The following is a 72,089-nucleotide window of genomic DNA, read 5'->3' as shown; positions in this document are numbered from 1 at the left end:
GCTGTGCTCTTGAGGATCCTTGTGATATTTTAAGCTCTAGTTGAATGATAAGTGTCGCATTTTAAATCATTTTCGTAGTTAGAAATTATGAAACGCCCTGTTAAAAGCAAGGAAGTTTTTATGCCCGTTGAAGTAAAACAAAATGCCTGACAAAGTATGGCTTGGACAGATTCCAAGTGCTTGTACAAATGTGCTAAAGAAATTATACTTTGAGTATACAGCTTGTCTAAAGTCATCCATTATTAATACTATTAGTAATATCTTCAGTAAAGGCTTTGATGCATAAATATTTATGATAAAGGTAGGCTGTGTACTTTTGTCCAACTGAGCAATCTTGCTTTCATAAAATATACCAACATTTTAATGACTGATGATTAACATGCTGTAATACACAGTTCAAAATTAAAGGCTCAAATGCTGTACATGAGAGGTTAAGCTCCCCCTGGCGGTTTTACAAGGCGACGCCGGATAGTTAACCACGTGACACCACGTTAACTGCGTCATACCGCGTGATACTGTGACACGCCCACCGGGGTATGCCGCGAAATACCTCACGCATTTTGAATGGCTGCATCTGTAGCAGTAAATCACAAAGTTGATTCTTTTGATGGCTTTAGAATCCAACCATGCGACACAACTCAAACAACGCGCACACACAGGTACTAATACACGAGGATACATTTATTAATACATAGAATATGCATATAAACCTAACAGATCTTATCGAGAGGGTTATCAGAATACAAAAGGTATACATTCAATCAGTTACAAAGAGTTACATATATCAAGAGGACATACGTTCAGTATATCATTCATTTAGACCGTTTCGTAAATGAACTTGGTTATAACTTCTACATTAGATACTCAAAACAAGTACATAACTCTTAGGAATTAAATTGATATCAACTGGTTTGGATAACAATTGAATTCTCGAGCTGTAATGCATTGAAGTTGAATACTCATCCAATTTCTGGGGATTCAGATCTCCTGCGGGCACAAAGAATCAGCTCCAGGCTTGTTGCTGTCCAATCCGCGCTCTCTGGCTGTGTGCCAGGCTGTGCTGTGCGGCTTGCGACAGTGCGCTGCAGATGCTCACTGAGCGGCTAGTTAGTGTTGGCTTTAACTAGCAAAGTTTGTGCACAGGAGAAAAGATGACTGTGAGTCCCAGCAGGTTAGGAAGAGGACCGGGTCGTTCCTGATGAAGAGCTAGTTCTGAATAGTGATTCAGCTGTCCACAGTTCCGACCTGTTCATGAGGCCTGCTGCTGGTTACTCTCTGGCAACCTCCACTCTAGACTCTTAGAACAAAGGAAAGTTTTGGCACTCGGACACACTGGCCGTTCCGTGGTTGTCCGGGCTGAGTCTCGGGATGGTCAGGAGGTGCGCTGCGAGAATGTCCTGCCCTTGGGAGCCTTCTGCTCCTGGGCCGTCCTGCCCTGGAATTCTCCTTTGAATTCCCTTTAGAACAGTCCACAGAATCCTCTCCAGAATCTTACTGAATCTCCCAAATCTGAATCTCTGTGTTGCCTGTTTTTACCTGGAGGAACTTCAGCTCGTTGATTGGCTGAAAGTTCCATGGGCATCAGAGTCCCACGTGGGTTACTCAGCCCTACCAGTCCCTGATTGGTTGATCAAGGTGAGATATGAGTCACTTAGTCCTGACACTTAGTAATGCAGTCCAGATGTCCATCTGGCACTCCCTAGACAGATAGGCGCCAATGGATGACCATTGATCATGATAGCCAGACTTAGCTAAGTGCATCCCCCTTTGGGAGCTGTCCTAGGAAACCTTAAATCACCCTGCACTAATGGTCTCTCTGTGGCTGCACCACAGAGATGAACAGAGAAATGGGGCCTCATTTGGGAAGCTCAGAAACACTTAATTCTGCCTTATTATTAAGCCTCGCCGCTACAGTGTTAATCAAACAGAAACTGCAGTTATACATAATGACCACAACAGGGAGACAGAACAGGTCACTTGTTGTTTCCGCTGTAACAGCACTATGATTTCGTCAGTAAATAGATACTTTATTGATCCCTTGAGGGAAATTGCAGAAATCATCAGGGTTTTTTTCCCACAATATTCAACTCAGTTCTCCCATTGCTGACACTTGTATCTCTCCTCTTAGCTCGTGATGTACAAACTGCACAGTGCTTAGTTTTCTTACTCAGCACCTGAAGAATTTTAGTCTGAAACATCCTAATATTTTAATCATTTAAATATGTTACAAATAAAATCTTCTGAAGGATTCATTATAATAAAGAAACGAGTAAAGGTTTATGCCATGCTGAAAAGAGAAGAAAGGAAACAAAATGTTTCGGCTGTAGAGCCTTCTGCAAGTGTGAGCGAGCTTCTTCGGATTCCTCACACCCCAAGAAACCTCCACAGTGTAACGTGGCTAGGTAGTGGTGAAAAGGATCCGATGCAGATGCAGGAGTCCTTGGGAGGTGAGTAAGCGAACAGAGCAAAACCAGGAGCTGAGTCGTAGTCCGAAGGCGTAAGGTAGGTCAAGATCCGGTAAAGGCACTTTTGGTGAACAATCCAGAACGTGAGACAGGTTTGTGGTCGAAACAAGAGCGGCAGGGTCAATTCCAAAAATAGTCACAGGTAGCAAACAATCCAAGGGGCGAGACGAGAACCAAAGTCCGAAGGCAAAAGGTGAAGTCAGAATTCCAGTAAGGCAAAAGGAAAAGAAACGCTAGGTAGAGCAACAAGAAGTGAACTCAATACCGAGCAGCGATACGCGGGTAAGGGAGGCTTAAATAATGCAGCCTGCCGCACGGTAAGGCGTCTGATGAGAAATTAACACGTGCGGCGGCGTTTGTAATTATCACCCTGCTGCTGGAACTGATTAGTCCTATTGGGAGCTGGTCTGGGCCGGTTAGTGGTCGTGACAAGCACTTGAGTCAGAGTGTCTGTTAATAAAACAGAGCGTCTTGCAATACATTTACTGCAATACATTTACTTTGGTGGGTAGCCGCGTCAGCCTGCATAGTCTGCAAAGGAACAAGTAATAGGTTTATTCTATGCTGAAAAGAGAAGAGAGAAAACGTAACGTTTCAGCTGTGAATCCTTCTTCAGGTGTGAGGGTCTTCAGCTCAAAATGAAACGCTTGGAGTTTGTAATGTAGGGCGCTCTGAACGAGTTAAACTTTGATGCAGGAAAAATGTATTTCCTATAAGCTATACAGATTCTCTCCGATGCAGTGCAGTTAAAAATATATCTCTGATGCTGTTCCTAAATTAATATCGTTTATGACCATCAGACGCTTTATGCCCCTTTCTGTTTTCAATGGATTGAACAGGGAGAGGCATTTCATGATGTACTTTTCAATGAAGAAACAAGTGGCTCTGGAACAGTTTTCAACCATGTCGTTTTATAAAAAAGGGAAATATGTGAACAAGCAAAACCCAAAACATCCACTGAAGGTTCATGTCTGGGGGGTATATCTAGAAGAGGTCCGGGACCACTTCTTATTTTCAAAGGAATTATGGATCGTGAATTCTTCGAGGAAGTCGTGGTCAAACAGCATACTGTCCCATACATCGGGAGCACTTTGGATCAAGGCACCGTTTCTTTCAGGACAATGATCCAAAACACACAGCAGCAAAGGCGAGGCTTAAAGCAGAGGGAGTGAACTGGCTGAAAACTCCAGCTGAATCCCCAGATTTAAATCCAATACAGATGGTATGGCATTCCCTGAAAGACTATATTCGGAAAACGGCTAAACCTAGCACAAAGCAAGAACTGATCAATGCAATTGACAAGTTCTGGGAGGAAGAACTGACAGAACAAAATTGCAACAATTTTATCAATAGCCTGTTTCGTGTTCTTCCTAAGATTGTTGAGCAGAGGTGTGGGGGGGGGCATTTGGGAATGTGAGTTCGGTGAGTCAGATTGTGAATAGATAAAAGCATTTTATTAAAAACGCGTTTGCGATTTTAATCTTGATGGGGGTAATGGGGATTATATTATATTGTAGCACATTCACCTTGCGCTGCGGCTGAAGAGCGCCTGGCTAGGGAACGCATCGAGGGGCAGGAGGGGAGTAGTAGTGGTCAGGGTGAGGACTAGGAGAGCCGCTGCCCCATTGCAAAATGGCATAAAGTTTGGTGAGATCGCCTGGATTATATTTGTACCCCTGTTGTACTTGTACCTAATTGCCACCCTATCCCTGTGTAGCTACCTAAATAGACCTCTGTGTGCTCCTCTCTCTCTCGCTCTCACTCTCACTCTCTCAGTTCAATTCAATTCAAGGTGCTTTATTAGCGTGACTGATGGGTACAATCAGCTTAACTTTTTTTATAAGTTATAAAAGCAGCTTTCGATAGTTAATAACCACTTTTTATGCGCTAAAAACAGTTGATTTTTCTTCCTCGTCATCAGATCTTTCTTGGAAAATTGTCTTTTATGTGTTCCACTTTCTCCCTAAACATTTTAAGCAACAAAGTCTTATATGTGGTTATTTTGGAAACATTTTTACGTGCTCCTTCTCACCATATTAAGTTTAAGTGCCTGTGGGCACTTTTCCTGTCCGTGGGGGGAAGGGGGACTGTCTTTTATTGGAAGGTTAGCTTATTCTACTCTGAGAATGTAGAGGGGGAGGAAAAGTGCCCGCAGTCATTTAATTAGTATTAAAATTCGCACTGATTCCCTTCCGAAGATATGGACATAAGAATATTCATGCGTGGTCCAAAAAATGGCATAAAAATGACAAAGTGAAGGCTGTAAAAACATTCATAATGTACTTTATACACAAAGTAAGTGTTCTCACAACTCTAGGAGGTTTCATGAAAATGCTACAGGTGTGCCAAAATCCTTTTATGAACTTCAATCTAACTTTACCCTGGTTTGCATTGTCAGATTGTGAATCAAAAAAGACATTTAATTAAACACGCGTTTGCGATTTTAATCAAAATGGGGTTAGACCATTAGACATGCAATACACTTCGTTATCGTTATCATCTTAGAATCTTTGTGTAAGCTTTATGTTTTTTTTTAACTTTTTAATAATACACTTTAAACACTTTAATTTTGTAAACGCAACACACATTCCGTACAGATACAGTACAATCACATTCTCTTGTCTTCCCATGGTGTAAAACGAATTAGCAGGTGATTGAGATAACAATGCATCGCCCACCCATTGAGTGGAATGTTCTCATTTACAAGTGTAAAAAGAGAAGGTTTTTACACTTGATGAGATATGGAGATATGTGTCTCCTCTATAGCTCTTCGGTTTACAGAGAAATTCCGGCAGACCCTCACAACATTGTCCAATAATACTGTAGCGCATTCGCCTGGCGCTGATGCCGAAGAGTGCCTGGCTGGGGTATGCGGCGGGTGGCAGGAGGGGATTAGTAGTGGTCAGGGGGGGGACAAGGAAAGCCGCTGACCAGTGCAGCTGACCCACTGTGAAACGGGCGTACAGTGTGATGAGATCGCCCTCATTCTTGTAAATAGTTCCCTGGTTTCACACCCCTGTTATACTTGTATCCAATTGCCATCCTATCCCTGTGTAGCTACCAGAATAGATCCCAGTTTGTTACTCTCTCTTGTCTCACTCTGGCGCTTGCTCGTTCTCTCTCATTTTCAGTCTCTCTTATTCTCTGCTGGCGTGCGGGCGCAGGAATGCTATGCTAGCTGTACTGAAGTTCAATAAAAGCGCTGTTTTCTTTACTCCACAAGTGTCTGAGTCACTGAGTCCATCCTCGCCGAACCCGAAACGAATACAATACTCTTCTTGTGTCTAATTTTTAGTTTAGCAGGATTTGTGTGATAAGCAAATTGTTTAATGGGGATGACATTATCCACGTCTATTATCACTGTACAACACTTGAGTCGGAGTGTCAATAAACAGAGCGCCTTGCAATACATTTACTTTGGTGGGTAGCCATGTCAGCCTGCATAGTCTGCAAAGGAACAAGTAATAGGTTTATTCCATGCTGAAAAAGAAGAGAGAAAACGCAACTTTTCAGCTGTGAATCCTTCTTCAGGTGTGAGGGTCTTCAGCTCAAAATGAAACGCTTGGAGTTTGTAATTTAGGGTGCTCTGAATGAGTTAGGCTTTGATGCAGGAAAACTGTGAGTCCTAAATTGTTTGAAGCAGTGAGGGCACAGGTATGCCAAGCTCCTTCCTGTATACAAATCCTGTCACAGAGTTAGAAAAGGCTTGAGCTGGAAGAACAGGTGCAATCTGTCAGGGTTTGGCTATTTACTTTAATGTGTGTTGCATTCAAAGCTCAATAAATTAGTGCTCTAAAGCAGTACTATTAACAGTTTGTCCCTAAATCAGTTAAAAACTTGAACATTCTTACACTTTACTAAGTTTTCTGTATGTGGCCTTCAAGCAAGTATTTGACGTGGAATCCTCTTTTTTTTAAAAGTAGATACTAATTTTAAACTCACTTAAGTTATGAGCATCACCTTGTGGCCATTGTTGTGTCCTGGAAGCCAGCAGGGTCTCTGGACACTCAGGGTTCTGTGAGATCTGTAGGCTCGTTTTTTTCTCTGGATTTCTTTAGAACTCATTTATACAAATTGCACCTGTGCTAATGACACACCTGTTTAAATATCAAATAAGTAGTTTTACAATGGAATGTGTTTTAAACCTCTAGCTCTTACAGATCACACACTGAAGCAGTTCCCTACTCGAACATTTATTATTCCTGACTGGGATACTGAACCCACAATGCTTGGGATATTGCCTGGGATACTGAACCCACAAAACTGTAGCCGACTATGCCACCTAGCAATTAAAGGTGCCTCATCCTCACACAGGCTGTCAGATCTTCCAGAGTCAACAGTGTAGCACAGACAGCACAGGATTCAATACAGAATATTTATTCTTCAATCTCCCTCTCGATTACTAGAGAGTGATCACAGCTCACTACTCTGTACAGCAAGTACTGTAAGGCTCTGAATAAAGTCAACAAGACACTGGTGAGTAAATCAGCTCTCGGAACAGGCTGAAGCATGAGTGCATCACAAGGATGAAGGTGATGTCAACTGTTCTGGATGATTGTGTCCACTGGTGATTCTTAGTAATGTTAACACCTTTAGTCTTTGAGTCTGAACAGCAGATGTTGATGTGTTGGACATGGACAGATAGATTTTACAGCTGGTCATCCTCTTGGAGAGCTACAGTATCAGAGACCAGGTTCTTGTTTTTTTTCAGCACTGGGGTATTCAAATAATTGCTACTGTATGTCACCAGAGAAGTGCATTTAAAACTCTTTAGGAAATATATTTTACACTGTAATATAGATGCAAAATGTCAAGTTTATGTTGCATTTGTACTATGTATTATTGATTTCCTAATTAACCCAACAGTGTTCAGTTCACCTGTAGCAGCTCAGTGGCTGTTATCAACCTCAGTCATCTGTGGATCCTGTTGATGAAAAAGAGCAGCTCCTGTAGGTGTTTTTTGTGCAGATGTGTGTCACTGTGTTATGAGATGCTACTCTGCCGACAGTAATAATCTCCTGCATCTTCAATCTGGACTCCAGTGATTGTCAGTATAAAGGCTGTTCCAGACCCACTGCCAGTAAATCGATCAGGAACTCCAGGATACCGGTTTGTTGTATAATAAACCAGGAGCTGTGGAGCCTGACCTGGTTTCTGCAGGTACCAGTGCAAAAGGTTGATACTGCCAATAGTATGAGAGGTGCTGGTTGTACAGCTGATAGAGACAGTTTCTCTTGGGTGAACAGTCTGAGCTGGAGACTGAGTCAACAGCTCCCCACTGGACTCTGGAGGTGAAATAGCAACAGTAATGAATTAATTCTTCCTGTACACATTCGTGTAGTGAATTGCCTGAGAAAACACATTTGATACATTTCTGCTTATTTCATTTTTTTTAATTTACCAATTGTGATTAAGATTTATGTTAGTATTAAGATAGTAGAACTAAAGTCAAACACTGTTAGATTGATTTTTTGTTTCAATGCTTCATTGATCAAATTGCCCCAGTGTCTCCAGCAGTAGAATCAGTGACATCCGTCACGATCGTAAGCCTCTCCGCTTAAGGGCATTCCAGCTCTGTCTTGTTTCTGTTCCTTTTTTTGCACCTGCCTCCTGTTCCAGCCCTCCGTATAAAAGCCAGACACTCCTACCATTCTGGGCTGCCGGAAGCGTGAATGAGCTGATGCTCTCCACTGGAGGAGGCGGAGACCCACCCCCTCTCCCTCCCTCAGTCTATCTGATTGAGCGGAAGGGTTCCTACCTGGATGAGGTCAGCCACTCCCAAGCGAGTGCTGACTCCACCCCTGAAGTCACAGAGCAGGCAGTAAAACACAGAGGAAAAGCAGGAAGCTTTTACCTCAAGGCTGCCATGGGAGATGTCTTACACAGTGAGACACTGATTGACATTGAGGTTGAAAGGTGTTTGATGTCACATGGCGAGCTCAAACGGGTAGAAAAAGAAAAGGGCATGCAACTCAGAGAGGAACCTTTGGTGGATCACCAGAAAGACAAAGTGTGGAAACAGGTCAAGGCTCCTAAGCCTTCTGTACAGAAGGAAAGGGGGGCCAAGAGGCAGACAGTGCTCACACAGTGTCCACCGAACACAGAAGCCCATGCGGAGACTCCTTCTGTTCCCTCTGGACAGGAAATAAAAATATTTTCTTGTTCCCCGGATATACAGGGTAGTCCTGTCCCGGCCGAGGTCTCAACAGCCTCCCTGCCACAGGAGCGGTGCTCCGAGCAGTCGCTTGATCCACCAGGTAAAGCACACCCCTTTTACATCCCTAAAGAGGAGCAGATCTCCCCACCTGGCGATGAAAAGGAGCTTTCCCTGTGCACCCTGGCACCCAAGAGGGGTCAGGACCACCACCCCGCAGTGGTGGAAGGGATCCAGATGGCAGGAGAGCAGGTTGGTGATGTAGCCCTCACCCTTAGCCCTGAGAGGTCCTCTATTAGTGAAGATCTGCTTGAGCAGAAGTCACAGGGCCACTGCCAGGAGCCCCTGGTGCAACATTCACAGGTTAGACAGGAGGTCCAGCTGGACACTGGGACTACTGCGCTGTGGACACACCTGATCCCAGATGCTGATTCCCTCTGCTGTGACCCAGGGAACCTGCAGTCAGGTAACCTTATTTCTCACAACTACCAAGTAGTGAGTGAGATTGACCTGATTGTTCCTGCCTCAACGGCAGGGTTTCCAACACACCCAGTCCCCAAGAAGGGACAGGGAATGAAAGCCAAGCCGGTTTTCTTACAGCCACCAGGTCAGTCTGTCAGTCTGAGTCTGACCAAAAGTGGTTCAGCCAGACTGGAGCTGGATGGTCAAGCCACCTGCCTGTTAGTGCAGAACATGGAAAAGGGGGGTGTCAGAATCCCCGCCTGCACTGACATGGGCCTGGTGAGTGATAGCGAGTTCAAAGTCTGTGAACTAGCTATCCCAGTGATGGGGCAGCTCCCTGAACCCCTAGCGAGAGAAGGGGGGAGCGAGCAGGTGTCCTACACCCATACCCACCGAACGATTGTAAACATGCCGATAGAGGGATTCCTCAATCAGGAAGTGCGCAGGGTGGACCTGAACAGTGAGAATGGGGTAACAATCCCAGATCACTCAGGTGCTCCAGATGACCACTCAGCCGAGGGTCAGGCATGCTCCACTGCTGCACCGCCCCCTGGAGGGTTCCTAGAGCACAGGCATGAACAAATTGAAAAAGCAGATGCCCTGGAAATGGAGGAGCAGCATCAGCAGCTGCGCCAGATCTCCCCAGATTTCCAGGATGTTGTTGCCCAGGATGCGACATGGCATACTGAGAAAGACACCATGTACACGCTGCGCCAGCTTAGAAAGGTGACAGTCACTCAGAAGGAGATGACTGGGATCAGCCACCCTAAAAGACTTTTGGGAGGACTGATTGCCACCGCCACTGTTGTGCATTTGCTATTTTTGGTAGGTTTGTTTGCTACTGGCACTCTCACCGTGACTGCCCCAAGAAGGCAGGTGTCAGAGAGGCCAGAGGGTAGTGACAGACTGTATCAACAGCAGCATAAGTTGGAAAGCCTAGGGAAAATCCTACAGGCAACTTCCTATGCAACAGGGTTAAACTTTATCCCCCAACCAGTGAACATGATTGTCGGTGTTATACAGTGGGTTTATGCTTGTGTGCAACAGGCCAGAATGTTGACACAAGACCTGTTAAGGGAGCTTAGTGCCACTGTAGCCAGTCTAGCCATGGCACAATTCCCAACCCACTTGATTCCACTCTTCTCAGTAGAGGAGTATGTGACGTTAACCACCCCATTGCTCGTAGCTCACCCAGAAGGCGATCCAAGATTGAATTCGTTTCTAAATCTTGATATGGGTATGGCTACCAAAGCTATCCGTTGGCTGTGTCTAAATGATCCACCAATGAAGGGTGTATGGCTACTAACGAGCAGAGGGAGGTTAATGAACCCCATGGAGAGCAGGTGGGAAGTAAATGGCTGGTCAGCACACCACATTTAACTGTCACTATGACTTATGACAGGCATGATACAGCTACTATAATGCAGCTGCCTAATCAAACAGTTTTCCTGCAAGTTCCCAAGGAGGCCATAGTACAGCTTGGTGACTTAACACTGTACTGTCTAGAACCAGACACATAAGACCAAACTTGAGGTCGTGGATGCCTTCAGGTGCCACACTATTGAATTGGATAGAAATCCAAGGAACAGTAAGCCCTGAAGAGGTACAGGTAGTGAGTTTGCTTTTAATGGAACAAACCTCCAAACCACCCTGACAGGTGCCCAACACAGTGTTGTGGTTCATCAGGGGGGGCTGGGAAAAGGAACCGCTGTTAGTGTAACACTGCTGCTGGGTAGCTCGATCATGACTGGCAGAGTACTCTGGATGCTGTACTCTCATTCAGGATGTACTCCAGGTAGCATGAATGAGTCAAAGGTGGCATGTCAAAAGAAAGGAAATGACTTCTTCCCAAATATCTGCCTACTACAGAGGTATCAGATATTGACAGTGAACTTCCTGATGTGTAATGCCTAGACTGAGATGATGTCTTGTACATTGTTTATACATACTCCAGATGTTGTTCATCATGTTTGTATCCAATGCTGGTTCCATTATGAATTCTTGAGAAGTAATGTGGACATTTAAGGTTAATGTTCTAATGACAAGGGACATCACTTAACACAGTTTTGGTTTGAAGACGACAACGTCTCAGGACCTCGTGCCCTTCAAAAAAGGGGGGATATGTAGCGGCGAGGCTTATTAAAATACAGGAAATACGTTTTCTGTTCCCTTGCCAGTCCTTCTCTCCTTCATCTCTGTGGTGCTGGGTACAGAGAGGCCATTCCAAAAAGTGTTTTTCTAGCTGATGGAGTGTCCTGATAAGGAGCAACTCCCAAAAGCTGAGACGGCAAATGTTCAGTTTCTGATTCCTAAAAGTCTGGGATTCCAAGGGGGAGCCTCATCTCAAGTGGTTTACAACCCCAAGGTCAGAGTGCATGGTTACTCATCATCAGCCAATTAGGAACTGGTAGGGCAGAGTAACTCACGTGGGTCTCCGATGCCCATGAAACTTTCAACCAATGAGTGACCTGCAGTCTCTCCAGCTAAAACAGACAACACTGAGCCCCTCGGCGCCTGCTAGACTTTTCAAACAGTTCCCAACTGCTGGACATTCAGACTCAGAGCACTTCCTGACCATCCTCTGACTCAGCCCGGACCACCACGTAACGGCCAGTGTGTCCGAGTGCAAGACTTTCCTTTGTTCTAAGAGTCGAGAGCGGAGGTTGCCAGCGCGTAACCAGAGGATCCACCCGAGGTTAGCACCAGCAGCAGGCCTCGTGAACAGGTCGGAACTGTGGACAGCTGAACCAGTATTCAGAACTAGCTTCATCAGAACGAACCGGTCTTCTGCCTGACCTGCTTGGACCCGCAGTTACTTTTCTCCTGTACACAAACTCTGCTAGTTAGAGCCAAAACTAACTAGCTGGACTTCAGAGCGCATCAGCAGCAGAAGTTCCTCTCCCACACCGCCAGCCGCACCAGCCACTGCTTGGCACTGGGCCAGAGGACGCTGATTGGATGCAGCAGCCTGCCACCGCTGTTTGTGTCTGCAGGAGATCTGAATCCCCACAGATGGATGAATATTCAACATTCTGCATTACCGTTTGAGAATTCAAGTGTTACCTCAACCCCAGTTGATATCAATTTAATTCCTAAGAGTGATGTACTTGTTTGAGTATTTAGTGTAGAAGTTGTAACCAAGTTCATTATGAACGGTATAAATGAATGATATACTGAATGTATGTCCCTCTTGGTATTTGTAACTCTTCGTGATTGAATATATACCTTTTGTATTCTGCTAACCCTCACTATAAGATCTGTTATGTTTATATGCACATTTAATGTATTAATAAATGTATTCTCATGTATTGAATCCATGTGTGTGCGTGTGTGTTGGTTGTTCTGACGATTGATTGTCTAAAAGCCATGACAAACCACCTTGTGATTACGGCCACAATTAAAAATTGGCTCAGTAAAATCACAAAAGCCACTACGCTGTCAACAAGAGAATCCCCATTCTTCACAGTGTAGAGGGAGGGGCAGGTGGCACAGGTTTACAGATAGAGCTGCTCCGGCCCCAGGCAGAGAAATCAGAGATGGTGGAAGAGAGTGAAGGAATGGAGAATGCATGTGATCTGTGTTAAGGCAGCCAGAATAGAAATAAGGGATATTAACAACAGCATTTGAATAAGAATCTGATGTAATATGGTGGTGAGTTTCCCAAAATGCATCTGTTTGGGGGGGGCTATATGTTAAGTTTTGAAGTAGCCTCAGGAGACAAGTTACACTGGAATTATAAAGGAATTGTAAAGACCTGAGCACCACTGATGTAAGTATTATAAGTGGAATGTTATGAAAAGATCTTGAACACTGACGAAATGGGTATTTTTTTTTAATCACATGGGACCCTAATTAATGTTTTCAAGGGGTACATGGTTCCAAGGGGTCAAATTCTGACCTCCTCCATTTCAGTGTGCGAATAACATAATTGCTTTTACATTACATGCAGTAATTAATACAGTGAGGGGGTGCCAGTAGGCTCACCACACACCAGCTCTCAGTGGGGAGGAGAGCAGAGTGATAAAGCCAGTTAAGAGATTGGGGTTATTAGGAGGCCATGATTAGTAAAGGCCAGGGGGAAATTTGGACAGGACCTCAGTTTTACATCTCATTTGAATGATAGTGCCTTTCTACAGTGTAGTAAAAAAACATTGTGCACATCACTGTACTGGGGCATTAGGACCCACATAGACTGCAGGAACAATGCTCTCTACTGGTCCCATTAACACCTCTTCCAGCAGCAGCCATAGCTTTCTGAGATCCAGGTACTGGCCAGGCCAGCTTCAGTGGGCTGCTTAATATAGTGATATACAGTATCTGCTACTTTATATCTTGCAATAAAGCAGAACCTAATAAAAGATTTAATTCGAATTATTATTATTATTATTTTTTATTCATATTTTTATAAAGAGACATTTTTAGCTTACATTGTCAAATTTCTAATCAATATATGAGAATATCAGAAAAACAAGAAACAAAATTGAATTAATTAAGCTGTTCAGATATGTCTCAGTGAAATGTTAAAATGTAATCCATAGTTATTAGTATTTTACAACTCTCCCTTATTTTTCATTTGAATCAAGTAGCCATTAGCAAATCTGAGTATCTGCAGCAGTGCTGTCAGGGCCAGGACATCAATGTCATCATTCAGGCTGATTTCCTCACTGTAGTTCTTCACAGGAAGAATGCAGTTTATAGGAATGCCAAATATGTGACTGAACCACTCTATCTAAAATATAAAGACAGGGTAGATTAATGCAAAATAAATATAATGTCCAAGTTAAAGGAATTTCACTTTATTTTAAACATTGTCAAGACTAATGGCCTGTCTAATGATAATGTGAATAAAACCACTCACATTAAAATCATGAAAATGTGAAAGAAATAACAAATATCTATATTTTCTTTTTTATCTATTTCCTGTCTCAGTGAATGACAGATATGCAGATTTCTTGATATGCAGGGTGATTAGTAAGTTCCGTGAAGTTGCCCCACCCTACAAACAGCACAAATGCTAAAACCCATCTCATTCATTAGTACTGCGTTTGTGCCGGTTTGTGTCGTTGAAAGTAGCGTTTGTGCTGTTTTCTTTCCCAAGACATAGCGCCTTGTTTTTCAGGGGATCACGTGACCATGCACGGTGACCTTGACCTCCAGTGACTGTCTGTCAAGTTCCAGCACTCTGTTACTGGTGCAAGAGTAACAATTCTGCAATGTTGTTTCTCTGTTTGCCCGGGTGGGGGGTGGTGGTGGAGTTTACATTTAATACCAGTATCTTCTGTGTGTTTGTGTGAACAGGAAAATTAAATTTGTCATCAATATCATACCCTAATCAGAGGAGTTGCAGGTGTATCCTTAAAAAATGAACATTAGCAAACAATTGCATGTTCTTATCAAGAGGCTTTAAATAGCACATTTTAATACTTCATGGTGTCCTTTTTAAAATCTGAAGAAGTAACCAGTTTTTTGCCGTCTCCTTCTTAATGAAACATGCGCACCAAGGGACGTGTAAAGATTCAACCCGTCTGTCGAGCCACGTATTTAAAAAGGCTTGAATTTGCAACTTTGTGAACGACAAGACCACTGTTGTACTTTTTATGCAAAGCACATGTGTCAACGTGAAAAAGAACCAGGATGTTTTTTTAAGGAGCACTGTGTATAAAGTTGACACAGGTAGTTCATAACACATCCAAGAAGCAACATTGGAAAGTCTACTGTCTCACACATGCAGACCGCGGCAATATTGGAAAAATATTTTTATTTTCATATAACAGAAATAAACATATATGTAAGTTCTTTAATACACTGTCAAGCTGGGAAGTAACTTTCATTGGCACAAACCGGCATAAATGCAGCACAATGAATGACATTGGTCCAGTTCCCCTAAGACGTTGTAGGGAGGCTGAGTGATGTCACACCCCCAAGAAGGCACTATATCACAGAAATGAAAGCAGCACAAACGCTACTTTCAATGGCACAAACAAAAACGCAACACTAAGGAATGAGTTGGGTTTCATCGTTTGTGCTGTTTGTAGGGGGGGTAACTTCACAGAGCTTGATTAGCTATAAACTCTGTGCAGTCTAGACTCTGATCTCCTTTCTGTTGTGAGAAAATACTCAATTTCTTCAAACCTACTGTGCCTCAATCAAAGTCTCAAAGGCCCGTTAGTCAACTCAGTCTGAATCTAGCAAGAAGCCTTCACTTCAGAACTCTTACTATCTCCTTCCAGCTGGAGACTAGATGCAGACTGATTATGAAGCAAATCAGCAAAGTAATTTAAACTGATTACAATATTTTAATAAGGTACAAAACTTTTTAATTTTTTTTTAATATCTAGGTCAGGTTTTGCCTTCTCTCGACTCAAGTGTGACTTGAGAAGTTAATCATTTAATTTTAAAACCTACTGCAGCTAAATGTAAACTCACCTGTTGTTTGATGTATCTGCTCCTGTACACCTTCTTGAGATCTTTTTCTACCAATGGACAGCCTGCATCCACCTTAGTTACCAGCACAATCTGGGGAATATCTACATAAAAAAAACACATTAGCTTTTTTCACAAACCTTTCTTATGCAGAAGTTAAGATTTCAGAGGCAGGAAAATGGCAAAAGTGGAGGTATTATTGATTATTATTTCTGATTTTCATCAAGGCAATTTGATTGTATACACTGTGTTCTGGTACTTCACTTACTTAATTTTAGAATATTTCCTGGATCAGTCTATCAGGTGTAATGGATCATAACTTGGCTGTGTAAGGTAGGGCTACACTTGTCATGCAATACTTGGAATACGTGGTACAAATATTTATTTTATTGGGACATTTGATACTTTTACACAATTTTATTTTGTTTTTCAGAAGTAGTGAAAGTTTTGTCAGTACCATTTAGATTGTATTGTGTTGTGTTTACTTTCATTATTTCACACTGATGGAGAAAGTTATCCGTCATTTATATTACAGGAATCAAGAGCACTGACAACAGTTTCTTTCACAATTTTATTTGACAATGTTTTAGATGTTGTGAATCTGTGTTTTACCAAGCAGTTTAATAGTGCTGAATGGAAGTTCCCATTTTATTGCAGAATTGAGCAGTTATAGAATTATTTGGTGCATGTGTGTAAATGGTAGATGCTATTTTTTAATATTGTAAGACCTAATGTCTTCACCACTGCTTTATTTCTTTTCTTGGCTACAAAACTGTCCATGGATCACTACAACTTTTTCAGGTTTTTAAATTCAGTTTAGGTTGATGACCACAGCAAAGTAATTTTAAAGCTATCCTTTTAGACAGGACTCTTTGACTTTAACAGCTGTGATGACTATGAACAAGGTTCCTACCTGCAGGAGTGAGTAAGCCCCGAGGGCTGCTGGTGGTGGTCTAGGTGGATTCTGAACTATTGCTTTGCAGTCTGACCCAAAACTTTATTCATTCCTTTCATAATTACAGAACAGGTAAAGATCAGTCTTCTTTTGTACAGATTGCATATATGAGTCAGATTTAATGATATTCAAAAATACTCTCAAATTGAAATGCCTTGATGAGCTCCAGTGCACCTGCACTAAATTCTATTACACATTCCTCATGTGGAAGGAGCTCATCAGGACCATCACAAATAAAGATCAGGCTGGGCTTGTTATGTGATTAGGGAAACCTCAATCCCCATTTAAGCCCTAAGGAATCAGTCCTTGGGGCACGGACATTGAGTCACAGTAGCTTGTGTAGCTGCTCCCTTTTCATAGGTTTTTCCAGGATTTCACCTCCTGGGACACTCCCTGAACCGATACTTTTCACTGCAATTAGATGAGTCTGTAGATGCCGTCGATTTGGCCAATTTGCTCGGTTACATTAGATATGAGTTTGAGGGCATGTCTATTGAGGACTTTGTTTCGTAAGCCGCTACCAACAAAAACTACAGGAGAGCATATATTTCGGCTTCTGAATGAATTCATCGACGAGAATGGCATTGACTGGAAAAAATGTGTCAGAGTTTGTAAAGACGGTGCTAGAGTGATAACAGGCAGACACAGAGGTGTAATTGCACAAATTAGAGAGGTTGCTCCAGATATGGAGTGGACACATTGCAGCATCCACCGCGAGGCCTTGGCAATTAAGAAAATGCCTGAGGATTTAAAATCTGTTAGACTATGTTGTCAAAGTTATTGTATCAGGGCTTGACCAATGAATTCACATTTGCTTTGCTCGATTAAACAGGCTCACCCCTCTCGCTGAAATGGTAAGTGCTTAGTGCTAACTTTATTATATGTATATGTGTGTGCGCTGATGTTGGTCATTGAGACTTTCTGTGGTTCCTACGAGAAGATGACTTGTAGGTGGTACTTGGATGCTTTGGTTTGATCAGGGGTGGTACTTGGTCCAAAAAGTTTGAGAACCACTGGTGTACAGAGATCTGCATGGACTACTGACATACAGAAGATGTGATGGATGGACTAAATACCTTTATTATTTTTTTTTCCTTTTTTAAGTGTATAATGTTAGCATGCCCAAGGGAGTTGGGCAGCCAGTTGACCTTGGTACCCTAGAGGTTTTTTTTTCCCCTTACTAATGAGTTTTTGGTTTCTCTTCTCCGTTGTCTTCTGGCCTTTTCCACTTTGTATTTACAACATGTATGGACACTTGTTTTGTTAAGCGCCTTGGGGCAACTTTGTTGTTAAAGGTGCAATATAAAAATACATTTAATTGAATTGAATACTGTATCTTCTGTGATACTAGAGGTTTCCATTAAATACACTGTAGTTTCTACAAATGAATGCCTTAAACAACATTTATTGTTATTCAAACCCTAAAAATGTATACTTGTACTTGGGTATCAATCTTTTAAAGAACGATCATTTATTATTTAAATTGAATAGTCAGTTGCTGTTTTATGCCCAGTCAGATTAAATTTAATTGTCTGTTACTCAACTCAGTTTGCATGTACTCTCTATAATCTGGCACCTGCCTGTCAGATCTATACATCATGTCTTGTAATAAGCACTACAAGAAAACTGATGCCAATCTGAGGGTGAGTTTGTCCCTCCTTAATGTTGCTGTGAGCATCTAGAGGTTACTGTTGAGCAATAAGACAAGGCAATTCTAGTAAGACATTCCATGGCAGAGATAAGTATTTGACAAAATGCAATTCATTGCTTGCAGTATATTATTCACAGGTAGCCAAATACAAGTTCTTTACTTATAATTTATTACTTTTACTTTTTATTTTACAATTTTAATTATTTGAGAAATATAATCATGTTTGCTTAAGTCCAATCAATTAGAAATACATGGAATACATGTTCAGAATTTGAATGCTACTCAATTATTTAGAAGGCTGTGTGTTCATTGAGTCCTTGAGTGTTTTTACAATGAGCTCTAGGCTGTCAGCCAGTCTGAGAAGACATACAGATGCAGCCATTCAAAGTGAGCGGTACAGACACGTACCGCAGGTAAGATGACACGGGGTACCGCGGTGCGTGATTGGTTGACCGACAGGGGCACTCGTGGTCCGTTGGTCTGTCGTAGAAAGACTTACTGTAAACGTCTTTACTGTGCCCGTTGTAGATATTGAATTTTACCACTGAAGGGAAATCTTAGTAGCTGGGCATAAAAAGAATAGGAGCATACTGTAATGCGTGTGAAGGCCATAAACGATATTAATTTTGGAACGTAAACATACAGTATATGGCTGGTCTCAGTACTTTAAAGAAAAAAATACACACCAGTATTCCATTTCTCCCTAAACATTGTAAGCTTCGAAGTCTTTAACTAACGTGATACCGGAGTCAACAAGCATACTTTTAGAATTTGATTAATAGGGAATATAATATGGAATTGCGTATCTCAAGAAATTAATAACGATATAATTATATTCATGTTGCAACGGACATAAAAACTCCCTTGCTTTTAACAGAGCGTTCCATAATTTCTAAAAAATTACGAAAATGCCAGGTGAAAGGATTTGTAAACATATTTTGTTAAAGCAAGTCAGTTTTTTCCGCAACAAATAAAAGACATTTTTCCAAGAAAGTTTAGCCTTTGTCACTAATGAAACCACTAAATAAAGACAAATATAGAAATCTTAAGATTTGTTTTATTTAATGTTGGTAGCAGGATGAACTGTCAGAGTGTATATTTTGTTCGCAAAGTTGCTGCAAGATGTTAACAGTGAAAAAGGTATTTAGAAATGAGTTATTTCAAGATGAAAAAGAAAACATACACAAAACATGGTTTCATTATGACCAGAATCGGTCTTGAGATATTTTTAACTTGATTTACAGTATTTGAGAGGTATGTCTTAACACCGATACTACAGTGCTTAAGTACTGCTCACATATATGTTTCTAGGTTTATATTATGCATTTCATACGGTCAAATTACTTTTGAGCAACTAATAAGAAGCGCGAAACGGTATGCATTTTACTTTCATTTTGTGCTTGTATTACATACAAGTCATTTTTTAAATGTTGTAGTTCGTCTTGAAAAAATGTTACGAGTACATCATCTATCAACAATTACACAGGTTCTGTTTCCATATTGTGGATTTTGGTTAGGTATTATCAAATCTGGTGGCGCTGTGTGTTAGTTTACTGAGTCCCATGTCACATGGTCTGTGATTGAAACCTGTAAAACCGGTTTAATTCGTCACAGCCAGCACTCTTCAGGTGTGAGGGTCTTCTGCTCAGAATGAAACGCTAAAATGTTTGTGTATATTCTAATGGTAGTGGGGGCAGGGTGTGTGGGAACAGGTTTGGTTGAAATTGCATTGGAGATCTATGTTCTTCACACCTGAAACATTTTCTCTGAAAGCATTTTCTTCACAGTTTAACCGATCTTGTTACAGCATGTTACAGTTTACTATTATTAACCATATTAATTTTAAGTGCTTAATGTAAAATATTGAAAAAATATTTTCATTGTTCAAATATACATTAAGTCTGACTATCATATAATAAGTTAAATACAAAACTAAAGAAAAAATAGGGTTAAATATAATTCAAAATATTTTTCTAACAATGTTAACTGTTTATGAATAATAAAATGTATTAACTAAGGAGTAGGATGGCACAGTTGTTAGTATGTTTTTTGTTTTGTTTCTTTTTCATAAATACAACAGTAGTACCTGATGTCTCAGTGGCTTTCAAAATTTAAATTATGCGTGCAAACCTGTGAACTAGAAAGATAACTAAGATATCCATCCATTATATTCCATAATATCCATGAAATATATGGCGCTGAAATATGTGTGACGCAGTGGTGGCCGGGCACGGTGAAGTGCGCTGGCAGCTGTGTGATGCAGTGGTGGCCGGGCACGGTGAGGTGCGCTGGCAGGTGGGTGATGCAGTGGTGGCCTGGCACTGTGAGGTGCGCTGGCAGCTGTGTGGTGTGACGCAGTGGTGGCCTGGCACCGTGAATGCAACCGTGAAAACAAAATGCCTGACAAAGTATGGCTTGGACAGATTACAAGTGCTTGTACAAATGTGCTAAAGAAATTATACTTTGAGTATACAGCTTGTCTAAAGTCATCCATTATTAATACTATTAGTAATATCTTCAGTAAAGGCTTTGATGCATAAATATTTCTGATAAAGGTAGGTTGTGTACTTTTGTCCAACTGAGCAATCTTGCTTTCATAAAATATACCAACATTTTAATGACTGATGATTAACATGCTGTAATACACAGTTCAAAATTAAAGGCTCAAATGCTGTACATGAGAGGTTAAGCTCCCCCTGGCGGTTTTACAAGGCGACGCCGGATAGTTAGTCACTTGACACACGTGAACTGCGTGATACCCCGGTGGGCGTGTCGCGGTATGCCGCGAAATACCTCCCCTATTTTGAATGGCTGCATCTGTAGCTGTTGTGAATTGAGGGTTTTGCGAGCTACAGCTGTGGTGGTCCCTTTATACAGTATATGGCCTGTCTGACTTCACTAGAGAGACTTAAAGATGCAGCCATTCAAAACAAGCAGGCGATACTGCATTATTTTGCAGTGTGTTTGACACAGTGTACCACAACTTACTGTATTAATACCATAATTTCTCACATAGTACCGCATGATACCACAAGTAAAATAATAGTATCCGGAATTTCCGCAAGGTGGAGCTAATAAAGCTCACCCTCTCATGTTTGAGCTGTCGCCATCAAAGTCTTCACCAACGATAATTACTAGTAGTATTTATAATGAATGACCTTGGACAAGCTGTAAACTCAAAGTATTGCCCTGGTCCACATTCTTTTTTTTCCCATTGACCGTCTTTGTAAAAGTAACACCACAGCATTTCGTTGATCCAATCACGCATTTGTTTCCAATCATGCAAAGTACAGTAATTTGAGAATCTCCGATTCACCATGCCTTTCACATGCTCATAAAAGATTGATTTAGGAACATAAACATTACTGTATGCAAAATTGTACTGTATATTTAATGTCTTTACTGTGCCTGTTTAAGTATTGAATATTAAATGGAATTTTACCACTGAAGGGAAGTCTTAGTAGCTGAGCATAAAAAGAATAGGTGCATAACGTGTGTGAAGCCCATAAACTATATTAATTTTGGAACTTAAACATACAGTATACTGTATGGCTGGTCTCGGTACTCTGTAAAAAAATACACACCAGTATTCCATTTCTCCCTAAACATTTTAAGCATTGAAGTCTTTAACGTGAAATAACTTGTGTATAAAAAGTGGTAGTTTTAAGCTTTTCTGCGAATACGCTCGATACCAGAGCAAACAAGCATACTTTTAGAATTTGATTAATAGGGAATATAATATGGAATCGCGTATCTAAAGAAATTAATAACAATATAATTATATTCATGTACTACAACACAATAGTACACTCTGTACCATGTCTGTCTGTTTAAACTTTATTTAAACTCCAACAAAAGTATTAATGGTTTTTAATCACTGTTGCAGGAAGTTAAAAAACACTTGAATTACTTATCCAGTCACTCAAAAAACAATTGAGGAAAAAAAACCACATTGCCCAACGTTAGAAAACATCTTGCATTCATTGCTTGAAAAATAATTTTATTTCAAGAGACTGGATAAGTAATTCAAGTGTTTTTTAACTTCCTGAAAAACAAGTAATAATTTAACAATATATGTAACACGTGTAATCAAGGGCCAAATGTGTGGCATTTGGTTAGACTGGACAGCAAGAGATTCAGTGAATGTCTTTCTGCCTAGATGGATGAGAGGTGAAGAGCTAATCTTGCTCTTGTCGGACAATGGACCAGAGCGAAATCCAGAGAGCAGGGAGTGTGGCCAGAAGAACCCTGGCTGTGTTTCAGAAGAGTGATGTTGGGTGTGTCTGCACTGCAGGGACAGAGAAGGACTCTGGAAGAGGGGGTACACTGGGAGAACTCTTAGTGTGCAGAGTCAATGAAAGAAAAAAGAGACAAGGAACAGCAGTAAGTGGAGAAAAGATCACGTACAGATGGGTCCAATTAGTTCACCCAGTGGTGTGGGGTCTGATATGTCCTCAATGGAATGTAGCATAGATTTCAAATAAATATTAATCAGTAACATTTAGTATGAAAACTATATCACATTTTAGAAACATTTAAACAAAATAACTAGTGTATAGTACTTTGTGGTGTCCCTGAATGCTCTAGACTCACTGGTAGATTGTTACTGTATTGGGTGACATCAATTTGAAACATGATTTTTCTTTATTAATTTTAAACATTAAACATTTCATAGCCTCTTACAAGAAAAATTCCTTACCAATGTCAGAGACATTTGATCTGATATGTTTCAGAAACTTCAGAACATGATCATCCATAGTGCGCAGTCGATGTGCTGCCACAACGTAGACAAGACAGTGGGCCACATCATTCACAGTGGGATTTTTGTTGAAATATGGAGAGCCATCACGGAGAGGTCTGATTGGATTGAACTGGTGGAGAGAAATGTAATGAGCAATGTACAAGTGTTTAATAGCACTCTTTTAATTACTCTTAATACCTTATTTTTCTTTTAATTCTCTTGAGACCTTAGCTCCTCCTATAACCTGAACCATCTCCTGTACTGTCACATGGTATACTGGCCATTTACACATGAAGGCAGTCTCCTGCAAACTAGAACAGAGGTATTTCTGGTGTAAATGTGCATTTTCAGTCTTGTAGGAGCACCTGATTAAATCACAAGGTTGTAGTAGAGTCTGCTGCTTCTTCTGGATCCGGAACCTCTGGATCCAGCTACTTCTCCTATATCATTGAGAACAACCTTAACAATCCTAGATACCTGTTCACCATCAATAGACTGTTCAAGCCAAACCTACCTACTATGTCCCAACTTTGTAACACTTTCTTAGACAGTTTTTTTAGTCACAAGATTGAGAACATCTGGCATCACAGTGGGTCGACCAGCGTTATACTGCTCCACCTCCTTCCTGCATGACTGTTGTTGCTGGTTCTCCCCTTTCTGGTTTTCACCCTATATCTTTCTCTGGCTAAAGTGTTGCTGTTACTATTCAGTTATGGATCTCATTGCAAATAACCTCTTCATCACCTTCCAGTTTGGTTTCAGACAATAACAGCACAGAAACTACCCTGGAAATCCTTGTTCCTGAAGGGCTCTGTAATGCTCCCCCACTATTCTGAATGTTCCCAACTGGTCACTTATTAACATCACATGATTGGAATGTAAATTTCTATTCAGATGATACTCAAATCTAAGTCCATACTAAACCTCACACTGACGTAGTTGTGTCTGTACAGCCGTTTTGTTCTTGCCTGGATTCCTATCATTACTTATGTCTATTGGCATGGGGGGCCCTGGGCCCTGCATGTTAGTGGTACAGGGCTGTTGGTCATCAGCACCTGGGATGAAGAAGGCACCAAAGCAGAAACATTCCGTTTCTTGTCTTCTCTGCATGGAATAAATGTTTCCTTATTCCTTTGCTGCCCACGCATGCTGACGAAGCTACAAATTAATTATTATATTGATATTGCTGATAAGACCAGATTGCTGGATCTATCAGGGAGAAAGGATAAGGCTATGTATGGTGTTGACTGCAATTAAAAAATGCTTCCTCCTGAATCTCACAGATATCTTTAAATCACTCTTTAATGCTTTTAAAAAAACAAATATGATTCACATTGTTATAATCTTGTGGTTTCTGCATAGATAATTATATACATGATTACGAGATTTCTACTGGCATAAGCAAAGACTGTATGTCACTTTGCATCCCTGTAATTTGTTAGAAGCATGCCACTCTTAGTACTTATACACAAACTCTTGAATCAAAGAATGAAGAATGTTGGGTGAAGCTGTCCTCCAAATCCCAGAAAACAACAAGATCCTTCTACTTCAAAGGAAGAGTAGAGAACAATACTGACAGTTAGAATGGGGTTGCCACCCCCCTAGTGCTTATGAACAAACTCAAAGAATGAAGAATGTTGGCTGCAAGAGTAGAGAACAATGGAATTGGTTCCTTTGGAAACCACAGCATAGAATATGCAAATGAAAAATGGATTGAAGTTGCCAAGTCTCTGCGCTGAGCATAGAGTAATGAAGAAAGATACAAGAAGTGAAGAAGGGGTTAACTGAGTCCTTTCTGCATGAGGACTGGACTTCTAAGTAACAGGCTAGAGTTATGGCAGGAAAGGGGGATAACGATAAGGATTCCAGATGCCAGCTAGGGAAACCCCCCAGGGAAGGAAACCTAACACTGACCATTAAGAGTGACCAAAGTCGGTGAACTGGCCAAACACCGTGACCTCCCCCCATTACCATAGTAATGAGCTATGTCAGAAGCGGCAGAAAAGGGCTATATAAACTGAAAGTTTTGTATTTGCACTTTGAACAATACTTGGATTTTATTGTTCCTTGCATGCAATAAAACTCATCTGTTTAACTTAATCTCGGGATCCAGAATTTCTGTGTTACAATAATTTTTGGTGTCATGACCAGGATTCTCCAGAAGACGCAGAGCTTCCCATTGGCAGGAGAGAAGCTCAGTGCACATTTCTAAGAGGTAAGGACTCCTCTTATTAAAAGTCACGACTCTTGTCTGACCGATTGGGAAGTCTCTGCTGCCTGCGAGGATTGCCTGAGATGGAGTAAACGCGAGTTTCTGGATACCTCTGGCCCGGGGAAGACACCGGTGTATGTAATGGGTGGCTGGCTGTAAGCCCAAGATTTGGTCTGGCAGGCAACAAGCCGTGGTATTGTGCACAGGCGTTCGAAACTGGTGTATGCCTTAATTGCACGTGGAGTTTTTTGAAGGGGTTTGGACCTTTACCGCAAGGCTCAGAACTGGTTTGGCCTTAATTGCACACAGGAGTTCTGAAGCTTGAGTGGTGCTTTAATTGCACATATAATTCAGGACTGGTTTGGGCCTTAATTGCGCACTGGGTCCTGAGATTAGCTATGCCTTGATCGTGCACGGATTGGCATGGTTTTTTGTTTTTAAGGGAACAGGAGAGACGTAGGTGATAGATATATATATATATATTTGTTTTTATGCATTTTCCTTGTTTGTGAACTGAAATGGAAATCTATTAAGTAAATTGATTCTTTAAAATGTAGAGAGCTCTGCAAAAAATATTGGTACTTTTAGAAAATATATTTCAAGGATGTAATTGCTGTGCTACAGTACGTGCAGAATTTTAGAAAGTAGTGCATCAACGTAGTACACTGTTTAGGTTACTTTGGAAGACAATGTACCAAAACAATATGCGCTGTCTGGGTCATTAGAATTAGCCGAAAGTAACTGATAAGTTTTGAATAACAAATCTAGTGGTGCTTCTTTCATTTTATGATGTAACCTGTTTTGTCTTAGGGAAAGGGGAAGTTTTAGAAGGGCCAAAGTGCTGAGCTTTCTCTTACAGTGCAACATCTTATAAAAGCCCTGTACTGCTTGTAACAAATTGAGTCTCTGATGCACTTTGTAAAGTGGCAGCAGGTCTCCCAATATTGCAATATTGAAATAAAGACCTTACTCAGGTGAGAACTCTCTTGTGGCTTCCTTGATAGTTATATTTCCATGACAAACATACACATATGCACAACGCTAACAAACACACCTCATAATAAAAGAGCAAAGCACTTGGTAGCAGGATTTAAAGGATGTTCAGATCCGAGAATAGCTCCGACTGGAGCCCAGTGGGTAAGTCCACTCCGGGGCAAAAGCAGCAATACTGGCATTCTGGGGATGGTGAATCACTGATCCAGGAAGGGAGTCCTCGAGATCTCGTTTCTTGCCTGTGAACAGTGCGGTGTAAGTCCTCTCTAAAGACTGAGAGGCATTTCGATCTGGAAGTAACAGACTCCCTTAGCCGAATATGTGCAGAAATGCACAGGATTTCCAAATAAAAGCATCCGCCTATGAGCTGTTACCTCACACACAACAAAGTCAATCTTTAGAAAACGAAGATGTGTGCTAACTGAGTGTTTGAGAAAGTAGTGGAAGTGTCCGATTATGTATCGGACAAGTGTATGTTGACAGAAAAGGAGGAAAATACAGGAAGAAGCTGAGTTTGTCAGAGGGAGTTTTGTGTGTGTGTGTGTTGTGGTGCCTCCGGGGGAGAGGTTTATGTAATAGAGACAAAAGTACTCGCACCACACTTCTCTTTACTTTTCGTGGAGTTTTTCTCCATTTCTCCAGTTCATCCGTCTTCCAAGCCAGACCATAATCCAGTCTGAGTTCCAAAGTCCGTAAAGTTCCACAAGTCCGCGCCGTATCCAAATCACAAACCGTAAACCGTAACCCTTTATTTCTTCCATTTTCCATTATCCTTAAATCTGTACCAACACCAACCGAATTCTATCACCTCCAAAATGCATTCACCTACTGGCTTCCGCGCTGGTTCGCTGTTTCCAGGGCATATATATTTTGTTTCCTGATGAGACACACCTGTGTCTCCTTGTTTTTCGGACTAAGCCCTTTCCATCTGGTCAGCTGGTTTCTCTTAGCGGCCATCTTGGTCAGGTCTAAGTCATGTATAGTGAGCAGGTCAACTGGATGCTCCGAGGTGGAATCTATTGCTCATGTGTTCTGGGGTTGTGGGGTTGCGCAGGCTGTCTGGGTTAAGCATCGAGCCCTTTTCACGTATTTGTGGTCACATTTTACACTGACTGAGCACATGGTTTTGTGGGGATCGTTTAAGGGTAATGAAAGCACAAACTTTTTGTTGTGGTTACTAGTGTGTTTGATTAAAACGGTCTTATGGGACTGTAGAAATCATTTGGTAAAATATGGGATTGATGTGGGTGTGCAGGGGATAAATGGGCGGGTTAGGCATGAATTACGTCAATTGCAGAAACATGATTATAGGAGATGGGGTTTTCATGCAGCAAAAGAGCGGTGGAAGACTCTTTTGGATTTAGGATGAGGAAGGGTTGTTTCAACATTTTGGTTGTGTGTTGTTCTGTGCTGTTTCATTTGATGATTTGTGATATTTGTTTATTTTGTACTTTAATAAAAAAAAATAGTGAGCAGGTCGGTCAAATTTTACACTGACTGAGAACATGGTTTTATGGGGATGGTGATCGGTTAAGGGTAATGAAAGCACAAACTTTTTGTTGTGGTTACTAGTGTAGCGGCGAGGCTTATTAATAGAGAATTAAGTGTTCTGAGCTTTCTCAAATGAGGCCCCATTTCTCTGTTCATCTCTGTGGTTCATGCAGGCTGATTTAAGGTTCCTTTGATAAGGTTTCCTAGGACAGCTCCCAAAGGGGGATGCACTTAGCTAAGCCTGGCTATCATGATCAATGGTCATCCATTGGCGCCTATCTGTCTAGGGAGTGCCAGATGGACATCTGGACTGCATTCCTAAGTGTCAGGAGTAAGTGACTCATCTCACCTTGATCAACCAATCAGGGACTGGTAGGGCCGAGTAACCCACGTGGGACTCTGATGCCCATGGAACTTTCAGCCAATCAACGAGCTGAAGTTCCTCCAGGTAAAAACAGGCAACACGGAGAGCCTGAGAGATTCAGAAGAGATTCAGTAAGATTCAGAGGGAATTCTGTGGACTTTTCTAAAGGGAATTCAAAGGAGAATTCCAGGGCAGGACGGCCCAGGAGCAGAAGGCTCCCAAGGGCAGGACATTCTCGCAGCGCGCCTCCTGACCATCCTGAGACTCAGCCCGGACAACCACGGAACGGCCAGTGTGTCCGAGTGCCAGAACTTTCCTTTGTTCTAAGAGTCTAGAGCGGAGGTTGCCAGAGAATAACCAGAGGATCCACTCGAGGTTAGCACCAGTAGCAGGCCTCATGAACAGGTTGGAACTGTGGACAGCTGAATCACTATTCAGAACTAGCTCTTCATCAGGAACGAACTGGTCCTCTTCCTGACTTGCTGGGATCCACAGTCATCTTTTCTCCTGTGCACAAACTTTGCTAGTTAAAGCCAGCACTAACTAGCCGGCCAGTGAGCATCTGCAGCGCACCGTCGCAAGCTGCACAGCACAGCCTGGCACTGAGCCAGAGAGCGCGGATTGGACAGCAACAGCCTGCAACTGTTTCTTTGTGCCCGCAGGAGATCTGAATCCCCAGAGATTGGATGAGTATTCAACTTCAATGCATTACTGCTCGAGAATTCAATTGTTATCCCGACCAGTTGATATCAATTTAATTCCTAAGAGTTATGTACTTGTTTTGAGTATCTAATGTAGAAGTTAACCAAGTTCATTTATGAAACGGTCTTAATGAATGATATACTGAACGTATGTCCTCTTGATATGTGTAACACTTTGTAACTGACTGAATATATATCTTTTGTATTCTGATAACCCTCTCGATAAGATCTGTTAGGTTTATATGCATATTTTATGTATTAATAAATGTATCTTCATGTATAAGTACCTGTGTCTGTGCGTTGTTTGAGTTATGTCGCATGGTTGGATTCTAAAGCCATCAAAAGAATCAATTTTGTGATTTACTGCTACAATTAATAATTGTCCCAGTAAATGCCCAAACCCTACAGAACTGGTGACTTCAGAGAGTGCACTACATTTAATTTTGCTATGGCAACATTACACTAGTGTGTTTGATTAAAACGGTCTTATGGGACTGTAGAAATCATTTGGTAAAATATGGGGTTGATGTGGGTGTGCAGGGGATAAGTGGGCGGGTTAGGCAAGAATTACGTCAACTGCAGAGACATGATTATAGGAGATGGGGGTTTCCATGCGGCTAAAGAGCGGTGGAAGACTCTTTTGGATTTAGAATGAAGAAGGGTTGGTTTTCAATGTTTTGGTTTTCTGCTGTTTTGTGTTTTGTGCTGTTTGGTGATGATTTGTTGTAACTTGTTTATTTTTAAAAAAAATATTGAGCAGGTCGAAATTTACCCTGTGGTCAGCAAGATGTATGCACATAAAGAACAAAACTAAGAGAAGAGACAAAGATTTCTATTGGGAAATTTGTAATGAACTTAAGAGGAGGATAAAGATGGATATTCAAAGATGGAAGTATCACGGTGCAAAGGATAAGTGGAAGGGGTTGATGGTATTAGTGACTAACGAGAGTTAAAATGTGTAAATCTGGTTATTTTTGTGTATAGTAGAATGATTGTATTGTGATTTATACTTTTATAAATAAAAAAAAAATATTGAGCAGATCGTTCCTGAAATACCTGCCCTGGATGACCCTTCCCCATGGTCATCTTACAGTGTGTAAAACAGCACAGTGCGTAACTGTGAATTTTCATATAGTAAATGGTGGTGCGAGTGTGTTTAGCCAGCCGGACTGGCTAGAGACTTAACTAAAGAGACTTGATGAAAGCAAATGATGAAAAGCAACTTAAAGAGACTGGGAAATATAAGACCGTCTGAAACGTATAAGTATAGTACAGGTGGACCTAAATGAGTTAGATAAACAGTTTTTGTATTTATATATAATTAGTTGAAATAGTTGAAAACAAAAGCTGGATTTATTCGAATGTCTCGAAACCAGATATCACTGAAACACTGTAGATTTAGAATCATGACTGGTGGATAACATTGTGAAATTTGCAGAACTAGATCATCTCTATTGAAAAATTGGGAGAAATATGTACACAAAGGTGCGAGCAGTTCACATGGGGTGTATTCCACAAAAATTGGATAAATCTCAGAAACGAAAGAGAGGCTGACTGGGGGAAATCTCCAGTTTACAATTAGTGTAAACAAAAACATACACACATTTACAAGAGAAACTGCAGAAAGCGCATGCAGGATGAAGGAAGCAGGGACCTGCCCTGTGATTCAACTGAGATCTGTTTACCTAAAAATTAGATTGGAAAATCCCTTGTAGCCTCCCTAAGTCTGTCCCAGTCCAGTGCGCAAAATGAGTTAAACCTAAAATGTACTGTTAATGGTGTGTCGGTTTCTCTGTTATGGGATACTGGAGCACTACTGTCATGCTTGTCTCACTTCACTGTTCAACAGTGTGCTATAGAGTACTATATATGGGGAGATGGAAGGAGGCCACAGGAGTATTGGGGCAGCAAGTTTTACTTGCCAAGTACCAGATTTTAACATTTACGTGCATTTATCACCCGAATGTGGGTGGTTCCATCCCAGATCTATTGGGCTGGGCTGGGATGTTATGCAGCATTACAAGGAATGACTATACAGAACAGGGTATCACGTGGCTTCAACTGACCTCTGTGATCACTCAGTATGTTGATATTCTGAGTGCTTCCTCTGACGAGGAAACCCTCAAGTCTAAGCTGCTTCAGGTTTTAGAGAGTTTCTAATATTATGCAGTTATGATAAGGCCCTTTTGTGTCTAGGACTGTGTAACTTTAACAGGGCCTGAGTGGAATGTTTTTACGGGGTGAACACAACTTTTAACAGATCTGCTTAAGGGGGGAGTGCAGTCCAAGGACAAGATTGCCTTGGTTCCAGCAGCAAAAGCTGCCTGTAATAATTTGAAACAAGCTCTTTTACAGGTGGTGAGACTGGGGTTTCCTCAGATGTATCAACCATTCCTTTGAATGTAAGGGTGGAAAATGGGTTCTGGGCAGCTGTGCTGACACAGGAGCATGGAGGTAGTCACCCCGGTGGGATACGATTCGGGACCATTAGATGCTGTAGCCAAAGGGTGGGGGACCGTGAAGATTTAAGAAGTTGTAATACTGTTTACTGATGGGTCTCTCTGGTGCATGAGGGAGAACAAAGAACAGGCTGAGCTGTTACGACAGAATGTGACATGCTAAAGACCAGAAAAATGTCCCTCCACTGCCTCACCGCAGCAAACCAATTTAGAGCACTGATTGAAGATTGCTTAAGTAAAACGTGAACAATTTATATTTATATACTGTATGTATTTGGTGTATGTATGCCACAATTCTGGAGGGCTGTGGAGAAATAGGATTCTCTCACTAGGGCAGGGACTCCAGTTAAGAATGATGGGTTTGTCTCTGAACAGTTAGAAGCTTTTGCAGCTGCTGACTGAAGTAGCTGTGGTAAAGTGTAAATAACACAATAAAGAAATAATTCCAGTAACTTGAGGGAATAACTTAATCAGATGCAGATGCCAGGTGAACAGCCCTGGGAGACAATGAGTCTGAGACCCCTGTGAAACCTCTGTTGGTGAAAAAGGGTCAGCTACAGGACATTCAGGCTGAAGCCTCTAAAGCAGAGAAATAGACATAGTTAGAAAAGAATGTGGGGCTGCATGATCATGGAGTATGGAGGGTCGCAAGCACAACGGACACCCTGCATGCCCTCACAGCCTAATGCCCTTTGTAGCCCGACAAATTCATGCTGTCAGATACCCGGGTGTGAGTCAAATGGTGCGCCAGTTGTCCCGAAACTGGGTAGGGACTGTGTTTAAAGCAGCAGACACTGATGTTGTATTTCGATGTGATGCTTGGCAAAAGAACTCAACTACAGCTCAGGTGCGGGTGTGATGGCTCAGAAAGCCAGCCCCTGAGGGACCTATCATGTACTAGAAAATTGATTATTATAGCTTGCCAATATGTAAAGAGAACACTGGACTCTTAATGATGGTGAATCTGTTCTCCTGGTGGGCTGAGGCCACTACCTCTGTAACTCTCAAACATTTGATGACGAGGATAATTCCGTGGTGCATTCTGCACTGTCACTTGAATACTGATCTAGGGGCATACTACACTGGGAAGGTGTGTAAGGCTGTAATTGCCTCACTGGGTGTGAGGTGGAAGTTACATTATACCCGTCACCCGCAGTCTTCAGGCATGGTGGAACGAATGGATCTCTGAAAGACCGACTGATGAAATATCAACTGAAGGAACACTGTGGGTAGATGCTCTACCTGCGGCCCTTTGCAGTCTATGGGTTGGATCAAACGGAACTGTGAGACTGAGCCCATTTGAGATCATCATGGACAACCAAAGAAACTCCCTGGAAGGCCAAATTTGCTGAGTTTGCTAATTCCCTGTTACAGTATTATAGGTTGTTAACTGAAACAGTGCACAGGGTTTGTGAACAGGTGCTGGACGTTTGGGGACCTCCAGTAGAGGGAAGACATGACCAGATACCTGGTGCGTGGGTGTGGGTGAAGAAGAGATAACCTGCCAGACATTGCAACCCTGCTGGGGAGGGACCATATCAATTGTAACTGACTTTCAAATGAAAAATAAATACAAATGGATGCACCCATGCTATTTTATAGATTACATCATTGTTAGGCTCCCTGATATGAAACATGTTCTTTTCACACAAGCCATGAGAGGGGCAGAGTGCTAGATAGATAATAGGATGATCATAGCTAAGCTCAGAATGAAGGTTGGGACATCTGATCGCCTAGGAAGAGCTCTTCCAAGAAAAAAACAACTACATTTTGCAGTGATTGTGTTTTTGTGGCATACGAGAAGTAAAGGTACAAACCAACATGCAGCATTCTTGAAAACCTCAACTGAAGAGGGCTCTATAGTAGAAAGAAACATCAAGACTGATTTGATGATAAGTCAAAGAACATCTTCAACCTACTAGGTGCCATGCACAAGGATTACAACCCACTTCTGAGGTTCTCAGAAAACGGTAAGAAGAATGGAGGAGAAATGTACAGAACTTCCTGCAACAATTTCAAAATGAGTATTGGATATCCAAGGCATATGAAATACAGAAGCACGTGGACAAATATGACATGCTGACTTCTATAACACATTCGAGACCATCCATGGCCATCTCTCCTATTAGGAGCGCAGATTGATCTATTTTAATAAAGGTTGAAAGAAAAATAGTACAGAAGTAGAGCAAACATTTCCAAGCAGTCTTAAACAATCAAAACTTAGTCAACGTCTCAATTTTAGAAGATCTTCAAGTCCTGCCCACCATCCAGGGTCTTGATCTCCCACCCACCTTCTCTGAGGTCTACTTTGCCATCAAGTCTTACAAAAATTAAAAAAACTCCTGGATCTGACTTCATCTCATTTTAATTTTGAAAATCGGAGGCTATGCTTCCATCAGAACCCTTCATCACTTCATTGTGGAGACAAGGATGCATTCCACATCAATGGAGGGATGAAAACATCAGCTTTTATCAGAACAAGGGTGACAGATCAATTTGGGGCAACAGCAGGAGAATATCTCTGCTTTCAGCTGCTGGCAAAGGTCTAGCAATGGTCATGCTTCACTGACATATTGCCACCATCACTGAAGAGCTTCCTGAAGATGGTGTGCTTGCACCAGTCCTATTTAACATCTTCTGCCTGTGAGTCACACAACTCCGGCAGGTATGGTTGTAGAGAGTGGGGTATTTTTTAACTTTTGGTTGGACGAGAACATCTTTAATATCAGGAGATTCCAAACTTCCAATAAGCTAAAATCAGAATATGTACTTGAGCTCCAGTATGTTAATGATTGTGCTGTTGTAGCACACACCCCAAAAGCACTGCAAGTTATGCTTACAACAGTCGTACAAACATACAGTAGAATCGGACTGTTTGTCAATATTACAGAGACAGAGTTCTGTGCCAGTGATCATCCAGAGCTCCACTTGAATTACCTGCTTTTTACCATTCTAGACTTGATACTTGCTAATGTGCCTCACTTCTGATTCCTCTCCAAGCTGTCTGTCTAAAGAGGCTAGTGTTTAAACTGAAGATTATCCGAAAGCAGTTATGGGGTGGAATGGTGATGCATTGTCGGTACAACTTACCTTGTATCCATCTTTTATATGGCCTTTCACTGCACTGATGTAGTCATCAGGACTATCCACATCTCTATCTATTCCCATGTTGTCATAGATAACAAAAGGGAGAAATCCATCTCCTTCTCCATTTGCACGGTCCTCTACTCTGAATGGATTAAACTAAACAGAAAAGTCCGAAAAGCTAAATTATCAATTCTGAGAGAATTATCCCCACTACACAGATAAATGGGCATCAGTGTGTTGCACTTTTAAAGGTCCGTATAGTTAATACCATTGTACTAAAAGACTAGATCATCTCACTTCAGGTCTTCATGGACAGATGCCTTTGTTTTGGCTTCAATTTAGCCATTATGGAGACTTATTGGAAACCTTAAACAGATTTCTACATTTGATCTTTTCATATTCTCTCTTCAGGAACTGATTTAAAAAATAACATATCATAAACTGCTAAGTTTAGACTACTGCACAAATTAGCACTTGCACTTCAAGGTACTGGACTGTCTGCACTATGTCCTGTCTTGGCTGTATTATAACATCTAATGTCTAAATATATTGTAATGTCCATTGTCTGTTTGTCATTTGTATCTATTTTTACATTTTTCTTTCACTGTTACTAGGTACAGCTGAATGAGTAAGCATCACAATACACTTCTATATGGCAAATAATAAATCTTGAAATCTAAAACTCTTTTTAGTTGTAGTCTTGTCAAAATACATAGTACTTCAAAGAGGTTTGCATCCTACTATTGTCCAAGTCTAACCCTGTTTCACTTTGGAAATCTGATGATGAGGCTAAAAGGTGGTACAATTTCTGCTCATCACAAATTGGGAGATGTGTGGACCAGATGTCTGGGACTGTATTGACTTTAAGTTGCATTGAATGGACACTGTCAGCCTAAGTATTGATGCGTTTCTTTCCTTGTTCTCTGAGCTTCCTCCCATAGATTAATGGTGTGGCTGCCAGACAGATTTGACTGTGCCTGTGAATGGGAGGGGGGCTCAAGAACAGGGCATGAATACACAGTGCATCTGTATACAGCTGGTTCCTCAATGAGCCCTGAGCAGTGAGTAGTGACCTCTGCCCACACCCAGAACATCAAGAAGACTTCCACATCCCATGAGAACAAATCTTGAGCCCTTGTTAAGGGGGCATTAAAAACCCAAAGTCAAGAGAACAGGGTACAATTTTGAAAAGGCAGACAGACAAGTTGGAGACAAACAGGGAAGAGAAAGGAACATAGAGACACGTTGTTTAGGATGCCTGGGACAGAGGAGGGTGCCTGAAACTACACCTTTTCTTTGCTGTGGTGTAAGGAGGCACACCACGCCACCAGCCAGAGCTGGTTATGGAGAATAAAAATACTGGACTGTTCTTTTGGGACATTTGGTTTTAGTAACTGGGGTCAATGGGGTTCTTGTACTTGATACTAGTTGTATCATGTGTTCTGTATGTTGAGTAGGCAATCATAGAAATTGTTTTAGCTTTAGGAATACTTTTTATGTGGAGGGAAGACTGAAATACTGTAAATAACTGGAATATTATGCACATAAGGATAACTGTCCATGAGTGCACTGAAAAAAAGAGAAAAAAGACCCTGTTGCAAGAAAAAAAGGGTCCTAGCATCCTCATAACTGCTACATTGACACAAAAAAAGCAGTTCCTGCATTTAGGGGTCACAATCCATGACATTAACAGTCAGGAATAATCCAGACATCAATAGTGCCAAGTCACTGTAGAGTTTGCTATATACTATCATAAGTAAATTACCCTGTATGTTTATCAGCATTGCAAATAATTTCTAAAGAATTTGAATATGTTATTCCATTCAACACACCCTCTAGATGGCTACTAACCTTCTTGGTAACACGGTGTTCATCTACACCAGCCAAAGCCCGGCTTGACAAATGACCTTGTAATGCAGAATCAATTGTATTGATGTAACTGGACGTTCCAGCAAAGATCTGTCCAGCCATCATGATTCTTAATTCTTTTGCTTCTGTGTATCTTGATGTTAAGGTCCTTATTTCTTTCATAATTTTTTCTTTCTCCCTGTAAATAAGAAAGAACACATCACACAATAAAGAAAAATAATTCATCCTAGAAGGGTGTATAACTGGTTCTCTACACTGTTCTGCGGGCAGATACTTATTGTCAAAATCAGCTTGACGGAGTGGCTTACATAAAATAATAGTAAATATCTAAATTTTGTATTTACAATTTCCTGTGATATTACTATTGTAAGTAGAGGTCACTACTTAACTCTACTTAATCATTTTCAGACCAAGGATTGTGCTTTATAAAACCTTCCTGTTCACATTTTATTTTTTGCTTTTGTTACATAACAAAGAACATCTCTGTTAATATATACAGATCCAGCCATTCAGAATGCACACAGGATAATGCAGCAATTTGCAGTGAACACACCTCAGTGCAACATACAGATGCAGCCATTCAAAATGGGTGAGTTATTTTGCGGCATACCCCGGTGGGCGTGTCGCGGTATCACGCAGTGTCACGTGGTTAATCGTGCTTCATTTGACGCTCTGCCGGAAACTATCCGGCGTCACCTTGTAAAACCGCCAGGGGGAGCTTAACCTCTCATGTACAGCATTTGAGCCTTTAATTTTGAACAGTGTATTACAGCATGTTAATCTTCAGTCATTAAAATGTTGGTATATTTCATGAAAGCAAGATTGCTCAGTTGGACAAAAGTACACAACCTACCTTTATCAGAAATATTTATGCATCAAAGCCTTTACCGAAGATATTACTAATAGTATTAATAATGGATGACTTTGGACAAGCTGTATACTCAAAGTATAATTTCTTTAGCACATTTGTACAAGCACTTGGAATCTGTCCAAGCCATACTTTGTCAGGCATTTTGTTTTACTTCAACGGGCATAAAAACTTCCTTGCTTTTAACAGGGCGTTTCATAATTTCTAACTACGAAAATGATTTAAAATGCGACACCTATCATTCAACTAGAGCTTAAAATATCACAAGGAAAAATACACACCGGTATTCCATTTCTCCCTAAACATTGTAAGCTTCGAAGTCTTTAACTAACGTGATACCGGAGTCAACAAGCATACTATTAGAATTTGATTAAAAGGGAATATAATATGGAATCGTGTATCTCAAGAATTTAATAACGGTATGATTATATCCGTGTACTGCGGCAGGGCTGTGTAGGGCTGTTTCGCCTGCCTGCTCATACGAGCTGTCTTGTAGCCGACTGGTCTAGGTGCGTGCCTGCCAACGGGCAGGGTGTGTGCTCGAATCCAGCTGGTGCTGGACCTTCAAGTTTTATTTATTTATTTTTTAATCGCGTAACATATTACCGTATGCAAACTGTACTGTATACAGTATGTATATGTATATTTAATGTCTTAACTGTGCCCGTTTAAGTATTGAATATTCATATCTAATTTTACCACTGAAGGGAAATCTTAACATAAACATACAGTATATGGCTGGTCTCGGTACTTTAAAGAAAACATACACACCAGTATTCCATTTCTCCCTAAACATTGTAAGCTTCGAAGTCTTTAACTAACGTGATACCGGAGTCAACAATCATACTTTTAGAATTTGATTAAAAGGGAATATAATATGGAATCGCGTATCTCAAGAAATTAATAACGATATAATTATATTCATGTTGCAAAAGAACTGCAACGGACATAAAAACTCCCTTGCTTTTAACAGAGCGTTCCATAATTTCTAACTACGAAAATGCCAGGTGAAAGGATTTGTAAACATATTTTGTTAAAGCAAGTCAGTTTTTTCTGCAACACATAAAATACATTTTTCCAAGAAAGTTTAGCCTTTGTCACTAATGAAACCACTAAATAAAGACATAAATATAGAAATCTTAAGATTTGTTTTATTTAATGTTGGTAGCAGGATGAACTGTCAGAGTGTATATTTTGTTCGCAAAGTTGCTGCAAGATGTTAACAGTGAAAAAGGTATTTAGAAATGAGTTATTTCAAGATGAAAAAGAAAACATACACGAAACATGGTTTCATTACGACCAGAATCGGTCTTGAGATATTTTTAACTTGATTTACAGTATTTGAGAGGTATGTCTTAACACCGATACTACAGTGCTTAAGTACTGCTCACGTATATGTTTCTAGGTTTATATTATGCATTTCATACGGTCAAATTACTTTTGAGCAACTAATAAGAAGCGCGAAACGGTATGCATTTTACTTTCATTTTGTGCTTGTATTACATACAAGTCATTTTTTAAATGTTGTAGTTCGTCTTGAAAAAATGTTACGAGTACATCATCTATCAACAATCACACAGGTTCTGTTTCCATATTGCGGATTTTGGTTAGGTATTATCAAATCCAGTGGCGCTGTTAGTTTACTGAGTCCCATGTCACATGGTCTGTGATTGAAGCCTGTAAGACCGGTTTAATTCGTCAGAGCCAGCACTCTTCAGGTGTGAGGGTCTTCTGCTCAGAATGAAATGCTAAAATGTTTGTGTATATTCTAATGGTAGTGGGGGCAGGGTGTGTGGGAACAGGTTTGGTTGAAATTGCATTAGAGATCTATGTTCTTCACACCTGAAACATTTTCTCTGAAAGCATTTTCTTCGCAGTTTAACCGATCTTGTTACGGCATGTTACAGTTTACTTTTATTAACCATATTAATTTTAAGTGCTTAATGTAAAATCTTGTAAAAATATATTTTCATTGTTCAAATATACATTAAGTCTGACTATCATATAATAAGTTAAATACAAAACTAAAGAAAAAATAGGGTTAAATATAATTCAAAATATTTTGCTAACAATGTTAACTGTTTATGAATAATAAAATGTATTAACTAAGGAGTAGGGTGGCACAGTTGTTAGTATGTTTTTTGTTTTGTTTCTTTTTCATAAATACAACAGTAGTACCTGATGTCTCAGTGGCTTTCAAAATTAAATTATGCAATAAATAACCACATGTAAGACTCTGATGCTTAAAATGTTTAGGGAGAAAGTGGAATACTGGTGTGTATTTTTTCTTTAAACTACCAATACCAGCCATATACAGTCTGTAACGTAGGGATTTCTATACGTCTTTATTTAGTGGTTACATTAGTGACAAAGGCTAAACTTTTAGCTTCAGTAACGTGTACATATCTCCCCTTTTTATAAAACGACATGGTTGAAAACTGTTCCAGAGCCACTGTTGTTTCATCAGTGAAAAGTACATCATGAAATGCCTCTCCCTGTTCAATCCACTGGAAAAAAGAAAAGGAGCATAAAGCTTCTGATGGTCATAAACGATATTCATTTAGGAGCAGCATCAGAGGTATGTTTTTAACTGCACTGCATTGGAGAGAATACCATAGTGTGTTTTTTTTTTTACTCCCTGGCGGAAACTGGCTTCCAGAAGAATCAGTATGGCTCAGAGATTAAATAAAACTTCACTCGCACCAAACAAATGTATATTTCTAAATATCACAACATGATCGAATTTAAGTCATTTTAATAACAATGAATAGTCACCTATGCGTTACAATATAAACATTTATATTGATTTAAATCGCGTTTAAATCACCTTTATTTAAAACCCATAAATAAAGCTGATACTGTTTAGACTTCCAATTATTTAAAACTGTATTAAAGCAGCACGATACACAATGCAACGTAAATCGCTATCTTTGTCTTCTGTGTAATAATGTTCACCTCTCTGTCCAGCAAATTTACAGGTTAAAAACAATACTGTTAGGCTGGGAAAACGATTTTTTTAAGAAATACAAAATGAGATATAATGATATGTTCCGGCTTAGACATTAACGAAGAGCATAACGCGTGTACTGCATACACTGCAAGTACAACCCCCCTCTCTGCAGGAGTGCTGGCTGCGACGAATTGAACCGGTTTCACGGGTATTTTCAAAGTAGGAGGCGAGATTTCCAGCGAAAGACACTCCCCCCCCCCCCCCCTCAAAAACCCAGTAAGTACAGTACTTACTAGTTAAAGGCTAGGCTCCCGACTACGGCGAAAGGAACCCTTCTTTCATTAGAATACAATGAACATATTTTAGCCCTGAATGAATAAATAGCAAACATGGTTTACATAAAAGACATTTTTCCAAGAAAGTTTAGCCTTTGTCACTAATGAAACCACTAAATAAAGACATAAATATAAAAATCTTAAGATTTTTAAAATGCATGACTTTGCTAAAATTTATTTGAAAATAAAAACAATTACAACCGCCAGGGGAGAGAGAGAACAGGGGAGGGATGTTGGTTTTGCATAAGGGGCGGGGCTATGGAAATGAGGTCTGTTTGGGAATGTGGAGTTACATGTTCTGGCTGTTTGTGAATTATCGTTGTTGAGTATGGAGTGTTGAGGTATTGATTTTGTGTAATGCTTTATGTTGAAAATTGAGGTGGATTTTGTTTATGATAAACAGGATAAACTGGGATGGGAGGAAGGTTTGGTTTTGCATAAGGGGCGGGATTATGATAATTGGAGGACTTTGCGAGAGTAAAATGGTTTGATATATTTGATTTTGTATTGTGGTTGTTATCTATGTTTTTGGTTGGTATTGTAACGCAACGGGGGTTCAGGCGGGCGCCCTTGCCGCATCTGGTCGGCCCAAAGTATAGGTGGCTCGAACCCGGGACTTCCGCGTCTCTCTGCAGCGACCCAGCACCGTGAGCTAAAGAGAGATCTCTCTTTAGCTCACGGGGTTGGGTCGCTGCAGAGAGACGCGGAAGTCCCGGGTTCGAGCCACCTATACTTTGGGCTGACCAGATGCGGCAAGGGCGCCCGCCTGAGCCCCCGTTGCGTTACATTGGTGTCAGAAGCGGGGTGGGATAGCCCTTCGCCGGGGACGGCGATTTAAGCGGGGGAGAGTGTAACGCTTACGGCCGACAGGTACTGTGTAAGAGCCGGCGTACCAGAGCAGGTGATGTCACCGCCCTTCCCTGTGATAGCAGGACTACAGCTACTGGGCTGTAGAGAGATCTCTCTTTAGCTCACGGGGTTGGGTCGCTGCAGAGAGACGCGGAAGTCCCGGGTTCGAGCCACCTATACTTTGGGCCGACCAGATGCGGCAAGGGCGCCCGCCTGAGCCCCCGTTGCGTTACAGTATTATGTTTATATGGTTGTTTTTGTTGGTTGGTTGTTATTATGGTTATTAATAATACGATCTATAGTTGAAATCTGAGCCTAAATAAAAAAAAAGCAAGTTATTAGGTTTATGAGCAATCTAATTACTTATTCGTTTAAAACGCTATATAAAATAAAGTTTATTATTAATTTGCTGCACAGAGCGGTGAATATTATTATGCATAAGACAAAGATAACGATCCTGATCAGTTTAGAAATCTGTGTACGCTGTAAGGTTTTTACTTCTTAAACTTTTAAAATGCACGTTTTGAATAGAAAATCCTCTTCCTGGTACAGTATGTATAGCAAACCAGCACGTCTTTTTTCTCCAATCAGAGGGGTGTCAGATGGTGTCAGCCAATCACCATTCTGCGTTGGGTAGCAACGGGTGACTGTTCTCAGGCGGAAGATGTAAACAGCTTAATGTTCGTGTTAAATAATTTTTTTAAATTCAATTAAACGGGCACAGTTAAGACATTAAATATACATATACATACTGTATACAGTACAGTTTGCATACGGTAGTATGTTTATGTTACGCGATTAAAAAATAAATAAATAAAACTTGAAGGTCCAGCACCAGCAGGATTCGAGCACACACCCTGCCCGTTGGCAGGCACGCACCTAGACCAGTCGGCTACAAGACAGCTCGCATGAGCAGGCAGGCGAAACAGCCCTACACAGCCCTGCCGCAGTACACGGATATAATCATACCGTTATTAAATTCTTGAGATACGCGATTCCATATTATATTCCCTTTTAATCAAATTCTAAAAGTATGCTTGTTGACTCCGGTATCACGTTAGTTAAAGACTTCGAAGCTTACAATGTTTAGGGAGAAATGGAATACCGGTGTGTATTTTTTTCTTTAAAGTACCAAGACCAGCTACAGTGCCTTGCGAAAGTATTCGGCCCCCTTGAACTTTTCAACCTTTTGCCACATTTCAGGCTTCAAACATAAAGATATAAATTTTTTATTTTATGTGAAGAATCACCAACAAGTGGGACACAATTGTGAAGTGGAACGAAATCTATTGGATTTTTGAAACTTTTTTAACTAATAAAAAAATGAAAAGTGGGGCGTGCAAAATTATTCGGCCCCCTTGCGTTAATACTTTGTAGAGCCACCTTTTGCTGCGATTACAGCTGCAAGTCGCTTGGGGTATGTCTCTATCAGTTTTGCACATTGAGAGACTGAAATTCTTGCCCATTCTTCCTTGCAAAACAGCTCGAGCTCAGTGAGGTTGGATGGAGAGCGTTTGTGAACAGCAGTTTTCAGCTCTTTCCACAGATTCTTGATTGGATTCAGGTCTGGACTTTGACTTGGCCATTCAAACACCTGGATACGTTTATTTGTGAACCATTCCTTTGTAGATTTTGCTGTATGTTTGGGATCATTGGCTTGTTGGAAGATAAATCTCCGTCCCAGTCTCAGGTCTTTTGCAGACTCCAACAGGTTTTCATCCAGAATGGTCCTGTATTTGGCTGCATCCATCTTCCCCTCAATTGTAACCATCTTCCCTGTCCCTGCTGAAGAAAAGCAGGCCCAAACCATGATGCTGCCACCACCATGTTTGACAGTGGGGATGGTGTGTTGAGGGTGATGAGCTGTGTTGCTTTTACGCCAAACATATCGTTTTGCATTGTGGCCAAAAAGTTCGATTTTGGTTTCATCTGACCAGAGCACCTTCTTCCACATGTTTGGGGTGTCTCCCAGGTGGCTTGTGGCAAACTTTAGACGAGACTTTTTATGGATATCTTTGAGAAATGGCTTTCTTCTTGCCACTCTTCCATAAAGGCCAGATTTGTGCAGTGTAAGACTGATTGTTGTCCTATGGACAGACTCTCCCACCTCAGCTGTAGTTCTCTGCAGTTCATCCAGAGTGATCATGGGCCTCTTGGCTGCATCTCTGATCAGTCTTCTCCTTGTCTGAGCTGAAAGTTTAGAGGGACGGCCAGGTCTTGGTAGATTTGCAGTGGTCTGATACTCCTTCCATTTCAAGATGATCGCTTGCACAGTGCTCCTTGGGATGTTTGAAGCTTGGGAAATCTTTTTGTATCCAAATCCGGCTTTAAACTTCTCCACAACAGTATTACGGACCTGCCTGGTGTGTTCCTTGGTCTTCATGATGCTCTCTGCGCTTTCAACAGAACCTTGAGACTATCACAGAGCAGGTGCATTTATACAGAGACTTGATTACACACAGGTGGATTCTATTTATCACCATCAGTCATTTAGGACAACATTGGATCATTCAGAGATCCTCGCTGAACTTCTGGAGTGAGTTTGCTGCACTGAAAGTAAAGGGGCCGAATAATTTTGCACGCCCCACTTTTCATTTTTTTATTAGTTAAAAAAGTTTCAAAAATCCAATAGATTTCGTTCCACTTCACAATTGTGTCCCACTTGTTGGTGATTCTTCACATAAAATAAAAAATTTATATCTTTATGTTTGAAGCCTGAAATGTGGCAAAAGGTTGAAAAGTTCAAGGGGGCCGAATACTTTCGCAAGGCACTGTATATACTCTGTTTATGTTCCAAAATTAATATCGTTTATGGCTTTCACACGTGTTACAGTATGCTCCTATTCTTTTTATGCTCAGCTACTAAGATTTCCCTTCAGTGGTAAAATTCAATATCTACAACGGGCACAGCAAAGACGTTTTTACTGTAAGTCTTTCTACGACAGACCAACGGACCACGAGTGCCCCTGTCGGTCAACCAATCACGTACTGCGGTGCCGCGCGTCATCTTGCATCATACTGAGCGACGTCACCTGCGGTACGTGTCTGTAACGCGCACTTTGAATGGCTGCATCTGTACCACACCACACTTTTTTATATTGTGTTGTAGGATAGCACTGTTTTGTAAAACCGCCAGGTGGAGCACTGAAAGCTTAACATGGCATGTGGAAGCATTTGGACTGTTGCCAGAAAATGCCTGGTTTTGAATTCCACTCAATACTGAGCCCCTTGAGACAAACATTTTCCAATGATAGAATTTAAGTTGTATAGAGTTTAGACTTTTATTAATTTTCTACTGTATGTTACAGAATGTTAAACATTAAATTAAAAAAAGAAAGAAGGTCTATTTTACAAAACAAAATGACCATGTTGGGTACAGTAAATAAATAGTTTATTATTATATCTTGTGAGTGCAACATGCTTCTTTCATGTTTAGATCCAAATGTTTTACATTACTTTTATATTTTCATTCTGTTTTACATCCACATAGTTTTAGAGAGCTACATTACTCTGCCAGATATACTGTATATAAGGAACAATTTTTTATAATTTTATAATTTTAGCATATTGTAAACACATTGAACCTTTTTTAATCCACATTGAAATTATGTATATTTCTTTATAATGCTAAATTCAGGAACAAACAATTAGGAAGCAATTTTATTTGAGATTTTTATTATGAAAAATATATTTATATACATGGCTTCTTACTCCGATTACTGACATCCATGACTTCTTACCAGGCATTATGGAACCTGTGTTTTACACTATGGGTGTCAGGAGGTATGAGACAGGTAAAGGAATAATGTAGTTTTTCTTTCCAGCTCGACTATTAACAATTTTATACTCATTATTGTTCTTAACTGAACACCTTCAATCAGTTCTTCAGGGACATATAAACACAGCAGCTCTCCAGGACTGTATTGAACAGCCCTCATCTCATTCTTACAGCTCCACATTGGGAGGTACAGTGTGATGTGGGTTTCATGCTGTGTTTTTAAATACTTACTGATTGCCCCATTGTATTTCCCTCCATGGTTCATCAAGTTCTAAAAAACAGAAATGACATCATGACAACCTTCATGTAACTTGAAATCATCACAGTTTCTTCAATCCTTTTTCCTTACCTGGGTCTGGTGAACTACAAATTGACGGTAAAGTATCAGATTATCTGAGACTGTTGCAATAACATGAATTTAGAGTTTGCACTTTATATTTGAACACCATACTAGAGTGATATGAAGAGGCTTGTAAATGCTCAGTCTGTATTTATGCGCTATATAAATGCAGATGAACATGAACCCCTTAAGCACTGGTCCCACTGCAGTTCCTCTCCCCACTTTGCTCTCCATGTATTTTAGTAGTCCAGATTATTGAAAGTCAGATTGGGTCACAAGGTTTATCTTGTAGCCCTTGACAACACTATATACAATCTCAGAAATATTTAACAATTATTTCGCTACATATGATAATAATATTAATGAACCCACACACCCCAGCTACAGACTTTATGATCTGCTACCATCTGGAAAATGGTACCGGAGCATTTGTGCCCGGACTACCTGACTCAGAGACAGTTTTTACCCCCGCAATATCAAACTGTTAAATTCCCAGCCTCTCTCACTCTCACTCTCACCTACGATCTGAACCTCACAGTGCCTTCTTCCTTTCTTTCTTTCTTACCAAAAACCCAAACACACATTGAAAATCTACCTCTACCATACATGTCAAAAGCTCACTCCCCATAATTTCTATCCCTTTATTTTATTCTGTTGATATTCATATTTGATGTTCATATTTTTGCGCATAACCTGTTACTTTTTTTGTTGTTTTGCACATTGCCTGTTGTTGTTTTTTGCACATTGCCTGTTGTTTTTTTTGCACATCGTCTGTTGTTGTTTTTTGCACACTGCCTGTTGTCTCTGTCTTTCTTTTGCTACACAATTGTATTGTTGTTGTTGTGTTTTTTTTTCTCTTTGTACTACTTATGTCCGAGATCTAGCTAAATACCATTTTGTTATACCATATACCATGTATATGAGTGTAATGACAATAAACTTGAACTTGAACTTGAACACATTCAGATTTATAATTCTTCCTCTACTTTTTTATATGGAGTATGTCACAGAAGGAATCTTCTCCTGTTCACCACTAGAGGGCCCCTAACACCACCAAAGCAGCCCACTAAATTGTTTCTTCCTCCAAGATTGTCACCTGTCACCTTCATTCATCCCACAACTATGCTATCGGTTACACAGCTGAGGTGACCTTTTTTCTTCTCTAAAAACCTCAGAGAATTATTCTATTTTTTTTTCCTCAAGGCTTAACATGGACCAGTACAAAGCTTTAGCCCTCTTTGAATGTCCCCACAAAGAAGACTTATTTGATGGGTTATACCATGACAGAAGACTCTCAGATGCTTAATTTGTCGTGATTAAGGACATCTGGCCTCTGACTGTCCGAATCAGCCAGAACCCAGGCAGGTAGATTCAGAAGATGGAAGAAATCCAACTGCCCTGTGGCCTTGACTCATAAAAGTAGAAGGGAAAACCATTGATGCCCTACTGGACTCCGGTAACTTGGTTAACCCCTACTGTTTTACCTGGAGGGATAGTTCTTAAAAATGGAATTGGAATTCATCTATATCCAAATATCCATATACCAAAATATATCCCACCACTGGTATTAACTTCTATACCTCTCAAGGTAAATATTTTGCTACCGTGGATGTGACCAAACTACTTCCCTATCCCATAGTATTAGGAAGAGCATCCAACATTACATCGCCCAGATACCAATAAGAACACATATTGATTAACATGAGATTGCTTTATTAGCCATATACAATTTCTTGCATTAGGAATTTGTATTTTTGCATACCCCAGCTTGCTCTCCATGAGACGCAGACAGGGAGAGAGTTTGCGGTCAAAATGCAGGATCAGCCATTTATACGGCACCCCTGGAAAAGCGGGGGTTAAGGGCCTTGCTCAGGGGCCCACTGGAGTAGGATTCCTCTGCCAGCTGCGGAATTCAAACCAGCAACCTTCCAGCCACAAGCGCAGATCTTTAGCCACAGAGCCACCCTCCACCCCAAAAAGGGCACATTATAATCATTATATTTTAACTCTGAAGTTATTAACCCTGATCTTTTTGTGCAGCTGTAGGTATTTTCAAGTAAGATATCTTAAAGTCACAGTCTGGAAATCAAGATCAAACTCAGCTAATGTACACAATGGAACAAGTAATAAGTTTATTCCATGCTGAAAAAAAGAAGAAAAAGAACACAATGTTTCGGCCGTGGAGCCTTCTTCAGGTGTGAGAGAGACAGGGCAGTAGGCAAAGGTAAAGTAGCGGGAGAACAAAGGTTTGGAGGGAGGAGGAGTGAGAGGCGGGAGCAGGGGACCGAAACAGAGGCCAATCAAGAGGTGTGAAGTCAGAATGGGTGCAGAGAGGTGTGAAATGAAACTTCCAATGAATGGAGAAAATTTAAAAGAACAGTAGTCTGTTGTTAAGGGAAGGGAGAATGTGTGATCCTAGCTGCAGAATAATTTTAGTTTCGGTGGTCTTTCTGATGTATGAGTTCGGAAAACCGTCTTTGAGAACACAGACGGAGAGATTAGAGTGGTCGTGGCCGTCAGAGGTGAAATGAGAAACAATTACGTATGAAAGAAGAATCTTACCTTTTGATTTGGAACCACTCAAACCATTATATGTGTTACATTCAGTCAGCATCAATTTTGTGAAACAATATTAATTTTAAAAGTCTATCATCCTGCAAACATATGGGAACAACGTCATTCTTTGGCTTCTTCGGTATCAGTCTGTGGTAACTAGTAGATATTCCCAATGCTTTTTGCCAAGTCAAAGGTGAAAAATTCACTGTCTGCGACAATTAAAAAGAGATAAATACTTATCATACTTGTTTTCCCCACTCCTCATTCCTCACCTCTCCTCACTGAGTAACAACACCATGGCAATATATTTTACCAGTTAAAGGCCTGGTAAAAGATCAGTGTTAAAAAATCAGAAAGTTTTTCTCACCCACAAAAGGTTTTATGCACTTATTGGTGTACAGTATGTTGGGGGAAATGTCAATTATACGGATTTTTACATAACTAACACTCTGTACCATTTAGCTGATATTAACTTGTGAACAGTGGGTGCACAGATCGCATCAAGGATTCCTGATAAGTGTACACAGTAACAATTCTGGGCCCAACACTGGGCCCAAAGCAGAAAGATGACCGGAGTTCTACACTAAATGATGTTAGTTTAATCATTTGTTAGAATTTGTATCTAACTGTGAAATCGGTTCTGAGAAATAAAGAAATAAAGAAAAAATATGTCTTTCTGATCAATAAAAGAGCACTTCCATTACCACTCGTTTGTTGATGATGTGACTATTACCCACATTACAATATATTTATAGGAAACAGCACCAATCAGGACATGACTGCTAAAAACAAAATTTTGTTTATTTTTCACTTTCAGTATTGAATGACATATTTGCCTGCAAGATGTTTAACCTTTAGGGGAACTGTCCTATTTGTCTCACTGTCACCACAGTGGTGTTTTGTTCTTGTTCTTGTTTTATTTTTATTTTCCTGTAGATTATGTATGAAAGATGATTCTTACCTGATTCTGATTCTGGTTCTGGTTCTGATTCTGACGTTGAACTGAGATTACCCATTTCTGTATTGAAATACAATGATGTGTGTTACATTCAATCAGCATCTCTTTTGTGCCATTTATTATAACCCATCCATATGTCCTGTATGTGTGTTTATATTTCATATCTTTATATACAGTACTCTTAAACGATTGGTGTCTAGTTATTTTGAGTGATTAAGAAGAGCTTATGTTTGAATACCTCATTAGGAAATTAAAATAAATGCCAGAGCCTAGTTAAATAAAACTAAAATCCTCATGAAATATCCTCAAATATCTCTATTTAGCAAAAATCTATATTTTCTACATATCAATATAAACTAGCATTGAAAGTTTTATTATATGTTTCATATAGTATGTAGGTGGGAGTAACACTATTTTATAGTCCCATGACTTTACTGAGTAACACAATGGTAATGTCTGGTCAACAATAGTGTTCAATAGTTATAATTTTAGTAAAACAGTAGCTATGGTAAACAATCTGGTCACTTTTTACCAGATAAATGCCAATAGTGTTCAAGTGTTAGATGTAATTTAGAAATTGTTTGGTTATTATGATGCTAATAATTTAAGTTTACTGAATAAATGTCCATAATTTACAATTAACTAATTGTATTAATTAAATAACTCAGTAATTACATACAATGTTCCTCAGTCTTCATACTGGGCCACCTACTATTCAAAATATACTAGTTCCCAGTTGGCCAGCTATTAAGATCACACAGTCTAAATGATAATTTTGTATGCTGAAGTACTAAACCTGACACTGAAGCTGTCTCTGAACTGTCTGCTTGCATCTCTGACATACAAACCTGGGTGACTCAAAATGTCCTTCATTTAAACAGCTACAAGACTGAAGTCATGCTTCTTGGCACCTCCCATCAAATTTGTAAAGACAAATCAATAATCCTATCTGTGGGCAACACTGTACTTGAATTTCAGTCTAAATGGAAGTTGGGGGTGATATTTGATCCAGTCTTGAGAGTTCGCCCACATGTGCAAAATATTGTAAAAACGTAATTCTTCCACCTCAGAAATGTCACCAGACTACATCTCATGTTGCTAGGGACTATAGCTGAAAAGCTGATTAGCTCTTTTGTCTAATTTTATTCATGACTGTTATGCTGTACTTACTGGGGTATCTAAATCCCAATATCTAAATATGTCCAGAATTCATCAGCCCGAATCCTGACAAGGTCTTGTGCAAATGATCACATTACTCCTATCCTGGAGTGTTTGAACTGCCTTCCCATCACGTTTTGTGTCAACTGCAAAATCCCATGTAGAGCATCCTTTAATGTTCTATGTGGCTTAACACCTCAGTATCTGTCTGACATATTATCTTCTTTCTCCCCACATCAGAACCTTCATTGATGTAATTTTGGTCTCCTTTTTGACCGACAAGCCCATCTACAGTAAATTCTGTGGGTGACAAGGACTTCTCCTGCTATGCCCCAGAACTCTGGAATTAAATCTCCAAGGTTATCGTAAAGTCATATTTCCCTGAGTGTTTTCAAATCAAGACTCAGAAATCATCTTCTTGAAAAAGGCTTTTATTTAATCAGTGCTGTGTCTGCCTCTTTAGATTTCTTCTGCATAACAAACCCTTGTTGTAATTGTTTTAATTCTGCTGTCCCCTCTGCTTGTGTATTTTTTTACCATTAAGCACTATGAAAAGCCACTTTTAAAGATACTATTTAAAATAAAGTTAATAACAATAATCATCTTCATCATCATAACTGATTTATAAAAGCATCAGTTTTATTCTGTGGTTACAATGCAAAATAGTATAAGTACAACATTAATGCAGAAAGAAAAATTATTAAATGCAATTGTCACTAGTACACTATGTACTGTATACATGTCAGTCCCTGTTCTGAGATGACGGTGGTGTCAAGGTGTCAGTACGATTAGTGATGAGAAGCACAAACGCGTACAAAATATAATACTGCAGTGTTTTGTCTGGCAACCACCTGGCAGTTTTACAGAGTAGCGCTATCCTGCATCAGATCATTCAATGATATAAAAACACTAGCACTTACTGCAGTATACAGTACCACCTGACAGCCTGCGCATTCTTTATGCCTGCATGTGTGTATAAAATTTAATCTGCATGAAAACTTGTGGAACAGAATCTTTGTATAACCTGGGAAGTGAGTGTGTTCAAAAGACTAATAGTCAACCCAGCAGAGTTCTTCAGAATGAACACTGAAACACCAACCAGGGGACACATGGAGACTCTGTGGAAATGCATGTAAACCTGAGAAGACGCTGTGGGGATTATTCAAAGCTCATCTCAAAGCCTTTACACAGATACTGAACCACATCCTTTATCTCCTGAACTTTTCAACTCAGCTCAGAACAGGTTGGCTGAGTATTCTACATGTTAGAATTCTCAAATGTTAACCATTATAACATTTGAGAATTAAGCTATTATTACAAATACATGTTTGATAAAGAAGAAAAAATACATTTTCAGCAGTATTTAGATATTTACATACTCATTAATTCTGGTATATTATATGATGCTTATTAGGATTTTGCTTTCTGGTTTATAGTCAATGTTTGCTTAGCCCTGTTGCTACACTACTACTACTGGTCCTACTACCACCACTACTAGGTATAAAATCCTTCTTTCTTCTTACCAGTTTCAAAGAAAAGCCACGGTCTGATCTGCATGCAAGAAAAGTGTGATTTGATCATTGCAGTTAGTGAACATATATGTATAGGAAACAGCACCAATCAGGAAATGACTGCTAAAAACAAAACTTTGTTTAAGTTTCACTTTCAATATTGTTTGTCAGCTTTACTTGCAAGATATTTAACCATTAGGGCCACTGTCCATTGTGTCTCACTGTCACCACAGTCACTTGTTTTGGAGAAGCTTTATTTTTTGGCCAATTCCAGTACTGAACTTTTTGTTTCATTTCATATTTTTTTACAATTTATGCATAAGAACACTAGCAATTTTCACTTTCTTGTAGTCATTCAGCATTCCTAAAGTTTCTGCACTTCAATGTCTGTATAATTAATAGACAGACTGGACATGGCTCACCCACAAAAGGTTTTATACACATATTGTTGTACAATATGCTGGGGAAATTCTGATTATACCCATGTGGATTGTGACATAACTAACATTCTGTACCATTTAGCTAGTATTAACCAGTGAACAATTAGTGCACAGACCGCATCAAGGTTTCCTGATAAGTGTACACAATAACAATTCTGTGTATTGTATGCAATTAAAAACAATTATATAAAACAAGAGACTGCCATTATAATATTATACAGTATTGTAACTAACAGTAGTGCATCTCATTTCGAATTTTGGTAGCAATGTGTTAGCAACACCCTGTCTCAACAATTTAGCCACTGTGCGGTATTTGATGAAATTGTCACTCGTGCAGTATGTACACAATATGACTAGTGCAGAAAAGCACTAATAGGTTAATAATCATCTAATACTGTACTGACTTGTCTGACAATCACAGGCACAGTCACTGCCAGAATTCAATTCAACACCTGGCTGTTTAACACAGTGCAGTTCTGAATAAGAAAGTTTGAAAAAATCTTAAAAAATTAACAAAATATATTCTCTACTGCGGTATACCACCTGACATCTTGTGTATTCTAAATGGCTGCATCTGTACATCCTGTCTAACTGATTCTCTTTCACTTTATGCTTCATTTCCAATAAACAGCTTGTTTTCTTTTCAGTGTTGTCTGCAAGGGCTGATTCGGCTGTTTCAGCTTTATTGCAAAATGGAACATTGAAAATGACAATGTCTTCCATGAATGTTTTTACTTTTTCTAAGGAAATAATTTTATAGGTGGCATAAGTGGCATAAGTGGTATCACTGGAGTTGATAAGGACACTGAACGTTAAATAATACTAATCAATCAGATGGATGTTCAGTAAGAGTTGGATGGAATGTATGCACAAACTGTTAAAATCCACCTGTTTCTTTCATATTCTTAAATTTTATCTTGAAATGCCATTTTCCAGGAGAATCATCAACGTTTTTTTTTCCCTCTAGAAAACCTTATTTTTAACACCATGTAGGATTCCTGGAAATGTCTAAACATGAACAGGATAGGAACATATTTTTAATGTTAATTCTGAACACTGTAGGTAATTAAAAAATAATTATGTTGTTTTATACAGTACTGTGACTTACAATATCTTATGTGTAATCACTACATAATGAAACTGTCACTAGTTCAGCATACATACATGTCAGGCCCTGTTCTGACTTAAAGTGATGTTGTGGTGTCAGTATGATTAGTGCAGGAAAGCACAAATGGGTTAGTAAATATTTAATACTGTACTGATTTTTCCTACAACCACAAGCACCTGTGGTATAGTTTTTTTAGGATTCACTGCACCACCTGGCAGTTTTACAGAGCAGTGCTGTTCTGCGTCAGATAATTCAACAATATAAAAACACTGTAGCACTCACTGCAGTATACTGTACCACCTGACATCCTGCACATTCTATATGCCTGCATTTGTAAAATTTAACCTACTTGAAAACAGAATCATTGTGTAACCTGGTAATTGAGTGTATTCAAAAGACTAACAGTCAACCCAGCAGATTTCTTCAGTTTGAACAGTGAAGCACCAACCAGGGAACACATGGAAAAATGCAGGCCTAAGAAGAGGCTCTGGGGATTTCTGAAATCTCATCTGAAAGCCTTCACCCGGATACTGAACCGAATGAACCTGGGAATCAGACACAGTGTTAATTTAGTCAACAACAATTATGATGAAAATGTTCATCAATGACCTGTTTTTTAATTTCATCATTTCATAACAAAGACAAAATGCTCACAAAAATAATCCATAATAGTAATGACTAAGACTAAATGGTTTTGCATTTTTGTTTAGTGAAGATGAGATCTGCCTGGCTAAAATTCATACTGAAATGACTTTTGACATATGAAGTTCACCATATTTACATATTTACATAAATGCATATTTATTTTATGTATGAAAAAATGCAGAATTCTAATGATGTTCCAAGCATTAATTCAAACACCTAGGCACCATGTTTAAGAAAAGGACCATGTCAGTGCTTTTATCGGTGTACCTACTGGCACCCTGCAAAGGTGGTCAACTGCAAATGTTAATCTGGAAATTTGCAAAGACCAGAAGAAAATAAAAAACATGAAAGCTTCAGCTTTCCTGACCAGGAATACTTCCTCTGGTACAGCCATCTATACAGACTTGATAGGTAATTGCATAGGTAAGATATACAGTGCACCCCAGTTGTACTGGAACAGTAAAGTCTAAAACACTGCTGAAAATTATTTTCAGCTGCAAAAGCTTTTAGCTTTAGGGGTCCCTTGTTGGTTTGGTGTTTATTGCTGAATGATTAGACTCATACAAAAGCTGTGAGCATCCTGTCAACCTAACTTGCTCTGACATCTGTTTGGAGTCCATAGTTGAAAGTCAAAATGAAAAACAAAATCATTAAGAATAAATTAATTATTTAACTAGTAAATGTTTATTAACCAGTTTTAAAGAAAATATAATAGATAAGTTACAAACAACAGCACACATTTCACAAACCAAATATGTATTTTAACATTAGAGTAATAAATAGTATGTTATTAAGTAATTAATAACGATAACGATAAACAGGAGCTCTATTATTTCAAATAGTAGCAAATCAGAACTTACAAATTACTGCTGTGAAACCTTTGTAGAAAGGAATTGCAGAAATAAATACTGTATGTAATTAAGTAAGAAATATGGGCACTCAATAACAAAGAGAGTGAAACAGAAAGGCTGGGCAGAAAGAAGGGTTTTATAAAAAATACATTCTGTAAATACATTTGTCTTGATTTTCTGGAGGCAAAATCATCAATTGCATTTTGTAATTATAGAAGTTGACCCACAGCGTGATTGATACTCATGATGGCCAGTCTACTGAGCCGATCTTATACCGTGGCATGTTATAACTTGAGCTCTGAACAGCTCCTCTCTGCTCCTGCTGCTGTTTCTGGGAGAGTGACTGCATCCTGAAAGGCTACAGGTTGAATTTACAATGCCCCCATTTAATGAAGTACTGGAGAAACCACTAGGAAAACAATTTGTTTTATATTTGATTATATATAATCGCTGAACAGTCTTCTGTACTGTATATTCAGTTTCACGCTTTTGTTTGGCCGGGCAGTGCCAATTTTTAGCCATGTGACCCATAAGGCACATGTACAACTACAGGAAATGTGAATCTGTTAACTTTCAGTAAAACACCTCAAGTAGTCTGTGTGTCTATCTTGAAAATGTGGCTTATCTACCATTCACTAGACACATGGATCTGACAGACTCAAAACCAAATGAAATACAAATTACATTATCATGCACATAATACATAATTACAATGACTTCAGCATACCTCAGTTTTCAGATTTCTTCTTGTGGTCTTCTTTTCTGCTTTTCAGAAAGATATGATCTACTCAATTATGATTGGTCATTTTTTGATCAGGCATCCATTAGGATGATACACAGCAGCTACAGAAAGAGCCACTATAAGGAATTTCTTGCTCACATTTGAATGTGCCGATTAATAATATGTTGTGTTGCACATTGAGGGGGCCCCCTTGCAGCTTTGTAGCTCTAGGCAGTCACTTAGTTCACTTATGCCTGGGACCAGCCCTACTGGCAAGAAATAGGCATAAGGCAGAATACACCCTGGACGGGATGCCAATCAATTCCTGGGCACACACAGACACTCATAAACACTCACATCAGGGCCAGTTTTCCCATAAGCCAATTATACCACCAGTATGACTTTGGAGCTCTGTGAACTGACATGACCTGTTCACCTCTTCCCCCTGACCAGTCCACTGATCACTGCAGGTATTAGTGAAATGAGGGTATGAAACCAGGAGCTGGTTATCGGCAGACAAGGAGAAGGGATAAGGTCCTTTTTAAATGCCTTGAACAGCAAGTAACACTCAGGAGAGCCAGTATACTGGGTGTGATTTAATAAAGGTTTTGAACTGTGTCAATGAGTTTGTTTTGAAGCTACTGACACTTCCTTCATTGGATAATCTCGATACAGCCCACTGCAGGTGCAAGGCTCACGCTATCATCAAAGACCCACTCCACCCAAATGGACTAGCCATAGTCTGTTTATCTGGCGAGACACTAAACATAACCTTCGGTGTTATAGGCCAGAAAGCATTAAGACCCGAAGGAACAGGTTTATGAACAGTTTCTTCCCAGGAACAGTGCACCTGATTGCTAAGGACATTCAGACCGGCATAACATATAGGAGGCCCATGTCTACCCCAGCTCTGTAGGCACAATGTATTTTATCATGTGTAACTTAGAGATGCAGCCATTCAAAATACGCGGGCGATACTGCATTATTTTCCGGTACGCTGTACACAGTCTACCGCGAGTTACCGTTAAATATCGCAAGTTACCGGTAAATACCGCTAGCAAGATAATAGTATCCGGAATTTCTGCAAGGTGGAGCTAATAAAGCTCAACCTCTCATGTTTGAGCTGTAGCCATCAAAGTCTTTAACAAAGATATTACTAATAGTATTAATAATAAATGACCTTGGACAAGCTGTAAACTCAAAGTATTGCCCTGGTCCACATTCTTTTTTTCATTGACCGTCTTTGTAAAAGTAACACCACAGCATTTCGCAATCACGGATTTTTTTCCAATCATGCAAAGTACAGTAATTTTTGAGAATCGATTCACCATGCCTTACACATGCTCATAAAAGAGATTGATTTAGGAACATAAACATATTACCGTATGCAAACTGTACTGTATACAGTATGTATATGTATATTTAATGTCTTAACTGTGCCCGTTTAAGTATTGAATATTTATATGGAATTTTACCACTGAAGGGAAATCTTAGTGCCTGAGCATAAAAAGAATAGGAGCATACTGCAACGCGTGTGAAGGCCATAAACAATATTAATTTTGGAACATAAACATACAGTATATGGCTGGTCTCGGTACTTTAAAGAAAACATACACGAAACATGGTTTCATTATGACCAGAATCGGTCTTGAGATATTTTTAACTTGATTTACAGTATTTGAGAGGTATGTCTTGACACCGATACTACGTAAATACTGCTCACGTACTGTATATGTTTCTAGGTTTATATTATGCATTTCATACGGTCAAATTACTTTTGAGCAACTGATAAGAAGCGCGAAACGGTATGCGTTTTACTTTCATTTTGTGCGAGGATTGCTTTAACTATATCGCCGTGGATTGATTAGAGATATCAAGTACATACAAGTCATTTTTTAAATGTTGTAGTTTGTCTTGTAAAAATGTTACAAGAACATCATCTGTCAACAATTACACAGGTTCTGTTTCCATATTGCAGATTTTGGTTACGTAATATTATTTTCTAATTTCACGTTGTGAATATATGATTTGGGCAAACAGAGCCGCAAAGAAGTACATTATGGGTTGTTGGGTTTTTTTGCAGTTTTATCTAGAACAAGCGATGCTTAAACCTTTGTCTGATTCTTGTGAAACTATCCACATGACAGTTACCTACAGTAGGAGTTGACTTCAGTGATGTCACTGATGGGATGTTTCTAAAAATCCATCCTCTGTAAAACGTCTTCTCTAGTTGTCCTGCATATGTATTTGCTAATGAAGCTGTGTGTTCTGAGCCTGGATCTCTACATTTCTGTATGAACCAGCTTAGAGGGCTAAAGACAGCTTGTGTTTGAGTGTAAGGTAATTTATGCTTCTAAAGTCATGGTCAGCATTTATTATTGTACTGTTCTGTTAACTTGTTCTGTGCCTAGTCACATTATTTGATAGCGTTTTTATAGTATTATCAAATCTGGTGGCGCTGTGTGTTACTTTCCTGACTCCCATGTCACATGGTCTGTGATTGAATCCCATGGAACTATGACTTTATTTTTTAACAAACATTTCTTTGAAAAAATGAAACGTTTCCCTTGGTCAGAGATTAAATAAAACCTCACTCGCACCAAACAAATTTATATTTCTAAATATCACAACATGATCGAATTTAAGTCTTTTTAATAACAATGAATAGTCACCTATGCGTTACAAAATAAACATTTATATTGATTTGAATCGCGTTTTGATTTAAATCGTAAAAGCGTGTTTAAATATATGTGTTTAAAGGCGATATACTATATAAAAGCGCTGATTCTTATGGAGTGTGTTCCACCGGGGATTCAAAACATTTATTTTTTTTAATCGCGTATCTAAGGAAAATTGCAATATAACTTTGTTCATGCACAAACAGTGGCATGTTACATTATAATTTGGGTGTCTCCCCTTGCCAGAAAGCTCTAAATTGCATTTTGAGTGCAGTTTTTGACTTTTTTTAAATTGCAACCCATAAATAAAGCTGATAAAGCTTAGACTAACTGTATTCTAAACTGTATTACAATGTAAATTGCAAAAATGCACTTGGAATCTGTCCAAGCCCTCCTACGAAAATTATTTAAACTGCGACACTGATCATTCATCTCTAAATAAACTTTATTTTATATAGCGTTTTAGGCGAATAGGTAATTAGATTGCTCATAAACCTAATCGCTTTTTCTACAAAAACACAGCATGATTGCTCTCTGAAAATGCTTTTCCTTTATATTTAGGCTCAGATTTCAACTACAGATCGCATTATTATAAACTTTCTTGGAGAAATGTATTTTATGTAAACCATGTTTGCTATTAATTCATTTAGGGCTAAAATACGTTCATTGTCTTCCAATCGAGTCAAGTTGACATTAGAAGCTTGCCACTCCCGGACTGTTACACCAACACATTAGCATGTTAATGCGATTTCATTGAGGAGCCCAGCTACCAGTTAACACTGTACTTCCTACTTTGAAAATACCTGTGAAACCGGTTTAATTCGTCACAGCCATCACTCCTGCAGAGAGGGGGTTGTACTCGTAAAGTAGAAGCAGGCGAGATTTCCAGCGAAAGACACCTCCCCCCCCCTCAAAAACCCAGTAAGCAGTAATGCTTTATGTTGAAAATTGAGGTGGATTTTGTTTATGATAAAGAGGATAAACTGGGATGGGAGGAGGGTTTGGTTTTGCATAAGGGGCGGGATTATGATAATTGGAGGAATTTGCTAGAGTATAATGGTTTGATATATTTGATTTTGTATTGTGGTCGTTATCTATGTTTTTGGTTGGTATTTTGTTTATATGGTTGTTTTTGTTGGTTGGTTGTTATTATGGTTATTAATAATACGATCAATAGTTGAAATCTGAGCCTAAATAAAAAGAAAAAGCAAGTGATTAGGTTTATGAGCAATCAAATTACTTATTCGTTTAAAACGCTATATAAAATAAAGTTTATTATTAATTTACTGGACAGAGCGGTGAACATTATTATGCATAAGACAAAGATAACAATCCTGATCAGTTTAGAAATCTGTGTACGCTGTAAGGTTTTTACTTCTTAAAATACACGTTTCGAATAGAAAGAAATCCTCTTCCTGGTACAGTCGCATGAAGAGAGAGGCGAAACAGCCCTACACAGCCCTGTCGCAGTACACGAATATAATCATATCGTTATTAAATTCTTTAGATACTTGATTCCATATTATATTAGCAGAAAAGCTTAAACTACCACTTTTTCACACGCTATTTCACGTTAGTTAAATTTAATTTATTTATATATTATATATTTATATCTCTGACCAAGGGAAACGTCTCATTTTTTCAAAGAAATGTTTGTTCACAACGGCGACTGTCAGAAGATAGGACACAGCGGCTCAGGCACCCGCTAAATGGAAAAGGGGCACTTTAATGTTCTGTATGGCTAATACTAAAGCCAATACTAATATTCAATACTTTAATATCCTTTTCTGTATGTTTCACAATAGTGGGTACTGGCCTAATTCGTCCCTGCTCCCGTTGTTAGGTGTTAATGTGTTGTTAAGTGTGAATTTGTACCTGTTTCCCTGAGGTCTGGCTTTTTTTCTGGAAAACCATAACTCTGGTCTTGTCCAGATTGACTGTCAGCGCCCAGGTCTGACAGTGCTGCTCCAGCAGTGCCAGGTTCTGGCGCAGCCTCTGTTCTGTGGGCGACAGCGGGACCAGGTCGTCTGCACAGAGCAGGAACTTGATTTCCATAATTAATGCAGATCAGTAAATCAAGGGACAAAACAATTATTGCGCCCGGGTCCTCAATGGGCTTTGACGCGCTAATGCGTTGGTTTAACAGTCCGGGTGTGGCAAACCTCTAATGTCTCCCGACTTTGAAAACCAAGTAATAACTTAACTATACAGTGCCTTGCGAAAGTATTCGGCCCCCTTGAACTTTTCAACCTTTTGCCACATTTCAGGCTTCAAACATAAAGATATAAATTTTTTATTTTATGTGAAGAATCACCAACAAGTGGGACACAATTGTGAAGTGGAATGAAATCTATTGGATTTTTGAAACTTTTTTAACTAATAAAAAAATGAAAAGTGGGGCGTGCAAAATTATTCGGCCCCTTTACTTTCAGTGCAGCAAACTCACTCCAGAAGTTCAGCGAGGATCTCTGAATGATCCAATGTTGTCCTAAATGACTGATGGTGATAAATAGAATCCACCTGTGTGTAATCAAGTCTCTGTATAAATGCACCTGCTCTGTGATAGTCTCAAGGTTCTGTTGAAAGCGCAGAGAGCATCATGAAGACCAAGGAACACACCAGGCAGTTCCGTAATACTGTTGTGGAGAAGTTTAAAGCCGGATTTGGATACAAAAAGATTTCCCAAGCTTCAAACATCCCAAGGAGCACTGTGCAAGCGATCATCTTGAAATGGAAGGAGTATCAGACCACTGCAAATCTACCAAGACCTGGCCGTCCCTCTAAATTTTCAGCTCAGACAAGGAGAAGACTGATCAGAGATGCAGCCAAGAGGCCCATGATCACTCTGGATGAACTGCAGAGAACTACAGCTGAGGTGGGAGAGTCTGTCCATAGGACAACAATCAGTCTTACACTGCACAAATCTGGCCTTTATGGAAGAGTGGCAAGAAGAAAGCCATTTCTCAAAGATATCCATAAAAAGTCTCGTCTAAAGTTTGCCACAAGCCACCTGGGAGACACCCCAAACATGTGGAAGAAGGTGCTCTGGTCAGATGAAACCAAAATCGAACTTTTTGGCCACAATGCAAAACGATATGTTTGGCGTAAAAGCAACACAGCTCATCACCCTCAACACACCATCCCCACTGTCAAACATGGTGGTGGCAGCATCATGGTTTGGACCTGCTTTTCTTCAGCAGGGACAGGGAAGATGGTTAAAATTGAGGGGAAGATGGATGCAGCCAAATACAGGACCATTCTGGATGAAAACCTGTTGGAGTCTGCAAAAGACCTGAGACTGGGACGGAGATTTATCTTCCAACAAGACAATGATCCCAAACATACAGCAAAATCTACAAAGGAATGGTTCACAAATAAACGTATCCAGGTGTTTGAATGGCCAAGTCAAAGTCCAGACCTGAATCCAATCGAGAATCTGTGGAAAGAGCTGAAAACTGCTGTTCACAAACGCTCTCCATCCAACCTCACTGAGCTCGAGCTGTTTTGCAAGGAAGAATGGGCAAGAATTTCAGTCTCTCGATGTGCAAAACTGATAGAGACATACCCCAAGCGACTTGCAGCTGTAATCGCAGCAAAAGGTGGCTCTACAAAGTATTAACGCAAGGGGGCCGAATAATTTTGCACGCCCCACTTTTCATTTTTTTATTAGTTAAAAAAGTTTCAAAAATCCAATAGATTTCGTTCCACTTCACAATTGTGTCCCACTTGTTGGTGATTCTTCACATAAAATAAAAAATTTATATCTTTATGTTTGAAGCCTAAAATGTGGCAAAAGGTTGAAAAGTTCAAGGGGGCCGAATACTTTCGCAAGGCACTGTATGTGCAAACGTTTCATATGTTGCTGTTGTGGATGCCTGTGGAGTGTATCTTATTTGCCACGCGCCCTCCCCCCCTCTTTCCCTCAATTCAATTTAATTCAATTCAAGGTGTTTTATTAGCATGGCAGATGGGTTCAATCAGTGTTCGGTATTTACTTTGCTTTGAGATTCCACTTTTACAGGTGATATATAAATTTTTGACTAAAATAAATTGATATCTTTGTCTTCTAAGCTCTCTGTGTACAGTGGAGCCTCCTGTCCAGCCAACACATGTCCACAGACATTCACAACAGCGACAAATCATAAAACGTTTGCACATATAGTTAAATTATTAGTTGTTTTTCAGGAAGTTAAAAAAAACACTTGAACTACGTATCCAGTCTCTCGAAATAAAAAAAACTAATAATAATGTAACATGCCACTGTTTGTTCATGAACAAAGTTATACTGAGATTTCCTTAGATACGCGATTAAAAAAAAATAAAAATTTGAATCCCTGGCGGAACACATTCCATAAGAATCAGCGCTTTTACAGTATATATCACCTTTAAAGGTGGCTTCACAAAACGCTTTACAGGATAAAAACAACAAGAACAGCAACAACAACAATATTGTATTTCATTGCACTTTGAAAACCAAGTAATAACTTAACCATATGTGCAAACGTTTCATATGTTGCTGTTGTGAATGCCTGTGGAGTGTATCTTATTTGCTGCGTGCCCTCCCCCCCTCTTTCCCTCAATTCAATTCAATTCAAGGTGTTTTATTAGCATGGCAAATGGGTTCAATAAGTGTTGGGTATTTACTTTGCTTTGAGATTCCACTTTTAAAGGTGATATATAAATTTATGACTAAAATAAATTGATATCTTTGTCTTCTAAGCTCTCTGTGTACAGTAGAGCCTCCTGTCCAGCCAGCACATGTCCACAGACATTCACAACAGCGACATATCATAAAACGTTTGCACATATAGTGTGCAAAAATGCACTTTATTTACTAAAATTAAGACAGAGATACTGTATCAATTTATGTTGCATTAGCCTGATTATGATTAAAAAAACACATATAATTAAACAAGCGTTTGCGATTTAAATGAAAACACGATTTAAATCAATATAAATGTTTATATTGAATCGCATACTGTCCAGCCTCCATTTCTCTATTACACACACACACACAATAGAAGCAGGAAGCAGAAGCAGGGACCGTTGTCAGAAGGGAAGAAGGTGACCATTCATTGTTATCAAAAATGACTTAGAATCGATCATGTTGTGATATTTTGAAATATTAAAGTCAATTGATTGTCCATAATATCGCTATTCTATTTTTTCGAAGAAATGTTTGTTAAAAGAAAAGTCCAGCACCACCTGGATTTGAACACACAACCCGTGAGTTGGTAAGCGGGCACGTAGACCAGTAGGCTACAGGGGAAGTCGCATGAAGAGGGAGGCGAAACAGCCCTACACAGCCCTGTCGCAGTACACGAATATAATCATATCGTTATTAAATTCTTTAGATACGCGATTCCATATTATATTCCCTATTAATCAAATTCTAAAAGTATGCTTGTTGACTCCGGTATCTCTTTAGTTAAAGACTTCGATGCTTAAAATATTTAGGGAGAAATTGAATACTGGTGTGTATTTTTTCTTATAAGTACCAAGACCAGCCATATACAGTACTGTATGTTTATGTTCCAAAATTAATATCGTTTATGGCCTTCACACGCATTACAGTATGCTCCTATTCTTTTTATGCTCAGCTACTAAGATTTCCCTTCAGTGGTAAAATTCAATATCTACAACGGGAACAGCAAAGACGTTTACTGTAAGTCTTTCTACGACAGACCAATGGACCACGAGTGCCCCTGTCGGTCAACCAATCACGTACTGCGGTGCCGCGCGTCATCTTGCGTCACAATGCGCGACGCCACCTGCGCTACGTGTCTGTAACGTGCACTTTGAATGGCTGCATCTGTAGGAGCCTTTCTTCTTATGTGATTTCTTTTGCACAATAGTGTGTACAGGGTGTGTATAGTCTTTTTACAGTTTGTGTATAGTATCCTGCACGTAGTCTGTGTGTTTACCCTTTTGTTATTATGTTTTCTGACTGAGAGAAGCCGTGTAAGATTTCCAATGCACTCTTCATGCAAATGGCAATAAAGGTACTTGAACTTGAACTAAGCTTCGTGGCAGGGATACTGAGGAAACTGAAACAGCTCAGAGTGAACTTGGCATCTGTTTTGTGTTTTGTTCTGTTCCTCTACTCTTATTGCTGACTTTGTTTTTCTTTGTTTCTGAAGCCCCATCAATTTCACTGAGATCCCTAACCCCACTCTGCCCCCTGGTGTCTTGCCTGTAAACAACTTTCAGGCTTTATAGTGACTGACCTCCTTTATTAGCAGTTTGTATTTCTGTCAGAACTTGACTGGTAACAGCTCACAGTGTTCATGAGTGCTAAAGATATAGATGATATTAAAGAGGTCCCGATATCTTTTCACAATATTGTTACAAAACTGGGGGGTGTCAGAAAAACGGACATTGGGAAGTAATTCAATAAGTTTCACTGGCAAAGACCCTTTTAACCAATGTCCGCCTGGAATTTCCTCCCCTTAAATATGTTGTTATATCTCTGCAGCAGAACATAGCAGGAGCCTGGTTCAGGTCTTAAATTGAAGCTAGCTCCCTTGGCTTTGAGTGTGAACAGTCATTGTATATCTTAATGTGTCAACTCAGCAGACAAACATATGAAAAAAAAACAGCAGGCGGAATTTTTGTTTTGGTCTTCAGAGGTCAGAATTTTCAATTCTAGGCCTGTGAAATGTCCTGGGAATGATTTGAAAACCTTGTTCAAGGTGCCTACTAGCTTGGATAGAAATCTGGGACCAATTGATCAATTCGAAAAAATTCTACATAATGTTTTGTGAAGACTGGACCTGGAATGAAATTTCTCGCATATAATAAATAAATTATAAAAAATATTTAAAGCAATACCGATAAAAAAAATTGCTATAAAAACCTTCAGACACTGTTAGAGAGCCCTTTTCTGCTGTTAGGCATTAAAAAAAAAACTCAAGAGTTTTCTTCTGGTATGAAAAAAGGAGCACTGATAAGAAACTGATTGATTACCCCTTCTGTGTCAATGATTGACAGCTAGAAGGCGAGCAGAATGCAGCCTGTGACTTCTAGAGGTAGTCTCACCCCCTAAGGGCTCTGAAAGGCTGAACATACAATGAATGATGACGTTTTTTACCAATCAGATTGCCTTATTTCTGGCTGTCCTCCTTCTATCTATTCCAATGTCAATAAAGTTCAGTTTCCTCCAGGTCTGGAGGTGGGTTAGTCTAGCCTTTTGTGGATATACATCGTGCTTCAGAATAATGTAAAAACATAGGATATATATATATATTTCTGGTTTTTGCTTTTGCGGTCTTGTTTTGTTGGCTTATTGATTACCTTATCAATGCATTTTGGAAGTTTGGAGGTGCATCATCAGATAAAATGTGACTTTGTGATCGATTGTCTTGTTTTTTAAGTAAATATTGATTTACACCATGGACGCTTGCGACTACACCAAGCACAGGACACGTTTGATTAAATGAATGTTTTTTTTCAGTGCTGAAAATGGTTTTGTGAAGCTCTAGTTGAACCTTTTTTGATTGATTAAAGGTTTTCTGTAAAGGTTTTGTGGTTTTGGTGATGTAAAACGATGAAGTGAGATGCTTCTTTTAAGTCAAGGTTCTTAGACAGTAGGCACATGCGGTCACGTTTGCACTAAAAGGATAGCCACATAGTGTCTTTACGCATATCTAGCATAGTTCTCAGGAAAATGACCAAGCGACCTCTCCTGGAACAAATGGTCTATTCAGCAGAAGGGGCTGCTTGTCATGCAAGCTGGCAGAAAATATATGTACTGGTCAGCTTTCTAGAATGACCATATATAGCCACAATGCAAGCAGAGTCATGTGAGAGTGTATCTTGTATTGTTGGTTTGCACTATAAGAGCACTGTAAGTGTTGTGTTTTGAGTCTTGTGTCCAAAAGCAAGACTCCTATATGCATATGAAATAAAGACGACTTTCAACACACAATCTCTCAGCTGATGCCCTTTGTTTGGCAGAACAAGTGGAAGTCATGTCTGATTGAGATTTTAATCATATGATATTGCATTTTATAATCTTCTTATTAAAGACCTTAGTGTTTTGAATGGCCTTAGTGCTTTGTCTTTGTGAACAGCTGAGCTCCATCACAGGCTGTGTCTCTGCCTTCCCCCTCAGCACCTGTAGCAGATCCCAGCTGCAGCAGTGCAGTCACTGTGCAGTCCTGCTGAGGGAGGTTTTTGTACGGGTGTGTAGCCCTGTGTGAACAGCCAATTACTGTTGAGGTAGAGTTAACCATGACGGTATAAATCTGCTGCATCTTCAGCCTGGACTCCTGTGATGGTCAGAGTGAAGTCAGTCCCAGATCCACTGAATTAGTATTCAGAACTAGCGCTTCATCAGGAACGAACCAGTCTTCTTCCTGACCTGCTGGCACCCACAGTCATTTTTCTCCTGTGCACAACCTTTCAGCCAGCACTAACTAGCGAGTCTTCAGTGAGCATCAGCAGCGCAGAGCAGCAGGGATCTCTCCCTCGTTGCAAGCCGCACCGAGCACTGCCTGGCACAGAGCCAGAGAACGCTGATTGGACTGCTTCTGCTTCTTTGTGCCTGCAGGAGATCTGACTCCACACAGATTGGATGAGTATTCAAGTTCCTGCATTACCGCTCGAGAATTCAATTGTTACCTCAACCTGAGTTGATACCAATTTAACTCCTATGAGTGATGTACTTGTTTTGAGTATCTAGTGTAGAAGTTGTAATCCAAGTTCATTTACGAAACGGTCTAATTGAATGATATACTTAAGCGTATGTCCCTCTTTCTATGTGTAACTCTTCGTGACTGAATGAATATATACCTTTTGTATTCTGCTAACCCTCATGATAAGATCTGTTATGTTTATATGCACATTTTATGTATTAATAAATGTATCCTTGTGTATTAGTACCTGTGTGTGTGCGTTGTTTGAGTTATCCTGCAAGGTTGGATTTTAATACCATCAAAAGAATCATTTTGTGACTTACTGTGACAATTAATAATTGTCCCAGTTATGCACAAACCCCTACATTTACTGGTGTCTCATGAGAGGTTGCTACACTTGCTTGGACCCACAGTCGCTTTCCATGTGCACAACCTCTGCTAGTAAGCCAGGACTAACTAGCTGGTCTTCAGAGAGCATCAGCAGCGTGTCGCAGCAGGAATCTCTCCCTCCTTCTCCCACACCTCCAGCCGAACCAGCACTGCCTGGCACCGGGCCAGAGGACGCCAATTGGACGCAGCAACAGCCTGTTGCTGTTCCTTTGCAAACGAAGGAGATCGGAATCCACACAGATTGGATGAGTATTCAACATTCTGCATCACAGCTCAAGAATTAAATTGTTACCTCAACCCCAGTTGATATCAATTTAATTCCTACGAGTGACGTACTTGCTTTGAGTATCTAGTGTAGAAGTTGTAATCAAAGTTAATTAACGAAACAGTATAAATGAATGGTATACTGAATGTATGTCCCTCTTGGTTTGTAACTCTTCGTGATTGAATATATACCTTTTGTATTCTGCTAACCCCCTACTCTTAAGATCTGTTGTGTTTACATGCACATTTTATGTATTAATAAATGTATTGTCGTGTATTAGTATCCGTGTGTGTGCATTTCTGAGTTATCCTTCAAGGTCGGTTTTCTAATAGCCATCAAAGAATCATTTTGTGACTTACTTCTACAATTAATAATTGTCCCAGTAAATGCACAAAACCCCTACACGGCCATGACCACTCTAATCTCTCTGTCTGTGTTCCAAACTCATACCCTTCTCTTAATGACAGACTACGTTTCTTCTAAATTCTCTCTATCCATTGTAGGTTTCATTTCACACCTCTCTATACCTATCCTGACTTCACACCTCTTCATTGGCCTCTCTGTCCCCTGCTCCCGCCCCTCGCTCCTCCTCTCTCCCAGCTTTTGTTCTCCCGCTACATTACCTTTGCTTACTGCCCTGTCTTTCTCACACCTGAAGAAAACTCCATGGCCAAAACGTTGTGTTTTCTTTCTTCTTTTTTCAGCATAGAATAAACCTATTTCTAATTCTGAATAGGATTCAATTGGGGACTTCTGAACGTATGTCGCTCGTTGATCAGGCAGGCGTTCATGGCAGGTTACCGGCAATTCAAGAGGCCGGCTGCGGGACTAACCTCAAGCAGATCCGTTTTTTATGCACGGGCGTCCTCCTGGTGTGGCTCTTAGAATGAAGGTTACGTCCTGGCACTCAGTCACGTGATTGTCCAAGTTGAGCATGAGAACACAGGAGGAGCAAAGTTCTGAGGCCTTGCAGCTCGTTTTATCTAGAGCAACTATGGTCATTCATTGGTCAACAGTTTGGTGGGCATTGGAGACCTAAAGTATGTGGGATTACCATGACCTGCAGGTTCCTGATTGGTTGATCAAATGTAGAAGTGACTAACTGTTACAATCCCCGCTTCCCGGCAACAGAGTCCGGTCGGCAGAAGAAGGCATAGACCACGTTAAATTAGACAACCTATCAGATCACGTATTCACCACCACACCTCCATCTCATTTTACACTTAAGCACAGTTTTCCCTAACCTTGCTCAGTATTAGTTTTCCGTGTGAGCTACTTTGTTGTGTTACGCCTCATTCCTGTTTCCTACTTTTCAGTTTGGAACTGCATTTCTCCGTTTAGACTATGGCTTTCAGATTATGGCTTGGCTTTGGAAAATACTCTCCCTGGTTACGGACTCCTGGTTTACTCGTTTGAACTACGGCTTTTGGATTACAACTTGGCTTTGGAAAATACTCTGCCTGGTTATGGACTCCTGGCTTTCTCCTTTGAACAACAGCTTTTGGATTTCGGCTTGGCTTTGGAAAACACTCTCACTGGTTTTGGACTCCTGGCTTTTTTCCTTAAACTACGGCTTTTGTATTACGGCTTTGACTCCACGTTCGTGCTCTCTGGATTTAGGATTACTGGCTTCCCCTTTTGACTTGGTTTTTTGTATTGCGGAAAAGATCTTTTGCAGGGTTATTTTTCAGCTTCCGCAAGTGGGTTCACTCTTAGTTTCGGTTTTACTGGCCAAATTCGTAACAGAATACTGAGCTGCTAACATGGACCCAGCGGAGCAAGAGGAAATTCGCTCGGTTTTGGATCAACACTGGCAAGCTTTAATCCAGTTACAGGCTTCCATCCAACAGATATCCGCACCTGTCAGCAATACCGCCCACTAGTAATAGTGGAAGTAATGCTGGAGCAGCTGCTTCGGCACCACCCACGCCAGCGGCTATACCCACCCCTCGACCTCTACCACTTACCCCACCTGACAGGTTTGACGACAACCCCATCAAATGCCGGGGCTTCTTAGCACAGTGTTCTCTGGTTTTTAGACTCCATCCAGAAACCTGATGCTCACTGACCGGCTAGTTAGTGTTGGCTTTAACTAGCAAAGTTTGTGCACAGGAGAAAAGATGACTGTGGGTCCCAGCAGGTCAGGAAGAGGACCGGTTCGTTCCTGATGAAGCGCTAGTTCTGAATAGTGATTCAGCTGTCCACAGTTCCGACCTGTCCACGAGGCTTGCTGCTGGTGCTAACCTCGGGTGGATCCTCTGGTTACTCTCTGGCATTCTCCGCTTTAGACTCTTAGAACAAAGGAAAGTTCTGGCACACGGACACACTGGCCGTTCCGTGGTTGTCCGGGCTGAGTCTCAGGATGGTCAGGAGGCGCACTGCGAGAATGTCCTGCCCTTGGGAGCCTTCTGCTCCTGGGTTGTCCTGCCCTGGAATTCTCCTTTGAATTCCCTTTAGAATTGTCCCAGAATAGTCCCTCAGGCCCTCTGTGTTGCCTGTTTTTACCTGGAGGAACTTCAGCTCGTTCATTGGCTGAAAGTTCCATGGGCATCAGAGTCCCACGTGGGTTACTCGGCCCTACCAGTCCCTGATTGGTTGATCAAGGTGAGATATGAGTCACTTACTCCTGACACTTAGGAATGCAGTCCAGATGTCCATCTGGCACTCCCTAGATAGGCGCCAATGGATGACCATTGATCATGATAGCCAGGCTTAGCTAAGTGCATCCCCCTTTGGGAGCTGTCCCTTATCAAAAGAAAACATCTTTAAATCAGCCTGCATGAATAGCTTCTCTGTGGTGCTCTGAAGGGAGAGATGAGGCCTCATTTGGGAAAGCACCGCAACACTTAATTCTGTCTTATTAACAAGCATTGCCGCTACACAGGGCAAACCATATATACGAAAGACATGCTGAACAAACAGCGTCACCATTTCCTGGGCTGTGGGTAATGCTGGGAGGGGGACAAAACGGGCAGATTTGGAAAAGGGATCGGAGACCACTATGATTACCGTATTGCCTTGACTGTTGGGGAGATCAGTGATGAAGTCCACCGCGATATGGGACCAAGGGCGGTAGGGGACCGGAAGGGGGTGAAGGAGACCAGTTTTCCTGACACGTGGGGTCTTGGTTCTGGCACAGATCGGACATGCCCAAATATAATTTGCAACATCAGCTCTCATGGCAGGCCACCAGAAGTCCCTGGTCAGGAGGTCCATAGTGCGTCTGATACCAGGGTGACCTGCGAACCGGGAGTCATGACCCCAGTGCAACACTGCCGAATGCAAATTTTCCACAACAAAGAGTTTGTCTGAGGGACAACGGAGAGGGACCGTTGTTCTATCCAGGGCACGTCTGACTTGGTCTTCGATGGAGCAGCGAATCACTGCAACAACTCGGTTGGGCGAGATGATAGGTTCCAGTATGTAGTCCAGGTCCAGAGGGTCATGGAGCCAGGAAAGTGTGTCAGCCCACCCATTCTTAGAACTAGGCGTATAGGTTATCACAAAATTGAAACACTTATAGTAAGGTGTCTGTGTTAAATCTGGGAGCTTTAAGGAAAGCTCTGGTTCGTGGTGAGACAGGAACGTAGTGGAAGAAGGTTAAACTCCCAGGTTAGGAGTGAGCAGTCTAGGAGTAGGGAGACGCGGAGACATTAAAGGTTCAGGATACCGAGAGTAGGGGAAGCTGGAGCAGTGACCTCAGTCATTTCCACGTTGGCTCGCTGGATAAAAGACAGTGTGGAGTGGGATCAGGCAAACAGAATCAACTGGGATGAGGTACTTCCCACCACTACTCTGAACACATGGTAAATCATGATTAATTTGGTTAAATTTGGGGTAAATGTGGCAGATTCCCCTCATGCGATGTTACCATCAAGGGGGATCTGTTACAGTGGCCTAGAGGTCATTGTATTGAACATTCGTGCTATTTTCCTTTACACTTTAAAGTGGGAATATAAAGACAAAAAACAGCAAAGATTTAAGATTATTGATGTTATGAAACCAAATGAAAATGTGTTTGCATATCCTCTGAATCTCCTTTAAGAAACACTGTTAGAAGACTCCTAATAGTCAATTCCTACACCCTTTTCCTAGTCTGTCAGTTTGTTTACACCTTGAATTAAAGCAATGACCTTTTTGCGGAATGCTCTGTCTTTTGATCACAGCTGGATCTGTGGCATATTAATCATTGTATGTGTTCCGTGGGTGTCTGTTCTAATGTCTTGACTCTAATGCCCTTTTTCCTTTTTTCAATGCTAAATATTTATTGGATATTGAGAGTTGGCACTAAAAGTTTCAAATGGTCAGTCTAAGATTGTTAACTGCATTTGTACTGCCTGCACCTATGATCCAGCATTATTCTCCTATCTCGGGTTTCAAGCAATAGTGGAGTTTAGGCGTGCACATTCCCATATCCCAATTTTCCCATTTTTCCCCCTGCTGGAAGAATGGGAGGTCACTCTTATTGCTCTTCTTGTGTTATTTACACCACTGTTTTGTAAGTGATCATGAAAATATATTAAATGATATACAAGGTCAAATTGCAATATTAACAATTTTAATTACATTGATCTAAATATAGTGCAGATATACAGTATTACACATAAGATAGATAAGACTTTATTAATCCCGTAGGGAGTCCAGCCCAAGACAAGCAAAAACAGACATCAGAATAGTTATAAAAACAAAAGACAACAAAATAAATATAAAATACCTAAATAATAAATACATAGGTGTGTGCAAAATGTGATGACCATAGTCACTGTAGAAACAATAAAATTATGTGCAAAATATGCATAAATTTATACAGACTGATTGTCCAAAAAGTACAATGGAGCAAACATGCTGTCAATAGATGAGCAAATGAAGGGCTAACAGTCCGAGCCTAGGGCAGCGTTATACACCCTGACAGCCGCCGGGAGGAAAGACCTGCGGAAGTGTTCCCTTGAACACCGTAGCTGGAGCAGTCTGCTGCTAAAAGTGCTCCGCAGCCCAATAACAGTCCCATGAAGCGGATGAGAGGCG

The 72,089-nt window shown here is 40.2% G+C and overlaps 1 protein-coding gene across 1 annotated transcript; it reads right to left on the bottom strand.

Annotated features, from left to right (window-relative positions):
• Window positions 1-13,606: 13,606 nt before the first annotated feature.
• On the bottom strand, window positions 13,607-51,403 carry LOC148815855 (interferon-induced protein 44-like). Its single transcript, XM_088904860.1, has 8 exons — window positions 51,343-51,403; window positions 48,665-48,721; window positions 45,039-45,078; window positions 36,010-36,205; window positions 34,162-34,314; window positions 22,810-22,981; window positions 15,508-15,608; window positions 13,607-13,810 (listed from the first exon to the last, which is right to left on the bottom strand). The coding sequence occupies exons 1-8, from the start codon at window positions 51,398-51,400 to the stop codon at window positions 13,631-13,633; spliced, it is 957 nt and encodes a 318-aa protein (XP_088760986.1). The 5' UTR covers window positions 51,401-51,403; the 3' UTR covers window positions 13,607-13,630.
• Window positions 51,404-72,089: the final 20,686 nt, after the last annotated feature.

Source organism: Atractosteus spatula, chromosome 24, assembly GCF_055471065.1.
Source record: "Atractosteus spatula isolate fAtrSpa1 chromosome 24, fAtrSpa1.hap1, whole genome shotgun sequence".
Taxonomy (NCBI): Eukaryota; Metazoa; Chordata; class Actinopteri; order Semionotiformes; family Lepisosteidae; genus Atractosteus; species Atractosteus spatula.
The sequence above is the reverse complement of the archived record's forward strand: the minus strand, read 5'-3'. Positions and strand labels throughout refer to the sequence as shown.

Excerpts from the sequence above, each read along its gene's own strand:
- LOC148815855 (XM_088904860.1), bottom strand. The coding sequence starts at position 51,400 with ATGATCAAATCACACTTTTCTTGCATGCAGATCAGACCGTGGCTTTTC. Across the intron at positions 48,722-51,342 it reads GTGGCTTTTCTTTGAAACTG|AAATGGGTAATCTCAGTTCA; the intron begins GTAAGAAGAAAG and ends ATTTCAATACAG. Across the intron at positions 22,982-34,161 it reads ATATAAAAGATGGATACAAG|TTCAATCCAATCAGACCTCT; the intron begins GTAAGTTGTACC and ends TCTCTCCACCAG.